General features: G+C 35.0%; 2 protein-coding genes and 1 non-coding gene across 3 annotated transcripts; 1 reads left to right on the forward strand and 2 right to left on the reverse strand.

The window, feature by feature from the left end:
• Positions 1-6405: 6405 nt before the first annotated feature.
• Positions 6406-36435, reverse strand: LOC18435924 (TAF RNA polymerase I subunit A). Its single transcript, XM_011625731.3, has 11 exons — positions 36381-36435; positions 32066-32335; positions 31329-31445; positions 22072-22154; positions 19505-19971; positions 17486-17649; positions 16053-16138; positions 13841-13974; positions 11299-11409; positions 11089-11190; positions 6406-6781 (listed from the first exon to the last, which is right to left on the reverse strand). Exons 2-11 carry the CDS (start codon positions 32312-32314, stop codon positions 6609-6611), a joined length of 1686 nt encoding a protein of 561 aa, XP_011624033.1. The 5' UTR covers positions 32315-32335; positions 36381-36435; the 3' UTR covers positions 6406-6608.
• Positions 36436-41605: 5170 nt separating this feature from the next.
• On the forward strand, positions 41606-54529 carry DRT111 (D111/G-patch domain-containing protein). The gene is made up of 2 exons (XM_006845955.4): positions 41606-42879; positions 53809-54529. Exons 1-2 carry the CDS (start codon positions 41974-41976, stop codon positions 54103-54105), a joined length of 1203 nt encoding a protein of 400 aa, XP_006846018.1. The 5' UTR covers positions 41606-41973; the 3' UTR covers positions 54106-54529.
• Positions 54530-55286: 757 nt separating this feature from the next.
• Positions 55287-59770, reverse strand: LOC18435922 (uncharacterized). Its single transcript, XR_016048850.1, has 2 exons — positions 58978-59770; positions 55287-56312 (listed from the first exon to the last, which is right to left on the reverse strand). It is a non-coding gene; the product is annotated as an uncharacterized LOC18435922 (transcript).
• Between the last annotated feature and the right edge of the window lie 12319 nt (positions 59771-72089).

The following is a 72089-nucleotide window of genomic DNA, read 5'->3' on the forward strand; positions in this document are numbered from 1 at the left end:
ATCCAATAATACTGAAAATTTATACAAGATCGTATAGAAAGAAGGCTACAGTCACATGTAGCCATCATATGTAAAATCGGGTAATAAAAGGCTTATATATTTACCACACAATCTTCACGAAATTCTTTTTCAGACTTGGAACGTGGTCAATGGCACACCCAGGTAACCAATTTCACACCTAAAAACTAACAGTAATTGTGACATTTTTTATATGAGAGGTAAATACTACTTTTCGTTCTCTCACACGAAGGGCTACCGAAGAGAATTGGAGATCATAATTCAAAATAAAGAGGAGAATGGGAAGATAGAACAAAATATCAGCATAGCATGATCATATTTCGATGGGTTCGATGTGCACGTCTAAAAGGGCTTATACAAAGGTTGGGTCATCCTCTATCAGTAATCAACCAAGATGTTGCAGATAAGCCATCATTCTAGTGAGAGAAAATGGGGGATTTCACATGACAATGGCTCATCTCTACCACTCATCTTTGTTTTCAAATGTTTCATCTCATCATCGAGAGCAAACGGTCCGAGGCTCGTTATGTGGTTGAGACTCTATAGGCATATTTGGTACACGTGAAAATATTTTCGTGAAAGTATTTTTACACAAAAGAACTTTCATATATGATTAGGTGTGGAAGTTTTTTTTATACCAATTGACCACATTAGTGTGAAAATATATGTCGGGATTGTGAAAAACATCTCCCATCTAATTACATGGAGGAGTTCTTTCATGTGAAAATACTTTCACAAGAAATATTTCACACGTATCAAATGTGCATGATAAAAGTTTTCCTTAAAAACATATATATATATATATATATATATATATATATATATATATATATATATATATTTCCCCCTCCTATTGAGATCCTTTTTCATTTGAGATTTTGATTAATTTTCCTCAGCCCCCATTGATTTTGACGAAATCATTACAATAAAAAGGCAAAAGCAACAATGCCAGTTGTGTGCAATTAAAGGCCCTTTTGCCTTTCCAAAAGACCTTAGCCATTAAAATCAATCATCTAGAGAGAGAAAGTGAGTACATATGAGAAGAGAGAGTCAGAGAATAGCAATTATAGGATGTTATGTGAATAACAATGAAGTGAGAGAGCGGCAAGTATAGGATATTCTGAGTAAAACCATGAAAACACTTAGATATATAGAAATCCTAGAAGAGCAGTTGTACAATTTTGGGTATTTTATTCTACATAATTTTGGGAAACCCATTTGGCTTTCAATTAAGAGTACTTTGCCTAAAAAAATTTCTTATAGAATTCTAATTGTTTAGATGAAATGTCATACATAAGCAAAGGCAAAAGTGGACCAGTACGCACTTAAAATGCATAGAAATCCTAAAACAACAATCATACGATGTTGGGTATTTTCTTCTATATAATTTTGGGAAGCCAAATGCCTTGCAATTAGAGTAATTTGTCTTTAAATTTTGTTATGCAATTTTAATTATTTAGAGGGGTGTGGTTTTGTATAAGGTTGCAACCCTAAACCATCAAAGATACACCTCCAAATTGTGTCATGAGATGTAATTTTGATGTCGTCTTCGCTTATGTGGACCAGTAGCACTTAAAATATATGGAAATCCTAGAAGAACAATTATAAGTATTTTCTTCATATAATTTTGGGAAGCCAAATGTCATGCAATTATAGCACTTTTTGTAAAATTTTCCATCCAGAAATCTAATTATTTAGAGGGGTGTGGTTTTGCATAAGGGTGCAACCCTAAACAAAAAAAAAGTAAGGTGCACCTCCAAACTGTGTTATAAAATGTAATTTTAGTATAAAAAATTTTTAAGTTGGTGTGAGAATATATTTTAATATCTTATTATAAAATTTTAAACTCCAAAAATGGTTCAAATCAAATGGATCTATAAACACATTAAAATCTTGAAAATAAACAGTCCGACGGATAATATGTTGTAAAATGTGCTATTTTTTTTACTTTATTATTATTATTTTTTGTCCATATCTATACATCTCGAGGTCGAGATGACCAATTAAATATTTTTCCAACATCAAAACAATCTTTTGCAAAGGATTTTAGAGGTGCACCTCAACCTATATAAACTTTTTTTTTATTTAGATGAAATATAATACATGAGAAAAGCCGAAAGTGAATCCAGAGGCCACAGTTTCTGCTGCCAATTTTTTCCTTTTGACAAATCTCTTTATCTCTAAGAATTGTCTACAAATAGACCATTTATCTTTTGTACATAGAAGTCACAATCATTCTTACTCATTAGATGTCAAATTAGATGGCTTAGGGTGGGGTGAGTCAAAAATTCAAGATTTTTTTTTTTAGAATTGTGTATTTAATGATACGATTACAGCCTCCTATTTTAAAAATTAAAGGGCAAGAATGATTATGACCTCCATTACAAAAGATAAATGGTCTCTTTGTAAACGATCATCTCACTTTCTCTCTTTATATATATATATATATATATATATATGAGGAGTGAATTCTGTACGCCCACTAGCTGACCACTACAGCAAACGACAATAGCCCAGATTCAATCTGGGCTGATCTGACGGTCACGATATTTTTTTGTGTTTGAATTTTAATTTTTTTTTCTATAAATCCAAATCATTTGAAATTTTAGGTGTATACTCTTCTCATCAATGTACACCTAATAAAAATATAAAAAAATAATACATAAAATAAATTGACCATAATACCCCCAAAATTTTATAGGGGTATTTTGGTAATTTTTCATGTAAAATATTGTTTTTATATTTTCCAAAGATTAACCTATTTTTTATGTACACACAATCCAAATTTTAGATCAATCTAATTTGTAGAAAAAACATTAAAATTAAAATACTATCGGACATTCGGGATCATCAGATCGGCTCAGATTCAATCTGGGCCGTTGGCGTTGACTGTAGCAGTACGCCCTTGGGCTAACAGGATACTTTCGAATATATATATATATATATATATATGAGCAATGATCTAATGCAATGGTTGCATCATAGATTAATGCAACGACACTTCTAGAAAACAATGTTTGTGGTATTTAAATGACTCCAAAATTTTCACACATACTCTCTTCATATTAATATTCAATCCCAAAAAAGAAAAAGTTCAATTTGAACCCTAGATATGGTTAAAATGAATCCCCTCCAAAAACAAATCTAGACCATTAATTTTGTGAATTTCAAGATCTTAGCCTTTATAAACTCAAAATCATTTTTTTTTTTTTTTAACATTTCTCATCTAATGATAATACAGCCATCCAAAAAAATTGAAAATGAAAAAATCCTTCTAAGGCCTAGATCTAAGTATCTCACCAAAATGAACGGCCTATGTTAATTAGGCTAAAAAAATACTTTATAGCTTGTGGTTTCAAATTTTCCTTTGTTGTGATTGTTCATTAGAATGAAAAGAGTGTATATTTCAAATTTGGATCAAACAAATAGTCATAAGATGGTTTTTAAAATTTTTGTATTATAATACTATACAACCGTTGCATGAAATCATTGTCCCATCTATATATATATATTCTAAACTTCACAACTCTTCAAATTACAAAGGTTCAAGATAGAAAGAGTTGTAAATGGTAGATTTATTAATTTTGCTGTCTAATTTTTTAAAAAAGTTACTCTGGTGGGGTAAATTTGTAAATATTACTACAAAGTAAAGGGTATTTTTGTCATCTCCATAAGGGGTAAAATTGAAATTTTAACTAAAAGAAAAAGGCATTATACAAGTAAAATTTCAAGGCACTAACTTCCAAAATGCCATTATGCCTTTGTAAAAATTTCAAATTTGCCCTTGCTTAATGGTAAAATTACCTATTTAAATAATTTTTTAATAAAAAATAATGATTGTTTTGATAAATACACCCATCACAACCCCTTCTAACTTAAACTTTTGTATTTTCAGGGGTTGTTAACTCTAGACAAACCCATATATATATATATATATATATATATATATATATAGAAGATAATGCCAAACGCCTATACGCGAAAATGAACAGTGATTTTGCTTACCCTCATCACCATCCAAACTTCATCACACAGTCACAGTTGCTTTTTATTATTGTTTCAATTTTCATTTTTGTTTTACTAATCAGAATAATCTGAAATTTGAAGCGTGTGTACATCTTAGTGCGGCGCACCTAACAAAAATATTTTGCGAACTATTTGTTTCACATTTTTATTAGGTGCACCTCACTAAGATATACACACACTCCAAATTTCAGATCATTCCAATTAGTAAAAAAAAATGAAAATTAAAATACTACCAGACAACTGTGACTGTGCCATGAAGTTTGGATGGTGATGAGGATAAACGAAATCACTGTTCATTTTCGCCTATAGGCGTTTTGTAGTATCTTTTATATATATATATATATATATATATATATATATATATATATATATATATATATATATATATATATATATATATATATATATATATATATATATATCAACTAATAGGTGAACTCTAATTTCTCCGAAAGACTTCTACCCATTGAGAAAAGGTGGGAAAAAAAGCCTCCAATGAAGCCTCGAAAAGGGAGGCCAATATTTTCCCAAGTAATATGAGAACTCTAATCTCTTCGGAAGACTTTTACCAATTGAGAAAAGGTGGGAAAAAAAGCCTCCAATGAAGCCTTGAAATGGGAGGCCAATATTTTCCCAAGTAATATGAGCAAAAACAAATCGAATTTCAAACAAATTGTACACTAAACATGGTGTAGCCTAATAATTTATATATATATATATATATATATATGAAAAATATTGAGATTAACCCAATAGCTCATATGAGTCTAACGGCCCAGATCGAATACGAACCAATCTGATGGTCGTGGCCTCATTTTGTGTTTGAATTTTATTTTATTTTGCTACAAATCCAAATAATTTGAAATTTTAGACGTCTATTCTTCTCATCAAGGCCAAAAAAATTAAAAAAAATAATTCGCAAAAAATAACCACAATACCTCCAAAACTTTTCCTAAGTATTTTGGTCATTTTATTTCCTGCAAATAAATTTTTTAATATTTTTATTAGATTATCCTATTTTTTAAGAACACATAAAAAATTTCAAGTTATTTGAATCCTTAAAAAAAAATTAAAATTAAAATACGAAATGAAATAGTGACCATCAGATCGACCCAGATGCAATCTGGACCGTTGGGCTCATATGCATATGAGCTAGTGGGTTATTCTCAACATTTTCACATATATATATATATATATATATATATATGAAGATGCTAGTGGGCTCGAAGATGCTAGGGTGAGCCCACTAGCTCACAGAAAAAAATAAGTCCAATGGCCCAGATTGAATATGTGTCGATCTGACGATCACATATGTCTGGTAGTATTTGATATTTAATTTTTTTTCTACAAATCCAAATCACTTGAAATTTGAAACGTGTATACATTAAAAATAGTTGAATCTTCAAGCAATATCAAAAAAAAAAATTACATAAAATAAATTGACCAAAATACCTCCAAAAAGTTTCGTAGGTATTTTGGTCAATGTTTTTTTGCGAATTATTTTTTTTATATTTTTACTAAAAAAAAATTAAAATTCAAACACTACCAAACATCTATATTCGTCAAATCGGCTCAAATTTGTTGAGCTTATACTATTCCATGAGCTAGTAGGCTCACCCAAGCTTTTTCCATATATATATATATATATTAAAAAGTATACAATGTAATGATTTATCTTTGATACAAGATGGTCACAATTAATCTTGACAATTGGATGTAAATTAGGTTGTTGCATTTATTCTATTGACTGGGCTCAAAATTTCAAAAAAAATTTGTCAAACTATGACACCAAAACAACCAAAATTCACATCATATGGTTATAAATAATTGCGACCTCATTATACCAGAAGTAAATGGTCTCATTATAAACAATCAATCTCTCTATCTCTCTCCCTATATATATATAGTCATTGCTGTACCCCCATACGCGAATGACTCAGATTAAATCTGAGCCATTCTATGGCTGATCTGACACTCATGGATGTTCTATAACGTTTGAATTTTCATTTTATTTCTACAAATCCAAATCACTTGAAATTTTAGACGTGCATTATTCTCATCAAAACGCACCTAATAAAAATATTTAAAAAAACATTTGCAAAAAATAATGATCAAAATACCCCCCAAAATTTTTCAAGGGTATTTTCATCCATTTATTTCATGTAAAATGTTTTTTTTATATTTTTTTAAAATTCACCTATTTTTGAAGAACACACATCTATAATTTCGAGTGATTTAAATTTGTAGAAAAAAAAATTAAAATTCAAACACATCAGACACCCATGATCGTCAGATCGACCCAAATTCAATCTGTATGGAAAGCATTTACTATAGCAGTACGCACCTAAACGCAAAAACAACTTTCCCCAATATATCTATATATACACACACAACGCCACATTCCTTTTAACAAACCTCTCCCGGCCATCTAGTATCCGTCTCTCTCTCCTCTCTCTCTACACACGCACATGAGCACGTATAACACACAAATGCACCAATTCATAAGAAACAACAAAACCACATCTGGCATCAGCCAGAAACGTACTTTCACATTTTCTCAGAACTCAATAGTTAAGTTTCTTTTGCAATTCCATGCAGTTATCAAAATGCTCCTTGAGTAGAGAGATTTTTTCAGTCTCCTCTTCTAGGGCATGCAGCACACTCTTCACATACTCACATTCAACCCCATACAGGTGCAATGCACAAGCGGTCTTAGACACCAAGAGCTCCATGCCATCTGCAAGGCAAAATAAATGAGTTAGCTCCATGTCACCTGCAACCAAGCCGAAGCACTATTTTTTCAGTTTGCTTTCTTCAAGCCATCGATGAATCAGAACTGTTTGAACCGCAAATATACGTATCAAAAACTTCAAGGAAGTTGGTATAGCATGGAGGAAATGAAGGCATTCAACTAAACTTAGATGATGTTTGGGCAGTGGTCCTCCCACTGATACAAGAAGTCAGCAAGGCAAAAAAAATGATAAATGTGGGCACAGCTCATTGTTACTTTACTTGTTAGAAGCCACCTTCAACGCTTAGGTAAAACTGCACTAAGCTCCAGGTCACAAATGCCAACGCTTCCATAAAATTAGTTATTCAATACAACATGGCAATGAGGTACATAACGAGAGAGAGAGAGAGAGATCCACCACCAAAAGCCATGCAACTCTCACCTCAAAGCAGATAGGGGAAAACGATGTATTCAAAATTCATGCATGCAAAAAGCAGATGTAGGTCACACCAATAAGACCCTCCAGTAATATTTGATTACGCATTTTCAGTAGTTCACAAGGGTAGTCTCAGAGATCCACTATCAGAAGGAAAGAAATCCTCTTCAATGTTTTTTTTTTTCTTTTTGAGGGCATCAACTTTGCAACTTGCAAAATGGTTTTCCAAAAATCACTGGCACAACTTGGAACCACCCAATTCAAATTGGGACTGGCAGCCACCCAGTCTGAGTCCAAGTCCAAGTCCATCCCTGAATCGGGACTCAGACCTATGGCTATAGAAACAACATAAAAAGAGTTTCTGATAAAACTAATGTTTTTAGGACAATTTGAAGTTCCTAAACCTTGTTTAAACATTCTAACCTCCTAGAATTTCTTTACATAATCTAACTCTGGTGGATGAGCATTTCAAGCTATGGGCTTGAGTTTTTAAACACTCATTTAAACTGCCTCTAATGTTTCCCATTTTAAAGGTTGCAAAAGGATGTGTCCTGACAAATCTTCCTTACAAACGTACTTCCAACGCAACAGTCGAAAAGGCCTCCTGACACCCTCAAAATCCCTCTGCCTCTAAATGATGTGATTCTACTTTAGTATCTATGTGCACTAAGTCATCCACCTGCTACGGGAAACTATACTATAATGAGAGGCACTATGGAAAAACCACAACCCATTGGGTCATCAGAATCCACAGAAGTAGTCGACAGTTATGGAGGAGAGCAGGATCCACCACAACAAGACATGACCCAAATGAGGAGTCCCACTCTCTCCATCACCGCCCATCACTTCAATGGAATGTGATGACCCACTGAGTAATGGTTTTTTCATAGTCTATGGGATCATCGTACATAGTGGATACTCAAATAATGAATACCCGGACACACTTTCTGTTAAATATTAGACAATATAAAATTTTTGAAACTCTCAAAATTTTTTTAAAGCACAAGAGTTATCTATGTGGAAAGGTTATACAACACTCACTATATGAAATAGCAATTAAGACATTCTCTCCATACACGGGAATATCATAATTACTAAATCTTTATCATCCATTCGAAATTTAAAATTGCTATATTCTATATACGAACATATGGTAAAATATGTAGCTTTTACAAAATTTTGTAGCTGTCTTTTTAAAACAGGAAGCCCAAACCTAAAAAGACATGGAAGTTTTTTCTTTTTTTTATAGTGATAAAGAAGAGATATTTGAGGTTTCAATTTATAGCTTGGATTATCTGATGGATGTGCATATGAAAAAGCAATATATAGCTCTGCTAATGGAGGAATACCTCCTAGGAATAGGAAACATAGGGCTGAAGAGAGAACCAAAAAGATATATTATGGAGGATTATACAAGAAAGATATTTCTTGGCTCTCTCTTCAGCCCTATGTCACCTATCCCTAGGAGGTATTCCTCCATTAGACGGTTTTTTAGGAAAACTCCATCTATTCTAGTGTAACTTGGTAGTAAAATGGTCCACTTCTGGGAGCATACGACACCATCTAAATCTTGATTATTATTTTTATAGACAAGATAGAGCTGAAATTTTGGTCATGTGTACTTCTCACTCTCAACTCCAGATAACAATATCATTATGAAAAGCAAAATGACAGAAATTGAAGGGTATTTGGTTATTTTATTTTTTCAGAATTAACTTTTTTTTAGTTTTTCAGTTACAGCCAAATATGCAGCACACACTCAACATTTCGTCCCAATCTTATTTGCAAACAAAAAGTAAAATTCATTGACTAACACACACTCCCAACCATCAAATGGAGATCAAAAGGTTGGGAGTTACAATGTTTTTACTGTATAAGTTTGATCTAGAGCTATTGGTAAATTTTGTGAGTGTGTACACTGTTTTTACTATACAAGTTCGATCTAGAGCTATTGGTAAGTTTTCTAAGTGTGTGCTCCCAACCATCAAATGGAGATCAAAAGGTTGGGAGTTACAATGTTCTTACTGTATAAGTTTGATCTAGAGCTATTGGTAAATTTTGTGAGTGTGTACGCTGTTTTTACTATACAAGTTCGATCTAGAGCTATTGGTAAGTTTTCTAAGTGTGTGCTTATACCACACTAATTTGAACTTAGATAGTTTGTGTATTTTTGAAAGGGTATTTTTGTCTTTTCAAAATCCCTCCAAAACTCAATTTCAATTTTAAAAGATTCTTTTGACTTTTTCAAGGATGATTGGTCTTTACAGTAATTAAAAATTATAAATATGCCATTCCCAAAATTATCAAACAAGCAACTGTTAATTCAATTTTTATATTTATAAGGGCATTTCTTTTAATGTCAAAAATTTCGGAGTGGGAAGGTCCAAGTTCATCGTTAGTATGGTGTGTTCTAAAATATTCTATTATGTGTGTGTGTGTGTGTGTGTGTGTGTGTGTGTGTGTGTGAACACTTAAGAACACTAATGAGTGAATTTCTAAAATATTTTGCTCATGGCACATCACCATCCAAAGTCCATCAGATGGTCATGATTGTCTGATAGTGTTTAAATTTTAATTTTTTTTTTTACAAATTTGATTAGCTTCAAATTTTGTAAAAGAAATTATTCATATAATAAAATGACCAAATTACCCTTATGAATATTTATGGGGCACTCCAGTTATTTTTGGGTGAGATGGTTAGATCCACACGCCCCAAATTTTAGATAAATTCAATTTGGAGAAAAAATATTACAATTCAAACATTATTGGATAATTATGATTGTTTGATGGATATATATATATATATATATATATATATATATGGGACTGGATTCTGTACGCCCACTCGGTGACCACTACGGTAAACGCTAATAGCACAGATTTTGTACGCCCACTCGTGTTTGAATTTTAATTTTTTTTCTACAAATCCAAATCACTTGAAATTTTAGGCAAGTGCTCTTCTCATCAAGGCGCAAGTAATAAAAATATAAAAAATAATAATTTGGGAAAAATGACCAAAATACCCCTGAAATTTTTCTGGGGTATTTTGGTCAATTTATTTCATGTAAAATACTTTTTTGATATTTTTCGTAGATTTGCCTATTTTTGAAGAACACAGGTTTAAAATTTCAAGTGATTTAGATTTGTAATAAAAAAATTAAAATTAAAATTCAAATACTATCTGACATTTCTGATCGTCAAATCGGCCCAGATTCAATTTGGACCGTGTGCGTTTACTGTAGCAGTACACTCATGGGCATACAGAATCTTTTTCCTATAGATATATATATATATATATATATATATATATATATATATATATATAGAGAGAGAGAGAGAGAGAGAGAGTAGAAACTTTAAAGAATTTTTAAATTCATTGATGTAACTTTCTATGATAGTGACATACATATTCCATAATAGTTCAAGTCTTCTATCCTTGATCTCAAATATATAATTTTCTTCAATATTTCATGCTAAACATTCCAATAAATCATGAGAAATGCACTATTTATGATTTTATACATTTGCAACTATTCCAACTCATTATCATGTGTTATTCTTATGGGTATTTTGAAATTAAATCAACCTATATGAATAAAATGTTAAATAGTTCTCTCATTAGTGTTTTGATAAATTTCCCAATAAATTATAACCTCATTGTACCAACCAGATTTTGTATATATTATATTAAATTATAGATGATAAATTTTCTACTATGAAACTATGGTCAATCTTCTGGTTTTTTTATAAACTATTAGAGATTAGTACTGAGCTAGAAATGGCAACTATGAAAACCGTTACCATTAGAGTTCTTAATGCAGCAAGAAAGCTAGAGATTTATATCATTCATATCAAAAGAGAAGAAAAAATAAAGTACCAGCTTGTTCATCCAAGACATACGCCTTGCTGCTGAAGTGACGGTTAGACCACCATCTACAACGAAGCCTCCAAGCTTTTCTTGATTCATGTCCCGCAAATGCTTGTGGAATTGGATTTGAAGATAAAGAAAGAGATGCATGTTCACAGTATTCACTACCATGTTGAATTATCGATAGTTGATCCACATCAGGTTGAGAGAGAAGTGTACCTTGAAGACTCAGGAAACATGAGGCCAGCTGCCCCCAAATATAGGATGTTCCATATGCAGCATCCAAATGCAACACTATCATCTCCAAGAGCTGTTGTACTTCATACTTCCCTAGGGAAGGGGGGAGAAGGGGCAGAGAGAGAGAGAGAGAGAGATTGATTGATTTATTTAGGAATGGTTGCAAAAAATAAAATATTCAAAATAATTTACGCATGAGTTGCCATGGCATAAGAGTAAGACTGTCCCAAGAGGTAGACTAGTTAAAGATATTTTGAGAGTATAAAAAGCATATCTGCCAAGTTCCAGATAAGATAAGAAAAGATAACCAAAACAGATGTTGTGCACGACATAAGACCATGATAAATAAACATATCAAAGGCCCAAGAGCTAAAGGAAAGCTCTAGCATCTGCCATGGTCGAGTTGCTGATCCCTATAGGAACCCCAGAAGACCATAAAAATCTGCATTGAGAAGAATGCCAAATCATACACACATGTACCCACTGGTCATGGGAGAGGGCTTGGTGAGAGGCTGAGAGCAACGCCATCTGTTTGCTGAGCCCGTTGGTTACAATGATTAGTCCTTGAACCCTTAAAATGTCATATCCCTTTGAAGCTCTATTTCCCAACCGATTAGCTTCATAAAACACTTAATAATTCATGTTTGACCCCCACTATATTTGAATAAATAAAGAATTGCCCCGCTAGTACTTTGTAGACAGAAGAAAGTTAAATGACTTTGTCTTTTTGTACAAACTTCTGCCTTCTGAATAAGATATCCAGTTGCATCAAACACATCTAATCAGAGATTGTGAATTTTAGATGTATAAGCAGAGTATCTTGCATTAAGGACACCTGAAGCAATAACTACGAAAACATACTACAGCAATGATCGGTACTAAGTGCCCTCATAAACACTTGGCTGTTTTTGGTATTCCGCTAACAAAAAGAACTGCTAATCATGCTGACCGCATTCCGGAAGTATAGCTTTTCACTTGGATGTCCTTTGGGGATGATCCAAAGCTCAAATTAAAAATCTCTTCTAAATATACGCCTTTACCCCATGTTTTTCCTAATTTGGGCATCTCAGACTCCAAATCATGGTAAAAAAACTGTTAAGATAGTTACTGACAAACTTTAAGATTAATTAGGTTTAGGTTTATTTAAATAGGAAGTTTAGAGTTCTTTTTTATTTTTAACAATGATGTTTGGACCGGACCGGACTGGCTGGTTTGAACAGGGAAACCGGTGGGCATCCCGGTCGATTCAATCCCCTGAACCAGAATGTTCATTGAACTAGCGCTGCACGGGTGGATGCATTTTCGCTTTTTCTAAGTTTGTGCATTTTTTGTTCTCTTATTTTTATATGAAAAAATTGATTTCTCATCTATTTTATATGTTGTTTAATTACTAAATTCCTCTAAGGGAAGTAGTGAACCATGGAATTTGTTCCCTAGTTTAGAGTTTGTGTTTTTTTGTATTTTCAGCTTTGTTTACCATGTCTACTGATATTTATAAGACTAATGAAAGAAGGAATCAATTTTCTGGGTTTTTCTATATATTTTTCTATTTTTCAGGTTCTTCCTATTTTTTATTTTATTTTATTTTATGGCCAGACTAACAAGTGAACTGGTCCTGTTCAACCAGTCTGACTGAGCCGGTGCCCTCACGGGTTTGACCTCTCTAGTCTTAATGACAGTGACTTTTAGTAACATGTTCTTTCCAAAAAGTACAAGATAGTTTTCCATTTTATTAGAAGAGTCTAGAGGATAGTCGTAAAGGTCTAGTTTCCTAAACTAGAGCAGACTTAAAATTGCCAAATTTTAAAGAAGTTGGAGTTTATAGAATTTAGAAAAGTTATGACGAATAACTTGAGTCCCAAGCTAAGACAAACAAGGGAGTCTAAATACCTATGTAAGACTGTGGTCAACACATGTTTGAGTACAAATTTGGATTTTCAATTGATGTGAGTGATCACCTTTAGAGGAGAGATTAGTTAACTCTTTTTGTAAAGAGATTCTACAATCCTAGCCTAGGATCAGGAGTCTCCCCCAAGGTTAGAGCCTTTAAACTTCTTTATTCCTTTCCAACCCATTACTTACCCTTGCTGGACTTGCAATTTTCCAGAAACTTCAACCCATTAACACCTTCTAAACCTAACCCTACTTGTTTTCCAAATCATATCTAACCCTTCATTCACCTTACATTCGATCATACCTAAGTAAGATCTTAATTTCCCTAATCCTATTCAAACTAGGAGACCTTGATACCCCCATAACTTTGCTGTGCCCCATTTTCAAGTCCACCTCACGTATCACACTCCTATAGGCGCCAAGCCCCCTTAGTCCCACCAAACTATCATTAAGGGTGAATGCTAAAGCTATTAAGTATATATATCCACCTAGAAGGTGGTCAGACAAGCGCAATTAGAATTAAGAACACAAAAAGGCAATCATATAGAGAACTGGGATAAAAATGTTCCCTAATAGATGTGAAGCATTTAAATTTAACATCCCAAACTCAGTTCCCAGATAGCAGCCAAACCTTCAGTATACATATCAATAAGGTATAGTACTGATTCTTCTGATGTCGGATCCCTTTGTAATACATCCTCATGGCATCTACGTATTAAAGCTGAATTTTCTCTGCAGAAGCACTCCAGAAGACGTACCCTTAATCTGCAAATGACATGCATATAAATACATCCATCAGCAAGGTAAAGCAATTTTTCATTCATTTCCAGTGACTTCAGTCCATACCCTTAGTGTGCGTGGCAGCACAGAAAACTACCAAACTAAAACAGAAAATTGTTCTCTTAAAAACAGAGGGCATACACAAAATAATTTGCCAGAAAAGAGAAATGAAAGGATCAAAGTTCCCTCTTAAAAACAGAGGGCATACACAAAATAATTTGCCAGAAAAGAAAATTAAGGCTCAAAGTTCCCTTCCAGTAACAACCACGAGCAGACATCTGAGGTTCCTTCCACATGAATAAAAAAATTGCTGGTGCACAACTAGGCAGTTTATAATTGCACAAGGCACGATGTAGAAATGCATGAAAGTCATAAAAGGCAACAGACAGGGTAGTTCATTAACATCAAAAATAGAATTGAGACCCAGCGCTACTGCTAGAGTGCAAGAGCCATAGAATTCACTAATCACTTTCAGTCAGATCCTAACCAACATAAATCATAAAGTTGTCACTGCATCAATATGACAAATAAAAATGTTTCACGTCCCACTATAAACAACAAACTACTAGCAGGACTATAATTTTAGCCCAAGGTTTTCACTAGACGTTCTAAAATAATTAATTAAAAATAATGTTAGCCCGGCATTTTCTTGGGTCAATATCTATCCACACAAGGTTTGAACAAGTAAACCTGCAATAAGTTTTAATACAACTGCACCAATTTAGGAAGTAATCTTATAAAACTGCACGTTGTAAACCCATCAAATCAAGGAGATGCTGCAACCAAGACAACTCCAAAGAGGGAGAAACGACCATGCACAAGCAAACAGGAACCCTTTCGGGAACAATACTGATTGTTAAGGAAAGAATCATCAATGTCTTGTGAGGCAGAGCATTGTGTATGGCAAGACGCTAAGAGCCCAGTAAATTAGTGAGAAATGGTTTAGCTATTCAGGGATTAACAAGAAGGTTACAGCTTGGCATCTCTTAATACCAATGTTCCTCTTTGCAGTTGCGAAGTTGTATCTAAACTTTAAATAAAAAGTGAAATATTTTATCTGAGTTCCAAATATTAAAAAATAATGATTACTATGTAAGAGTGAAGTTCTGACATTCAAAATAATCTAAATGACTGAAATTGCATAAATTTGTGTTCCAAATTTCAATAGTGAAAATGATATGGGGAAGTTCATGTATATACAACACATGTGGTGTAGTTCCCTGTTTGTTCTTATGCAACTAGAAAAATACCAATGATAGGCTTTCAAGACAAGAACATATTCTTGGGAACATAAATGGATTTAACAATTTTACAAGCCCCAAAATAGTTTTGTCTATTTAACTCTTTTGAATACTAGTTTATTTGTAATTGAGGATCAGAAGAGTCCTTAAATTTCCTCAAAAAGATTGAATGCAAAAAAATTAAGAAAAACCCCTGCATGATTTCATATCAATAAAATAAGTAGGTATCCCAATTCCAAAATCATCTAAATCAACATATTCACCTGCAAAGCTTGGCTAAGAAAGGCTATTCTATAGTGAATCACCATATTCTAGCAAATTGGCCATAGAGGACCTAACTCAAGAAAGTGATGATTTGAAAGATACATTTTGCATGGGTCCTAATTGAATAGAACAGTTTAGGCAATAACTCACAAATTTTAAGTCATTGATTTGAATTTATTAAAAAAACCATTGATTATAATTTAGATTGTTAAATCCAGATTATCTTGTCAAACCAAATATGGCATTCTTCTTTTGATTCTAAAATTTTTGTAATGCATCTCATTGTACAAGTAATAATAAGAAAAGATTCCAATTTAGATTGTTATATCCAGATTATCTTGTCAAACAAATATGGCATTCTTCTTTTGATTCTAAAATTTTGTAATGCATCTCATTGTACAAGCTATAATAAGAAAAGATTACCATAGAGCAGATGGTAGGATCTCAACCTGCTAAAGCTTATGATACTTAGAAGTAACACTAATGAAAACATAGAAATATTTTTCTGTATAATGAAAACAGAAATTATGTCACCGGTACAAAGTTAGCTCCAAAGACCTATTTGGTAATATGAAATCTGAATTATGACAAAACTCCTTCAGCACCATTAAGGCCTCCTGCGCTTGATTCCCGAGCAGCAATAGCTGAATATAAAACAGCAGCAATGAACAGTCAACAATTAGTATTGATATACACCCAATCATTGTTCGAAAAATTGGCCAGTCCAACTAGGAACCAGCTGATAAAACCGAAACCGGCCACTAGCTGAGCCGATTTTGGCCAGTTAAGGTAGTCCGGCCGGTTATTTTAAAAAACAAATCAACAAAAATACATATAAAATCCCAAAAATAAGGGATTTGTTTGTAATGTGTTTTTTAATGTTTTTCTATCATTTTGGAAAAGATTGGAATGTTTTTGGTGCATAAATACTTATTTTTACATTTTTCCTTCTTTTTAGATTATTTCTAAAATACTCCTGGGCAAAAATTGATTTTTAAAATCCATTTTTTTCACTACTTTTCAACTTCATTTGGATGTGTTTTATTTAATTATGCATTAAATATATTTTTCACATTTTCTGGCTCATTTTGTATGTTTTTATTTTTTTAACACTTTTTGGCCTGCCCGAGACCTGCCAGGTTAGGCCGAGTGAACCGGCCAGTTTCCGGGTCCGGTTCAATTTGTCGAACACTGATCCCAATAAATAATCCTGTGAGGAGAGCAGGAACATTCATCAATAATTAATCAAATGGAAGATACATAAAGCCCTCAAACAAATATGTATGATTTTATTAGTTTCCACCAAAGAGAAATTATGAGAAGGCACTCATTTCAAATAATAGTTCTTATTATGAAATGTTAAAACAGTCATCCCTGAGATGTGATTTGGCCTTCCAAAACTAAGCTAGCTTGTTTTAAACTTTTCTTTTAATTAATTTAGCATCTTACCAAAAAAAAAAATTTTTGAGGAAAGAACGGATGTTTTATAAGCATAGAGAAAAATAATAAAGCCATCACGACACCCATAAAGAGTCCAATCCAGGAGCTACTTTACCATAGCAAAACCAACGGTTTCAATAAATCCTCTGTAACAATAGACCCCCTAGTATAACTCTCAGACCAGATCTGGACATATTGGGTAACCACAAATGCTAGTTCATAGGTTGAGATTTGTTGACTTTGTATATTATTTAACTGTAAAGAAACTATCTCACCTTGTCTTGGCAAAAACTCGAGTTTTTGACATTCTGAGTAGTAGCCAAGAAAAGCTTGTGAATATCCCCTCAATAGTTCACTTGAGTACAAAATGGAAACACAGAGACAGAGAATCTTTGCAAAGACACTCAAAATAACTAGTACTAATACGCACCCAAAGTATACCACTAATGGAAGCATCTGATTTAACTGAAAATTACAACGATACACTTACAACAATACACTGATAAAACCAATATTCTATAGGTTGTAGAGCAAAAGGACATAAAGTATACCTGTATCAAAGGAAGTAAGGCAGCCAATACCGGGGGCTTTGAGTATAGAGCGATTCGTAAGTGTTTCACAGCTTCATTATGATCATCATTTGTCAACACAATGGGATACTCTCCACTTTCCAATGATGTTTGAAACTGTAAAGGCAACAAACTTGGTCCCAAACCTGACCAAAAAACAAAATTTGATGTTAATAGTCCTAATGTCTAAGTTCAAGACTATATACCAAGGTTAAATAGAATAGTCTACTAGATCACAGCTCATCACAAAGGTCCCCAACTCAAATATCCTCCATAGCAGAAAGAGAAATAGGGGAAAAAAGGATAAGTGAACAGATCTACTCAAATCAAGCTACGATGGCAAGATTTTTTTCTTCTGGTGTGGTGAGACTGAAAGAAGAAATTGAACCTGATTTTTCATGCTCGAGTCAAAATGCTCCAATACGACAGGACTATGGCACTTTAACCCACTATGGCAAGCATGTCCACAACTCATATTACAGATTATATACATTGATTTCGCAAGACTAACCACAAAATGCTCACTAGAGGAGACTAGGACACAAGTAAGAATAGTCAGGTCCCCTGACCATACAACCTAAAGATTACATATAAATATATATACAACACAATCCAAAATATTAGACATGGGGGACAAGAGACTACAGCCAACTAAAGTAGCCTGGTACACATTGTTGGCACCACGTCAGTGACAGAAATATATGCATATTTAGAGGTTTTGAATATAGAAAAGCAAAATAAGTGCAGTACAGCTTGGCCAAGAACATGAGCTAGAAAAAGGCCAGCATTTAGTTACAGCTGCAAGTGAGGTGGCAATCTACAAAAAATCAGTAAAGAGAATACCTAAAATAACAAATGCCACGAGAGAACAACAGAGAGAGAGATAGAGAGAGAGAGAAACACACATACACGCACACGTGCACACACAAACAGAGAGACAGAATGTCAGCTTTAAAAGTACAGTTATTACAAGTCTTGTGCAGAAGTGATCTCTGCAGTTCCTGGAATGAATCTTGTAATGAAGTGGCCAAACTAGTACAAAGTGAATCCTTTGCTTAAATAGTCATGTATTGCAAAAGAACTTCAAAGTTGTCGAGTAAATACAGTCGTTTGATCATCTAATTGCATATAGCTAGATAGCATTCATTTTTTAATTTTTCTTCAGTAAATCTAGATGAATGCATGTCATGGCCCTTAATTTCTTGTATTTATGCCTGCATTTTATAAATTGGTTCATACACTGACGGTTAAACCACAGCATAAACAGCCAGGGGTCCACATTATTATCATCCTATGTAGAATGCACTGTAAAAATCAGTTTCTAGGATGGGCAATAGTCAGTAGCAGGGCAGCGAGATACTTTTCAAGCTTTGAAATCTCTAAGGTTCATAATTTTATTCTTATAGTTATATAATAGAAATCGAGTCCTATTTGAATATACAATAGAAGTTAATCTCATACAAGCAAAATCCATAAATTATACCCTTAACTGCAGCATGTAAAAAGAAATTTGTTTCCAAAAATGCCTCATGTGTTTGTATGGATTGGAGAAATTGTAAGCATATTCCCAGCATCCTCACAAAAGCATGTGCCAATAAAAGCAGAAGTTGAAATACATATATCAGATGAAGATTGACAAACTAGTTCGAGTCCACAGAATAACATAAAAAAAATCTACAAGCTAGTAACAGTTATAAATTCAAGCAATCAACTACATTTTCAAGGTACTAAAAGTGATTGTTTTTCACATCTAGAAAGTAATAGGAACTGCATAATAAGCAACTATTCACAATCATTTAACATAGGATACAGTGCACTACCACATTGTACATGAGTTGAAACATTTTACTCTTCTAGTAGGAAACAGATCCAGAGTACGTGGAAGGAAAACTCACGAAACAATCATTTTACATATGATACAGTGCACTACGACATTGTACATGAGTTGAAACATTTTACTCTTCTAGTAAAAAACAGATCCAAAGCACAAGGAAAACTCACGAAACAAGTCGTAAATAGAAATTCCTTCCGAAATTTCATCCTCAGCAGTGGAATAAACCTCTGTAACACCAATTTCCTCTTGCCCCGCAGAGTCATAATTTTGTAACATAAGAATCGGAGCAATTTCTAGTTTGGGAAATTCACCACCAGAGGAGTCATGTGGTACTTTGTCCATACAAATAGAGCTATCAGAATCAAACACACAATCAACTCCCCCTCCTGAAATATTCGCCAAAGCATGATGATTTGAAGTGTTGACTGTTGGAGAATTCCGAGAGTTGACTGTTGCAGACTGTTCATTAGAGGCACTGCTGAGGTCAGGCTCTAAACAAAGTAATGGCATGTCAGCATCAGAAGCCCTAAAGTGCAACTCTTCCGGAATACCAGAATACCAACGGTGATATAAAATCAACCCATGGATCATGTTTACGAGAGGATCGCGTCTAGATTCAGATTTCAGTACAAGTCTGAGAGAAAAAAAAAGTCTTAATGAACAGTAATCACAAATGAAATTTTCTTAAATATCTCCCTTAAGGAAATGAAACTTAGAAACAAAATAATCAAATTCCTATATATAGAATATATGAGACTGCATATACATTACAAAAAGGTAATAATTCTTTTTCATTATAAATATCATTTAGCATTAAGACATACAAGTAGGTACCCAGAATAGCTGGGTCAAATTGTTCATGCCATTCCAACCAGATCTCCACAAAGAACAAGAAAGGATAGTCTTAGCCTAATCAAGCCAAATAACATGATGAACAACCTCTTATGCGAGTCTGCACACACACACACACACAGAGAGGAAGGGAGAGGTAGAGAGAGAGACGCAGAGAGGGGAGGTCTGGAATAAGGGAGGCAGCCACTTTTCTTTTCTTTTCCTTTTTTTTTTTTGGTGAGGGGGAAGGGGGGGGGAGAAGAGTGGGAAGCCACTTGATGTATTGGAGGGAGGGAGGAGCCACATAATGTATTTGGTTAGAACCTCCACCAGAAAATCAAAGCAACTATTTATATTGGCGAGAATAATGGAATATTAAACTGAAATCACATAACTGGGATCCAAATTTGCCATCAATTCAAAGTCTTATATTCATCTCTATCTAAACTAATAATCCCCACAACTGCTTATGACATAAAGCATATTGTCCCAATGAAAGAAATCTATCATATTCGCTACAGTAAAGTGATAAAGGCAAGAATATCCATCTCTATCCTACATATGACTATTGTTTCACTACAAACGGTACAGAAAATAAAAAATCATTGATTTCAAAAGGTAACCATCAAACAGATATAAAATCCACAGGGTGCACATTCTTCCTTGCAATTTACATGTCAAAATCACCAGTACAATATATTGCAGTTTCTTAGAAACATAAGAAAATACCAAGCCTAATTTTAAATCCTTCATTATAATTCAGACTGAGATTTGTAGATTTCTCAAGCGTCAAAATCCAAAAGGCGAGCACAATATTGGTTGGAGAAGGCGAAGTACAATAGGCATAGGCAAATGAATTGGAGTATCAATGAATGCAAAGGTAGCAACGCTCCTAGGAGCCTTAGGACATTTACAGTGTCATTCTCTGGCCACTGACAATAGCACAGATATTGTGAATGTGATAAGGGCATCCCCTGGTCTGTAGACATATATATCTATACGAATGATTTAGAGGAATTCTGGAGAATACGTGCTTTCTGGATAGCTTATTCCAACAAATACGGAGGCCACAATGAGCATGTTGGATGTGGTTGACGGAGAAGGATACAGTCCCCCAATTTGAACTTCACACTGAATCTCTACTACTAAATCTTTCATAAACCAGCAACTGAAGTTAACTGTCCAAATAATGTATGTTCAGCCCATTTTCAGAGAGACTCGAGCAATAAAATAGGCCAATCAGGAACAATCCATTATTTATTCATACTAAGGAACCTATGTGAGGACAATCAACAAAAACCCAATCACACATGTTGCTTTTAATAAACTACAGAACTTTAAATTAATGGCACGATTTGTATAGAGCCAAGGCCATAAACAATCAAATTTTAGCCCATCTTCAAATAGTGTCGAGAAATGTGGTTTCAATACCGGATATCTTTGACTAGCCTTAAAATATATTTTCATCTTTAATTATAAAATTTAAAGCTTCAAAAATAGTGTAGATCGAGCAAATCTATGAAAACTTGAATAACTTAAAAATTGACAGTCCAAAAATTCGCTACTAGATGCACTATTTCCAAAACTTGAAATCCATTTTTTTCTCAAGTCCATGCATCGTGATGTCAAGATGATCAATTTGAGGATATTTGGGTATCAAAACAACCTCTTCTAGTGAAATTTTTTAGGTAGGCTCTAATTTGATTGTTTAGAGCCTAGGCTCTATATAATGGTACTAATATAGAAAAAATATGAGAAAAGAAGAAGTTTCTACAAAGCGTCCCAAGATCATGAAAGCTCTGTGCAGCAGAAAACAAAGTAGTAAAGAATCAACCAATTTTCAGTAACCTGATTTAAAAAGAGTGCAAAATGATATGTTGATAAATAAGAGCAAGATACGTACATGTTTGAAATATTGTATGCCTCCTGGATGTTCCCTTGAGCGAAGAAGTGTAAGGCATACTCCAAACGAATCAGATAAGAATTCTGCCCACATATTGATATCCATTGGAGTAATATACAAGATAACAAAATTAAAATAGAACTCTATACCTTGTATCCAGTGTGATTTGCATAATGAACTAAGTGATGTGTACAATATTTAGTTCAAATTGGCTTGATTGCATGAGCACAGGGCCCTTGCCTGCAACTATTACAGTCTAAAATACAAATGGGTATTTGATTCACATAAAATCAAAGCCAACCCCAAGTAGTTGGGACTCGGATGATGATGATAAAATCATTGTTGAACATGTGATCTTTAGAGCAGAAAAACTTAAAAAAGCATATGTGATGTCCCATGGCAGGAGAAGAAACCCCTGAATTTTTAGAAGTACAAGAAAAAGTCATGTGTTGCTCCATAACATGCCAAATTGGTAATTGCTGCATCAATTTGTTGGTAAAAACAATAATATGAAATAAACACAGGGTGGAAAGCAGGTCCCAATCCATCCACCACATAATATTCCTGTTGTATCAAAAGAATCATGATCACATGTAGCAGGGTGGTCTTTCCTTAAATAAAGGCCTGAAATGGCTATTGCTTCGCTATAAAAAATACGCTACATTTTTTCCCTGGCTAAACAGACTGTTTTTCCTAATTCCAAATAACTATGTAGATCGATAATGGTCCAAATATAAATAATAAAGCCAATGAATCAAATGGAAATGAAGGCGGCATCATAAATGAGCAGCCTATGAACTCTTTTCATAGGTAAATTGAAAAGTAGATAAACTTTTGCTTCTGACAAGAAAAATGCATTAAAGATGGATTACTTAAGTTAAATCAAGAAAAATGAATGAAAGCTCAGCTGAGAACTACCAGAAGCCAGCTGAAAAACAATGGCGAGTAAAAAACACAGATCCAATAACTACAAGCGGGTGAAAGAGATTGCAGAGGGCACATGAACAATATAATAGGGGGAAGGACAGAGAAAATTTTCTTGCATGTGAGGGGAGAAAAAAGATTGTGATAGGAAGGTTAACATGCTTGAAGGACAAAGAGTAACCACCAAGACTGCCACACAAGTCAGAATTAATAGAAGACTCGACTTATGCGCCTTGAACAATATATCTTATCAAGTTTATACCACCTTTATATGAATGTTTTAATATAATTTCCTCATAAACTATCATCCAATTAAGTACCACTTTAACTACCAAGAGGAGCTGATTACAATGCCCATAAGGTAAAGACAGAAAAAATATTTTCAGAAAAACATAATCCATAAAATTTGAGGATTAGGGATTAGGTTTCCAATGAAGTTAAGTTTCAGTGAAGATAAAGTTTTCATAAAAGAAAGAGCTTCCCTACCCAATAAAACTTCATATTGTACATTTCCATTAACTTAACATCTAAGAAATATTTACTCCAGTGTGTATAAAAATAAAAATATTATTAAAGGGAAAGTTTTCTTCTCCAACATGATATCCTAATAAATATTTCCACTTAAGTTGCCAATGAAAGCATTCATTGTAAGAAGAGATAGAGATATTACAGAAAGAGATAGAGATTCAATTGGATTAGGAAGTGGGTTACCCTAAACCAATGTTCACATAAGTCAGATGCAGCAGCCTAGGCAGCTGGGTGGCTGCCTAGAAACATAAGTGGCCCTATAGTTGGAAAAAAAAGGGGGGCGGGGGCTACTATTAGAATAGTGTGAATAGATGATGGAGAAGTGCTATTAAAATTTTCACGGACAAAAATTCAAAAAATTGGGTAATTTTTTGAATATTTTATAGTGAGTCGTATATTATATCTTCCTTCTCAAGGTGCAAAGCTAGGGAGAAAAAAAAAAAAGGAGATAGAGGAAAGGGTTTCTATGATGTTAATGGCAGTTATGCTAGACCATACTGTTTCTCTCTCTTAATCCTTTTTTTTTGCAACACCATGCTGTTGTTTGTAGGAATTGGGCTTGGGCTTAGGCTTGGGCTTGGGCTTGGGCTTGGGCTTGGGCTTGAGTGGTTAGCAGTTGACGTTAAGCAATGCTACATCTCAAGTTCAATTCCTACCACTGAACTACCCACAGAAAACCCTACTCTTGTTTGAGGAAGGGAGAACAAAAGAGGGGAGAGGCAGGAAGGAGAGGAAAGGGTTTCTTCACCGTTAATGACAGTTTGGGTTTTTATTCTTGAGATTTTTCCCTCTGCCTTCTACTTTTTTATCTTCTTCTTTTTCTTACATTTTCTTTTACTTTCTTTTAAGTTGGTAACATACTTTTTTAAGGACTTTAACATTTTTTTTAAGGGGACTTATGTCTTTATTTTTACCCAAGCTATCGCCTAGGCACATGGCTGCCTAGGGCACCTGTCTAGGCCCCTTCAATTCGGTGGCCTGCCTAAGATTGCTTAGGCGGCTTGAGTGGTCATCGTTTTGAACACTGCCCAAAACTCCCACTTTGTAGGGTCCCTCATAGTAAGTGTTAAGATTTTGTAGCCTTTAAAGGCCATGAGAGCATGTAAATATAAATTCTAGTGGATTATACACTTCAAAGGGAGTGTGTGCGTTAGCTGACTAACCTAGGGTTGAGTGGTCTATGGCACTGGTCTCTTACTCATGGGCATATGGCACTACCAAAAAGGGTTTTCAGATGGTCATTCCTTTTGGAGCGAAGAGATATCTAGGGATGGTTTGTAGGCTAGGAATGCTTTGCGGTCTCATGTGTGTAGATTTAGGCATGTGAGAGCGAGGGAAAAATTGATGCAAACGGAATCAGGGAAATTAAATCCGGTCTTCTTTTGATCTTAAAAAGTAAAAATTTCAACAATAATGGAGGAATAATGTGGCTAACATTGGAAGAAGAAACTCTATTTCTTCATTCATAAAAAAAATCTCTACAAGATATCCAAGTTCCTCTCTAAGGGGAAAGTTCCACCTTAAATACAAGCCAAAAAGAAATAATAAGAAAACCAAAATTTAGACTCTCTCTCTCTCCCCCACATTAATCTCTCTCTATCTTTGACCACATCTTCCCCTCAAATCTTAATTCCCATAAAAATAGGAACCTTTTTTTACCTTATCAACTCCTCCACATCTCACCCATAACTTCACGTACAAACCGAATAAAATAACAACTAATTAAATCCTAAGTAAATACCCCTTTCCAAACTTTCCTATTCTCTCACATAGATCCTCTTTTATACAAAATTTCTATACCCCTTACGTGATCAACCCTCTCCCATCATTCTCTTTCTATTTATCTAACAATCCTACCTAGAATAGGATCATGGAATCATACAAACTAGGAAATCTATCAAGCCCATCCTAAATAAAATGAAAAACCATTTTTAACCCCTCTATGAATATCTCTAAAATTCAGTCCCAACAATAAATAAAAATAAGAAAAGAAAAAAATAAATATCTTAGATGCGATTTGCATCATACTCCCGGTGGTTGGAAAAAAACTCGTTTCGAGTTTTTGTTGTGGCATCATCGACTTCACTTAGCCGATGGTGAAGTCCAACATCCCCACGCAAATGTTCTTTGTAAGGCATGAGATTGAACACTCTAAATAATAAATAAATTATCCATCTAAATAAATTATCCATCCACCCAGCCAATTCCAGGACAAGCATCCAAACACATTCAAATATGGGTGCACGGAATATGCTCTTCGACTAATTGTATCCTCCAATTGATTAAAGAAACATCTTTTTTCCAACCGGCTTTCTTCTTTTTAGGTTTCTTCTTTATCTTGAACTCTTGCGATAACAATGCCTTGAGTTGTATGTTATCAATTTGCTACGAAGGTTGCAACTCTTGTTGTAGATCTGGCATGACCCTTGTTATTTCATTGTATCTCATTCTTAGGATCTACATGAGCTTTGTTATTTCATTGTATCTCATTCCCACAAGGCAAACATTACAATCAAGACATGCAGCTTTCAAGGTAGTCAACATGGTTTTGCTAAAAGCCTATGTAGCCAACTATCACATAAATCGTCTCAGAAAGCTTGTTAAAAGGTAAGTTCCCTTGTGTAATTTCTAGAGGAGATTTCCCTGCAATTATAGCATAAAATCACATGACCATCTTTTGTTTTAGCAATTATTAAGCCATTGTGGAGAATAATAACAAAGAAAAACTGTGTGAGTTTCTGTACTCCCCCCTTGAAAGTTATCACCAACATCCTCCTTGCATTCTACAACAATACAACTGGCATGTGTACAAATACTTTGTTGATCAACATCAAGGGCTTCAAGCACACATCCAATAAACCCTACCCATTCACATCGCAAACCAAAAAGTAGATGCTTAAAACTCATACGATTGTGCCTACGCTGACAAGCTTCCCCAAGGAAAAAATTTAACACGTCAAGATAAATTTTCAAAACATGCGTGGCACATGGAAATGTTATCTCTACAGTAGAAAGATCATTGTCTCTTGCAATAATTTCCTCAATCTCTACATAAGCACCTTTCATGTTATTTCTCATGGACATCAAGACTTTGATTGCAAAACCAGTCCCTTCACTTGTAGGGCCATATAAGATTTGTTCAGTTCCAACAAAGCTGACAAAGAGATGACTCATATCTTCTTGTGCATGCATAATAACTTCTTTCATGAATGCCATCAGATGGACTTCGTACTTGACTAGGAGGCTTTTCGTGGTAATTAACATCAAATCTAATTCTAGTGCATTGACCAAACATCCACATACTCCCAGCACAAACTATCATCCCTACATCTCTTGAACATGCCAAATCAGCAACATTAATAAGTGAATGCCACACAAAATGATATTGTTGAAACCATACTTCAAAGATTTCACACCAATTATGAAATGGTTCCAATAAACGACTAAACCATCCAAATTTATCATAACCATTCCACACATCATGGTTAGGCTTTTTCAGAACAAACAATCAATCACAACTCACCATGTTGGTACCAACACTCTCATCACCTCTACTAGACAACTCTAATGCGCACACATAATATTTACCACCGGCACCAACATTAACCACATCATCAACTACAATCTAGATATCATCAACCTTTTCCTTAATAAGTTGCCGAATAGAGAATCCAGCCACACCCTCCTCTTTAAAAGATTCAGGTGGAGTCTCATCACTTAATGGCAACAAAGATAATTCATGTCTGACCATTGACAATTTGCTTTGATCCAAAACTATTATCTTTGTTTTCTCATCTAATCCCAAATCTCATTTCATTGTAGTCAAGGGTTGCTCTTCCATGTTCACTGGGAGGGAATCATTTGAAAATCCAACATTGCCTTCAACAGAAACAATGTTAAAGTCAACATTTCCTTATGATCAATACAATGCTGAATTTTTTCACTATCAGATTTATAATCCTCCATACTTTTATCCATAAAAGTACTAGGCATATCCCTAACTATCTCTTCTTTTTCAGCAGATTGATCTACAATTACATCTACTCATTTCTCATTAGATTGAAGACCCTTTGTGCCTTTCAAAGCATCAACCTCTCTAGTGGAAAACTTAGGATTTTTATTTACCAAGAAATCGCATATCTTTTGGTGTTTACTTGTGTGATGCTCAGGTCATAGATTTGTTGTAGGCATAACAACTCCCCGAATTGGATGCGTTAGTCTCCTAGCTTGGGATGATCCAACTCTAGGGGTCGATCTGGATGTAACAAAATCCTTTATTTGCTCACTTCTAAACTGATTTCGGTCTACTCCCTTATACCAATCATATCGGCTTTGGGGTAGTCGATTACCCAACTTTTCTCTGCATTCATGCCCCCGTCGATGTCGTCATGCATCGAACCCATAAGTGCGATCAAGCATAATACCAAGCCGTTCCCACTCAAACTCGTGCTCTGATTTACGCCGATTTCCACTAGAACTCGCACAATATGGATCTGACACCGTAGATCTCATCATGTTTGATGTGTGATATTGCAATCTCTCTTTTTGCAACAACTTTTCAACCATCTCCGTCAAGTTGTCGATTTTCTTGTATATTTGGTCATGCTTGGCATTTCTACGGTTGCGACCTCCGCGACCATCCATTGTAGATCTTTTCGAACCATGCTCTAATACCAAATGATGCAAAAGGAATCCAATAAATAAATCCGGTCTTCTTTTGATCTTAATAGGCAAAAAATTCAACAATAATGGAGGAATAATGTGGCTGCCATGGGAAGAAGAAACTCTATTTCTTCATTCATAAAAAAAAAATCTATACAAAATATCCAAGTTCCACTCTAAGGGAAAAGCTCCACCTTAAATACAAGCCAAAAAGAATTAATAAGAAAACCCAAAAATTAGAATCTCTCTCTCCCTTTCCCCCATGTCAATCTCTCTCTCTCCCCCACGTTAATTTCTCTCTATCTTTGACCACATCTTCCCCTCAAATCTTAATTCCCATAAAAATAGGAATCTTTCTTTTTACCTTATCAACTCATCCACATCTCACCCATAACCTCACATACAAACCCAATAAAATAGCAACTAATTAAATCCTAACTAAATACCTCTTTCCAAACTTTCCTATCATCTTTTATACGAAATTTCTCTACCCCTTACGTGATCAACCCTCTCCCATCATTCTCTTTCTATTTATCATACAAACTAGGAAATCTATCAAGACCATCCTAAATAAAATAAAAATCCATGTTTAACCCCTATATAAATATCCCTAAAATTCAGTCCCAACAATAAATAAAAATAAAAAATAAAAAATATCTTGGATGCAATTTGCATCATAAATTCTCAACAAACTTCCGCACGACATATATACATGACAGCCGTATTCCCGAGAAGCAACCTTGAAAATGGAAATGGGTATATGCTCTCACTATAGTGATATGTGTGTAATACTTGATCTTAAGAGGGGATTCGAGGTTCCACTATTTATTGGTCAACTTTGATGAGACAATTATGAGCCCCTGCATGATAGCGCAAGTCATGGGTCTCGTTGGATCAGTTTGAGAAAATAGTCAACGATCATGGCTACTAGATTGAGTGGAGTGCTTAACAGTCACTTAGCCTAACCCATTGGCACCAGTCCACTTCTAGATATTTAGTTTTTCTCTGTACAAAACATTTTTGTGAATTTAAAAAAAAAATCAGAATTTTAAAAATTAGTTTTAGCAATAAAAACCCTCAAAAGGGCATTGTAAAATTCTGGAATTATGGAGGGGTGGAGTGGTACACGTGGGGGGGCCATGGATCCAGGCCACGTGTGGCAACACCCACATGAGCAGGGCGCGGAGCCCTTGGGGCCAACATTGCACACACGGGAGGCGGCATGCCCCCTCCTCTCTCTACAATACTTTGGTTTCTTATTTTTCTTTTAAAGGTCTTTGGTTAGTTAGAAAATCTTTTGAAAGGATAATATGTCCTTATTTTGTGGGAGTTAGTTGTTTGAAAATATTGTTTGTATCTTAGACCAAATCTTTTATTTTTCAAAATATTGTTTCTATCTTTGACCAAATCTTTATTTTGACTTCTTACAATTTTGTTAGAGATAAAGGAAGTTCTTGAAGATTATTTTAAGATTGGTCTGATCTTAGTTTGATTAGAAGTGGACATGGGTCAAAGATTTAGGAGATAAGGTTCCTAGATTCTTCCCTAAATCATGATGCTTATGGGATGGATGGCTCACATACTTCCCAAAAATGCTATTGATCATGATGAGTCATAATTTGGATAGGCACACCACTTGAGACCTATATAAGGAGGGGACCCCCCTCATTCTCCATACATTATTTCTAGCCTCTCTCTCTCTACTTTCTCCTCCACCCCCACTCTCTCTCTTCTCGCTCTTGTTCTCCCTTTTTCTCTCTAAGTGGACGCACCCCCTATAAGGTTGTAGGGGTGGCATGCACCACCCATTTAAGATAAAGAGGTAAGGGGCAGGCCCAGCCCTTGATTTGAGGGGAGATGCCAAATAGTGGCATGCCCTAAAGGTTCATAAAGGGATCCAGGAAACCCTAATTGTGGTACAATCTCATAAAACCTTAATTTGTGAGGTATTACCTAAGGAAGCTTCCTGGCTCCAAAAATCCACCAAGGCCAATAGAATCAGAGTACCATAGGTTAGAAAATCGAGTATGGGGTATACAAAGTCCTATGGGGGTGACCCTAGGGAATTTCAAGTAAGTCTTCCCTGTTGTTTTCTTTTATTTTTCATTTTCAGTCATCTTTGCTTGTTTAGTTGAATTTCTAGGAAAATTAACTGTACTAAAATTGTTAGTGGAAGTTTGTTTTTTATTCCTAGATTGTGTCTACCCCTTTTGGCAGTAAAGGTAGATCCCAATTGTAGTTAGGATTTTATTTCTTGTTTACAACAGTGTATTTTGGCAATTGTAAGTAGCTTTCAAATACATTAATAAACGAAGAAAATAAATTATTTTTTATTTTACTCCCTTGAATTCCACATAACCACTCCTTTCAATAAGCGCCTAAAGTCCCTACTCCTTCACTCCATAGGGTCATACTCTAGTTGAGTGCCACATCTCCCTACCCTTAATTGTGGCTTCATATATTTAGAATAGACATAAGGCTGTACTTATGTGCCCTGAATAATGTATTTCATCAAGCTTATTGACTCTTTATACAAATGTTTTGATACAATTTCCCCATATACTATCATCAAATGAAGTACCACATCAATTAATAGAGCCATTAACTTTATTTGACAGTTAACAACCCATTTATAATGGAAATATTTGCATCTGGTTTCACTTACTGGTGCAGAAAATGCTAACATACACATCAATTTTGAGAAAAGAAAAAAAAATACAAAGGGGGGGAAAGCAAAAAACAAACAGTGAACATAGAGGACACACTAGGAGAGTTTAAGAGGGAAGGATGAGTCGCCCAAAGAAACACTAATAGCTCCTAATTCCCTTCCTTAGCAAGGCAATCAGAGTCTCCATTAAATTCTGTCCAGGTATCATGGAAAGAGATATCCACTAATCCACAAAGTCAGATAACTTCCTCCATAAAATACATTAACAACCACAGAAAACCATATTCCATGCTCAAATACATTAAAACTAGCGAAAAAACTGACAAATGGGCCAAGGAATTTCTTATTAAAACTACTTGAGTAAAATTCATTAGTAATCTAAATATACTCTCATGTCCATTAAAGTTTACCACAACTAAAAATAAAATCCTGAACTTTAAAACAATTACAAAAACCAAATGAGGTTAATGGATACCTTATACAGAGAGTATTTATATAATCTTTGCTTGTGTGACCATAAGTCATATATACGCTGAAGCCTGTGAAGATCATGCTTGGGGCCTTTGATTTGCCTAATAAGCTCCAATGCGGCCTATTGTACAATGGGAACAACATTAAATCAACCCAAGTCCTCTGACAAGTTAAATTTGAAAATAAATAAATAAAGAGTAATAAGCACATAAAAATCATGAAAGCACCCCTTCTTAAAACAAATTATTTTTTTTGCATTATTAGGATCACCAGAATCGAAAACATATTGAATTAAAACTACAATCATAAGACGCGTCACTGCAATAACATGAACCACAAATGACATGCATTCTTTTTAAAGCAACAGTTTCTACCAATTTCAAATGATCCAACAAAATTAAGATGATGATTTATTAATATAACAATGAAGAAAAAGGACCATACAATTAACAAAAGAAGCCGAAAAGTAGATGTGGTATTATAAAATTCCAAACAATCATGAAGAATGCACTGCACCATAGAGAAAATCCCCAATAGCACGGACGCTCTAAAAAGTCAAGACTACTAATCCTTACAGTACATTTTATCAAGTTCTTAAGAACAATTAAAATGAAGAAAGGAAAGGAAATTATAGTTACCATGGAGAAAAGAAAGAAGAAACTCCAATTATAGAAATATATTCAACCAAAAAAAAAGGAATAAATAAAACACAATCAATAAGGATTCAAATGGTAAAATTACCGAATACTTCCTTCGATTCTGGAAAGGAGCCTTATGATTATGCGTCCCTTGCATGTACAAACTAAGCACACCTGCTGCTTCCTTCCATTTGTGCTTTCTCATCAATTTGTTCAAAAGATGCCTTAGCGCAACTTTATGCTCAAAAGTTATTACCCTATTATAGTGGAATGCACGGTGCTTCTTATTATTGCGAGAAGTAATTTCCGCTCTCCTATAACGACAATGTTCATTTGCAGCACGCAAACCCATGTCTTCAACAAGTTCAACAAGCTGAAAGTACAAATGATCAAATGATTTATTAGGATCAAGGTTCAATAATTAGGGGGGAGGGGGAGACACGATGGCTATAATGGATGACTTGAGAGAAGTGAATTTCAAAGAATATTTGGCAAGATGGTAAATTTTACCTTTAAAAGTTTTTGAAATGATCTACATAATGGATAACAGGTTATATAACTATGAAACTGCAGCAGAAGTCCTGTAGTAGTAGTGCTGGTGGCATTAGTGGTGATGATGGTGAATATATGGTTAATAATATGTAAATAAACGGTGCAATTGTATGCCTTTACAGAGCATGAATTTCAGAAAATGAAATGAAATACAAGAAACAAAGTTGTAGGAATAGGTATACTTTAATTTTTTGAGACTGAAAAGATTGGAGAAAATGGCTTAAAAAATCCTCTGCTTAAAAAAAAAAAAAAAAAATGGTAACATGTCTTCAAATCTGAAGAAGAAAAATTTCATTCTCAAAAAAAAAAAAAAAAAAAAACCTTGAAGGGGGGGGGGAAATTGGAACATTCAAAGTTTCCAACGTAAGAATGGCTGACCATCAAGTAAGTTAAACAAAAGTATAAAATTAATCATCTTGAACAGCCTGAAATTTAGAAAAAGTATCAAAAAAATTGCAAAATTGAAAAAAAGTACCATGCGATCATGAAAACTGAGTACTCAGCACATGCTACAAGCAGACGAAATATCACAGCTTATAAACAACCAAATCAGCAATTGCCAATAAAGTTATAGGACAAAGATGCATTGTGCTTAAAAGCATGAAGATTAGTATGAGAACATAATAAATTTCAAGCGAAAATCAAGCACAATCCGCTGTCCACAAAATTCAACCGATGAAGAGCATGACCAGGATTTGGACTTTAGATTTTTCATATTTCCGTATTGGGTGTCTGATTAGAAATAGAAGCATGGAATCTTTAGGGTTTGGTTTTGGAAGTTAGGGTCTAGAATTTAGAAGAAACAGGGATTTCGGTTGTGGAATTTATAGGGTTTTAGTTTGTTTGACAGAACAGAATTTTGAATATTTGGTATTCCGAAAATTTGAATGCCATTAATCACACTTCTTATTTTTGGATTATAATTATCTTAATATATGTTTTCTTGAACATGGTTGACTGTCCACCTGTACTTCAAAATTTTCACATATTTAAAATATTTTACTCTTTGGCTAAATAAATTACAATTTATTGATCGTTCCTTATTGGGCACATATTTGATTTTAATCTAGCTTGTGCTCTCTCGTCATTAAAAATGGACGCTAAACATTTAAAGTAGACATAAATGCTAAAAAACACAAAATCAAATGATTTTGAGAGCGAGGATTCTATTTAAGTAAAAAAGATAAGTCAATCAAATGACTATTATATCATTTGATTGCCCAAAACTACGAAGTCCCATGTACTTCCACATTCTTTTTATTCAATAGCACACTATGCCTTATAGTGATATTCAGTTTTCATGCTCAAGATCTTAGGAGTATAAGAGAGAGAGGGAGAGAGAGAGTTTGTTGGAGCTGAAAGCTTATTGGCATTCTATATGAAAAAATAAAATTCAATTTGAACTCTTCACTCTAACTGTATGGGACCGAAACAAAAAACAAAAACATGACAAATTAATTCAAAGGATCACATAAAATATATATGGCTGCTTTACTTGGATCTTCCAAGCTGATTAGCTGTGTGATGTCAAATTGCAACAACAAAACACATTGTGCAACACAATGTGCAAAGTCCAAATACGTAACCATCCATGCTTCACAATCTAGAGGTAGGGTTCTCTAATGGAGCCTAAGATTGTGTTTTTGCGCAGAGAGGTAAGGTGGGGTTTGTGGAAAAAGAGGAAGGGTGCCTGTAAATAGGCTTTGGTTTATGGGATTGGTGTAAAAGATGTGACACGTTTGGTAGAGAGAGGAAGAGGAGAGAGACAAAGGAACAATGCAAACAGATTGAATAGTGGAGGAGTAAGAAAATGAAGCAAAAAAGACCACAGACAAATATATTTTAAGGCTCATTACACAAGAGAAAAGGTAGAATTACAAACTTCAGCATGAGATTATCTCACTTGTCTGTTGGTGCCAAAACACTCATCCAAGCAATTACAAATTTAAAATAGTTGCAATACTCATTATGCTCCCATCCATTCTCTCAAATGTGTGAAGGCCCAAAAATCACCACCAAAGTTTACATTAAGAAAGCCATAGAAAAATGTGTTTAGGCAGGGAAAAGATTACTCAAAACCCCAACAAATCAAAAAACTATTATAAACACGAAAGCAATAAATTTTTTTGGAGAAGATCAATTGCTGAGAAATTTCCTAAAAAATAACTACCAAAAATTACAGTTTGAAAATCAGAATAAAACATATTATTTTGCATATGATCTCAATGAGGGTGAATGGTAAGTTCTATAGGGAAGTGGTGAGACCAGCTTTGCTCTATGGGGCGGAATGTTGGGCGGACAAAAACAATATACCCATAGAATGCGTATAGCAGAAATGATGATGTTGAGATGGATGAAATGGCAAGACAAGAAATGATAGAATTCGCAATGAATCTATTCAAGATAATTTAGACGTGAAACCAATAGGCGATAAAATGAGAGCGAGTAGATTTAGGTTTGGTTGGCCATGTGTGGCGCTGACTAAGTACAACATCTGTTAAGAGGTGTGAATTAGTTCAAATGGAAAAGCTGAAAAGGGTAAGGGATATGCCCAAAAAGACGTCGTTGGAAGTAGTCTGAAAAGATATGCAGACTTATGGCCTCACTGATAATATGGCCTTTAATAGAGTTGAATGGTGAACCACGATTCATGTACCCGACCCCAATTAATTGGGAAAGGGCTAAAATGATGATGATGATGATAAAGCATCTTAAAAAACCCAATGAGCCAAATATTCTGAAAACAACAAAAAGAACAATGGTTTGGCATCAATCAGCTGTTGATAAACTAAACACCACCGAATGAATTTGTAAGAGTACCAACCAAGTTTTGCAACATAGTTATCAAGACCGGACCCAAGTAGTGGTTCGAGTGGTCGAACCACCTACTGGTGCTTTATCTAGTATAATTCAAGGTAAAATCTGGTTTGGTTAAAAAATGGACAAAACCAATGTTTGCCAGCTTGTGGTTGGACCAGCCTATTTTAACAGCTTTGACCAACTAAATGAAATTGGGTAAATTTTGTAATATATTTTATGATTTATCATTTATATCATTTTTTCTTTTCTTTTTTTTAAATCTAGTCCAACATATCCGACCAATGGTTAGACTGATTTGCTTTTGGACCAAACCCCTAATCAGTTCGATAGGGGTCCAATCCTAGTAACACTCGTTTGCAGTCTAAAAATCAAAACAACTACTATTAAATTATTTTCAGGAGTTCACCAAGTATTTATACCCAAAATAAATAAATACTAAAAGACCACAAAATCTAACTCCAAGGAAACCAGATTATTTTTTGATTCGAATGTTTATCGACTACTAATAAAAATACCAATAAAGCACGACGAATCCAGCATAAGGAGAAAGAGAAAATTAATGCACGGCTCTTGATGTTTCATGTTTGGGTCGTAAAAGACTGAAACCACTTGAGAGCTGGGGATGTTCCTCACATTCTCTCTCTAAACTACAATCGAAACTTTGAATGGTTTATTTTTCATCCACTCTCTCTCTAAAACCAGAAAGAACACAAAAAATGAGAAGGATGAGGGTTTAGAGAGGGAGAGGATGATTTGAGAGGAATGGGGTTTTGGACACAAAAATCGCGGGGAAATAGAATAAAAGCAAACTACAATCGACACTTTGTGTGGTTGATTTTCCAACCACTCTCTCTTCTAAAACCAGAAAGAACAATGAAAATTGAGAAGGATGGGGGTTTAAAGAGAGAGGATGATTTAAGAGGAATGGGGTTTTGGACACAAAAAAAGCGGGGAAATAGAATAAAAGCAAAAAGTCTCAGAGAAGACAAAGTCTAGAGAGAGAAGATTCTTGAGAGAGGGAAAAAAGGGTATGAGAAAGAAAGTACCTTAGAGAGAGAGAGAGAGCAAGGTTTGCGCAGAAGACCCTTTGGTGCGAGCGATGAGAGAGGGAATCCGCTGATATGGAAGTTTGAAAAATGAGAAAATGTTACTTGACTGACCAGTGTCGTTCAAAATCATGCTAAGATGATCCATTCTCCCTAGGGAGTATATACTGTCCATTTACTCCCCGGGTAAAGCCCTGTCTAGGAGTACTTAGTCTTCCATAATTTGGGGATGAAACTTCTCTCCCTATAAAATCCTAAGGAAACTTGTATCGTGCGGCCTGGATTGCATTTCTACACGTGCAATCCTCAATCCATAAAACATACATCTTAAAGATAGATACAAGTAAGCGGTCCATCTCAAAACAATAGAAACTATCGGTCTAAATGTTTTATTATTAAAATTATTATTTCTAGTTTTTTAAATTTATTTATTTTTTATATTCATGATCTCCATGTTAGATATTACATGTAATTAAAAATTAAGTCTTAAAACCTATCTCAAAAATAAATTTATTAAAAAGCCCGTATTTCTACATATGCGGGCTTGGACAAATAGAAACCAGATCCAAAACCAAATTGTATTATTTTTGGGCTTTAATAAAATAATAACTTGAAATTGAATAGAAATATTCTAATATCGAAACAAGAGATTGGGTCATAAAAAAACTCAAAATTCAAAATTTTTTCTTTTTAACATAATCATATAATGATTTTTAGGTAGTTGAAAAAAAAATTGTATATAAAATTTCTTCTTGAGTGGATCTTGTACCCTAAGGAGTAAATGTACAGCATACTCCCATGGGAACATAGTATACACACAGGGCATGGTAAGCCTTTCTCTTTTTTTTGCGATTTTTTTTTGTTCTTTTCTTGGTGATTTTCGTTACATCCAACTTCCTCCATTGGAAGCCTAAAGGATTAGAGGCATTTCCGTCATTTTAATACATCAGAGTAAAATAGAGGTATTTATGCATTAATTCCTCGTAATTATGCTGTCTTAATAAATGAGTTTTCCTAATTTATACTCCTTTTTTAATTTGTTTATTTTATTCTAAGTGGTTATTGCTTTTGATCTTCAAAAAATGAGAGATTAAGTCATATGACTTTGGATTTTGAAAATTCCAACCTATCCCCTTGTATACCCCTTTTCACCTTAATCTTTTTATTTTTTCTAGTTTGCAACCACCTCACCACCTCCAAATGTACCGGATGTTAAGCTATGTGATTTCATATCAAATCATAGGGATGATCTAGTGTGAAATGCTAGCAATTTGGGGAAAAAATAAAGAGAATAAATGGTACGCACAAAAATTAGAAAAATTGGGGGAAATTTTTTAAAGAACGATAGTTGTGGAGGACAAATCGATATATCTATCATGATAATACCCATACTGTTAAAGTTTAGTACCACTTGATGTTATTTTTTTCGTTTAGTACTTCCATTCAATGATGGATGAGTGGCCATGCAATAATAGATGAAATTCGAAATAAATATATTAAGGATAACTTAGATATGGCTCCAGTAAACAATAAGATGAGATAAAATAGACTGGGTGGGCTGGTCATGTGCAGTACAAACCCAATACAACACTTACTACGAGATGTAAGTTAGTTCAAGTGGATGACTCAAAAAGAGCAACGGTAGCCTAAAAAATATATGGTTTGAAGTATTGATAAAATATATCGAGACTTATGACGTCACTGAGGATAGGGCATTTGATAAAACATAACAACATACCAGGATTCATGTAGGAAACCCAAACAGTTGGAAAAAAACTCTGATAATGACGGTATGTAGCCCCATGCTATTTTCATACAACAACCATGAGTATTTTTGTTAGGGCCCTCACAAGTAAATATGCCCTCATGGTTCAAGCTTGAAACATTGAATGGGGTAATTTGAGATTTAAAAAAAAAAAAAACTATGAGAGGTACTTGAATATAAAGAAACTTGAAAACATATATTGAAGTGGTAAATGAGATGTTTTGATTTTGTAAAGCGACATGTTAAACTTAAAGTGATGTTTCATTTTAAAAATAAAAAGGAAATTTTGCAATAATTTTTTATCATAGAAGTAAATAATAGTCTCTTATATTTTATAGGAAACTGGACGTTGGAAGCCTTTATAACCATCCGTATTTTAAAATAACATGCATTTTATGCTGATGTCCTATATTTTCAAATTTTTTATTTATTTTGAAATGCTTGTTCCAAACCTCCTACTCGAATTCTATCAAATTTAACATATATTACAGGAAAATTTATCAAGCTACCCATGAGAGATACACATTTGCAACTATATGGGCATTTTAAAACTAAATTAAGCTATACATGTAAAATGTTAAATAGTTAATCTGTTACAGGCATTTTGATAAATTTTCTTAAATTATAAAATACTTAGAATTATAGTAAAGATATAAATGCTATCGGGTACTAATCAATGTTCTTGCAATGGAAAGGTCAAACAAACCTAAGAAAAGAAGCACATACCAATTACAATGCTATGGAAGAAGCACCGATGTACTATATAAGGAATATGTACCTTCAATATCCAACACAAACGAGCATTTTGAAGTTGGAAAACCTTCGAATTAATCATCTCAACTTCAAAGTTTATGAATAGTAAAAAATATATCAATTTTTTAAAATAATGCTTATTGTAACAAGTTATACATTTTCAAAATTTTATTTGTTTGTATATTTGCTAAATCTGCACTATTTTTTAAACGATGGAGTTTATCAAGCTACCCATGAGAGATACACATTTGCACTATATGGGCATTTTAAAACTAAATTAAGCTATACATGTAAAATGTTAAATAGTTAATCTGTTACAGGCATTTTGATAAATTTTCTTAAATTATAAAATACTTGGAATTATAGTAAAGATATAAATGCTATCGGGTACTAATCAATGTTCTTGCAATGGAAAGGTCAAACAAACCTAAGAAAAGAAGCACATACCAAATACAATGTTATGGAAGAAGCACCGATGTACTATATAAGGAATATGTACCTTCAATATCCAACACAAACGAGCATTTTGAAGTTGGAAAACCTTCAAATTAATCATCTCAACTTCAAAGTTTATGAATAGTAAAAAATATATCAAGTTTTTAAAATAATGCTTATTGTAACAAGTTATCTGCACAGTACATTTTCAAAATTTTATTTGTTTGTATATTTGCTAAATCTGCACTATTTTTTAAACGATGGAGTTTATCAAGCTACCCATGAGAGATACACATTTGCACTATATGGGCATTTTAAAACTAAATTAAGCTATACATGTAAAATGTTAAATAGTTAATCACAGGCATTTTGATAAATTTTCTTAAATTATAAAATACTTAGAATTATAGTAAGGATATAAATACTATCGGGTACTAATCAATGTTCTTGCAATGGAAAGGTCAAACAAACCTAAGAAAAGAAGCACATACCAAATACAATGTTATGGAAGAAGCACCGATGTACTATATAAGGAATATGTACCTTCAATATCCAACACAAACGAGCATTTTGAAGTTGGAAAACCTTCAAATTAATCATCTCAACTTCAAAGTTTATGAATAGTAAAAAATATATCAAGTTTTTAAAATAATGCTTATTGTAACAAGTTATCTGCACGGTACATTTTCAAAATTATATTTGTTTGTATATTTGCTAAATCTGTACTATTTTTTAAACGATGGAGTTTCTACCGGGCAGCAGGACGGTGTAGATTTTACACATTTGCCAATAAGGGATCTGTTTTTCTCGTTTCGTTTTGCTTTCTGTGCTCTATATTACTTCAGGGTGTTTTTTCTTACTAGGAAGAAAACATGTCATGAAGTGGATAAAAGGGGGCTGCTTGTATATTTGCAGAGCGAGAGAGAACCCGGGAGGGGTCTTAATTTTTGCGTTAAAACAAGGTGCGGGTTTGAAAAAATTAGGACCAAAATCAGGGTTGGCTCTAGGTGCCCTAGCTTCCGATTGACTTATCTCAACAATTCCACACCGTCCAAAAAATTGGACAATGAGAAGGGTTGTAACTTTAGTTATTTTCATTGGGCTGCAACCCTATCAAATAGTTTTCCTTTTTAAATGTTGAACTCCACAATAGAATTGAACATGAATTTTCAAGTTATAGTTAAGGGTTGCAAAAAAATGATATGGAATTGGACACAGACGGATCTGAATTCACCAGACCTAGACTTGGACAAAAAAATATAGTGTGGGACCTGGATCCAAAAATATAGTGCGGGACCGGGACCCAACCCAAAATTAAAAAATATATGTATTTAATTATATTTAAATGTATTTTATATTTGATAAAATTACATACATATCCATTATACTTTACAATATTAGTGATGTACCAAATTGTTTATGCTATCACATGTATGTATGTTTTTTATTTTTTATAATACATTTTTTTTTAAAAGATGAGTTTACCCTTTTTCGGATGTTAAATAACCGAATTGGAGGGTTATTCGGATGTTCAACATCCGAAAATAAACCGAAAGTTTACATATTCACATTTCTATTTTTGGTGTTGAACATCCGAATTGAAGGGTTTTTCAGATGTTTAACATTTGAAAGTGGTTTCGGATGTTGGACATCTAAAAATATGACTTTGAATTTCCAGAAAGTGTTTGGAATTTCGTAGTCATTTTCGGATGATGAACATTCGAAAATATGACATTTTTGGATGTCCAACATTTGAAGCCATTTTCATATATTCAACATTCGAAAATGTCATATTTTCGGATGTCCAATATCCGAAATCATTTTCACAAAGAGTACGATGTATCGACATAACCTTTTAATTCGGATGTTCAATATCCAAAAATAGAAATATAAACGTTAAAGCTTATTTTTGGATGTTGAACATCTGAAAAATCCTCTAACTCGGTTGTTGAACATCCAAAAAAAAATATTTTTATTTTTTAAAAATTATGTTATAAAAAGTAAAAAGCAAATATATATATATATATAATAACAAAAACTATTCGATAAGGTTATAATAACGTAAAGTATAACGGATAATAACGTAAAATATAACGGATATTTATTTAATTTTTTCTTGATATTTTAAAAAATATTCGGACCCGTCGGCTGTAATTTTTGGTCTCACGTGAGCGTAGCCCTCGGGTCCCGTGCCGAGTATTGGGTCATTGCCACCGTACTTCTTTCTACTGGCAACTTAGAGCACGGTTAATACCGCAAATTTTAGAGGTCCACCTTTGACATTTTGATCCTCACGCAAATCACGCTGCTTTCAACGAAATGTTTTCAGTCGAACCACCAATTGCAATATCAATGGCGGGTTCCCATAAACCCCGCAAATTCTGTAAACTTATTCGTCAGAAACCCTAGAAATCGTACTCAAAACCTCTTAGTCGTGAAATTTCTTCATCCGAAACCCTAGAAATCATATTCAAAACCCCTCATTTGTGAAATTATCCGAAACCCTAGAAATCATTTTAAAAAACTCTCGTCAGAACAAATCAATCTCATCCATGCCGGACTGATGCAAAACCCCAGATTCATCTCTGTAAAAATAATCGACTAAAGGGTGTAAGACCTCAGAAAAAGAGGCTAGGCGAAATGCTTGGTGGTTTATATGGCGACCTACCCCCTCCTTCTTCAATCCCTCCTTCTTCCGCAACAGACGACGAGCGAGGCCATAGCACCTCCTCTAATGGCGCCGGAGGTTCCTCTGCAGCCTGGTCAAGCAGTGCAAAAATGGCTCCTCCAGCTCTTCGAAAGCCCTCTACCCTCTTTGCCCCACCTCAATCCATTATGAGAAACCAAAACCCTAACCCTAAGCCCAAGCCTCAAGTTCAACCGAAAATCCTATTTCCCTCTGGCGAAGAAAGCCCTAACCCCAACTCTAGTTCCTCGTTCCAGCCTGCGCTTGTCGGAGTAACCTCGAATGTGATTGAGGAATATGATCCTGCACGTCCTAACGATTACGAGGAGTATCGCAGAGAGAGAAAGCGGAAGCAGGTGGAGGCTGACATGAAGAGAGAGATGGAAAGGCGAAGGCTCGAGGAAGAAGAGAGAGAAAGGGAGAGGGAGAGAGAAAGAGAGAGGGATAGAGAGAAAGACCTTTCAGGGCTCAATCTGACTGGTGAAGAGGCATGGAGAAGGAGAGCGGCCATGGGAGGAGATGGAGATAGAGAAAGAGATAGAGACAGAGATAGAGAGAGGGAGAGGGATGAAGAGAGAGAAGGAGATGGCTTTACCATTGCAAAGGGGGGATTGGGTGGCCTTGGAGTTGGGGCTGGAGGCCAAATGACAGCTGCTCAGAGAATGATGGCAAAGATGGGTTGGAAAGAGGGGCAAGGGTTGGGTAAGCAAGAGCAAGGTATCACCACACCATTAATGGCAAAAAAGACAGATAGGAGAGCAGGGGTAATTGTCAATGCAAGTGAGTCTAAACCAGAGAAGAAGGCAAAGAGTGTGAACCTCAGGGGACTACCAACTCGTGTTCTTCTCCTTAGGAACATGGTATTACTCAATTAATTGCCATTTTCATGCAAACACAGTCACATATATTCTCTCTCTCCAATTCTGTTCTCTTTTTATCTTATAAAATCTCTGCATTTTGCTACTCTCGCTCTCTCTAACTATATTTCTATGGAATTATTGTCTTTCCTTTTTCTGGATTTTTTATTTGTCGGATATATACATATTCAAGGGGATTTGTTTGTAGGTCCGTGTTACTCATGTTACTGTTTGGAGAATAAGATTTAGGTTTCTGGTCTTCCTCTTTTTGAATCTTTCTCAAAATTTTAAGACAATTGCATGTTTATTTGGCAAAGATATCTCTGTTTTGAAATATTTCCTTTCAAACATTTCGATGTGAAAATCAATTTTGCTACTGATATGGAAAGTGTAGTCCACGTCCTTGTGATTGTACGCATGATGAGTCATGATAATTGACTACTTGTGCAAAGTGAAAACCGTTGTTTATAGTTCTTACATTGCATTTATTGCCAGGTAGTTAGCTTGGTAGGTCATATTTTCTCCGGAGACCAATTGATAGCTAGCTTGGGAAAAGATCAGTTATTAGGGATTTAGTTATCTATTTTAGCAAGGATTGATTATGTTTATGATGGCGTCCTTCCGTACGCATTAATTCCTCTGTAATCACCGTTAATACAGCTAGATATTGTTGGACTCATTGATTGAAATAGTGTTAGCCTGGTTACAGGTTTGCAAATCACTGCCCACTCATCTCTCACTTTGTTTCTGGCACCTCTCTTATTTGTTTATGTCCCTTATGTAGTTTTTTTTGTTTTTGGGTATTTGGTTTAAATATGAAATTGCCTGTATTATATGTAAATTTCTGCTTACAATAATGGTACTTTTTTTTTGAGTGAAACAATAATGGTACTTGTTTTGACTATACAAAAGTGCTCCACTAGGTTTCGGTGTTCTCTATAGGTTGTACATCAAGTCGTAACGGGGAAACGGCTGTGAATAATGAGAGATAAGGGGACAAAAGGGATGTGGGAAGATAGAGGTGACAAAAGGGAAAAATACATCCCACGGCAAAGATATTCTTAGTTTTGACCCTCCATGTTTAGTGTCTGAACCATGAGCTGGGTGGATACGGTACCCTGTTTTGCCAATTCATCTGCTTTCCTGTTTGGCTCCCTCCGTATGTTCTTGAAAGTTATCTGCAATCTACTCTTGATTTCCTTAATTCGTTCAAAGATTGGAAGCAGTCGCCATGGTACTGAATCCAGATCTGATGCCCATGTAGAAACGTTTTTGGCAATCCCCTTCCACTAGAAGGGTGGAACCCCATCTGTTGTCAAACTATTTGAGGCCCTCTAGCAGGGCATTCACTTTTGTAGTGGCTGAATTTACCTCTCTGATAGGACCGGAACAAGAAAGCAATGTCCTGGATTGATAATCACTATCCTAGTCCTGTCTTGCCCAGGGTTGCCAATGGAGCATCTGTTGAAATTTTGCTTGATAACTCCTTGCTCTGGAGGTAACCAATGGCCTGCCTAACGCTTGTTCTTGAGCCTGAGATATTGGATTTGTTTCCAGTATGTCCCTTATGTAGTTGATTGGATGCATTGTGCATATGACATGTTAGATTGATTTTCTGGGCTTTCCATGCAGCTTGGCGCATTGTTCATATCATTATATGGTTGTAAGCCAAAATCTTTGGGTCTTTTGGCTTATGAAGTAGTCCTCTTATGTTAAAGCGCTAAAATGTGAGTGATGGCCTCTTTTAAAGGGCATATAAGGTCGAGGGAACTATTTTTCGCTATTGTGGTGGAGACATTATACTCTTAGTACCTAGCATGTGAATGTGGCGCAGGCATTGATATCGAGATTTGCTTGATGTGGGCAGCGGCCTGTGTTATTTGGTGAACTGAATGTATTAGTGGAGTGACCAAAAGAAATCTTAGAGGAGCACGAATTTATGCCCTTTGAGGAAAAATAAATAAATTCACATGCACCTATATTTTTCTACTAAATTATACTTTCCAAAGTTTTATTGGGGATTGTTCACATTTTGAACAACCTGATCTAAATGTTTAGAAACTCAAGATCCATTATGTTTTATGGAGAAATATCATACCATGACTATGGTTTGGATTCCAAAAATTCACATAGAGAAATTCCTCTTATGTCATTTGTTTGCCCAAGGGAATAATTTGTACAACGTATCTCTTTATAAAGTACAAGAGTATTAGACCCACAGTTGTGGGAGCCTTGGGGGTAAGGCCATGGTCCCAACTTTGGAACTCGATCCCACGGTTCCTCTAAGCGATCTTAGAGGGAGCAGGGTTTAGAAATATAGGGATCTCTCTCCCTATAAAATGGGATATCAATTGACATGCTTGTAGGATCCCTCAAAGGAGAGGAGCTATACCATTAATTCATATATTGCTCATGTCATTGGTATTGTGGATTTATTTCTTTAGCTTATGTTAAACTATGGTGCATAGCACTTCACGATAATGGTATTAAAAAACTATAGTTTAATATCATAATCAGCCAATTTATGATATGATTAAAGTGTAGTATTCTAGTAAATTGGAGTACTGTACTGATGGCATTGGTAATAAGCTAAGGTGTATGACAATGGATTGAGCAAGCATTGGCTTGATCCTAATTTTATCGTATACCATGAATTGATCTTATTTTATGTATAGTGGAGCTTAGATTTCTCCAAGTCAAAACCTCGATCTCAGAGACATGGGATCTCGCTCCCAGGTATCCTAGGATCTAGCTTCTTAACTTGTTGAATGTACAAACATCGATCCTAACCCCAGGACGCTTCCACCCTCTAGTGGTTTGGCTTTCCTTGAACCAATCCTGCTCCACCTCCAACTATGCTTGGGTTTCAAATTTTGCACATATATACAACAGATCTTGATGATCAAAATAATAATAATAATGAAATTCAATCCACATGAAGAAAGAGGATATAATGGGTACCATTTTCGGTGAATGCAGGTTGTAGATTTGGTGGATGGTGGATCTAGGCCTTTGGGGTTTGACTTGTAATTATACCTATAAGCTCGTTAGCTTATAGAGCGCTCTCTCTCTCTCTACGCGTATATATATATATATGTGTGCGAACACATACACATATAAGAGAGAGGGAGAGATGGAAAAGTGGATTTGGTCTGAAAATGCAGTCAATACAGGCCATTTATTTCAGATGTTCTAAAATGGTGTTAGATCAAGGTCTTAAGGGGTTTTTCTGACCACAGATTGTGGATTGCTCATCATCATTAGATAATTTTTGTTTTTTTATCAATTTAAAAAATTGAATTGCACTATTGGATTCTCTAAGATCTAGACCATCTAAAAAATGTACCATCTGTGTTCACTGTTGGGGTTTGTTTGTCTAGGATATATTATTACAATTTTTGGGCCTGTGGCTAGGATGAGTAGAGCTTGTCCTCAAAATTTGAGGGCTTATACTTTTAGGCTTGATCGTAATTTTATTATATACCATGAATTGATCTCATTTTATGTAAAGTGGAGCTTAGATATCTTCAAGTCGAAACCTCGATCCCAGTGACATGGGATCTCGCTCCAAAGTATCCTAGGATCTAGCTTCTTAACTTTTTGAATGTACAAACATCGATCCTAACCCCATGAAGCTTCCACCCTCAAGTGTTTTGGCTTCCCTGAACCAATCCTGCTCCACCTCCAACAACTATGCTTGGATTTCAAATTTTGCACATATATACATCAGATCTTGATGATCAAAATAATAATAATAATGAAATTCAATCCACATGAAGAAAGAGGATAAAATGAGTACCATTTTCGGTGAATGCAGGTTGTAGATTTGGTGGATGGTGGATCTAGACCTTTGGGGTTTGACTTGTAATTATACCTATAAGCTCGTTAGCTTATAGAGCACTCTCTCTCTCTACGCATATATATATGTGTGTGTTTTTGTGTACACACATAGAAAGGAGAGGGAGCGATGGAAAAGTGGATTTGGTCTGAAAATGCAGTCAATACAGGCCATTTATTTCAGATGTTCTAAAATGGTGTTAGATCGAGGCCTTAAGGGGTTTTTTTGACCACAGACTGTGGATTGCTTATCATCATTGGATATTTTTTGTTTTTTTATCAATTTAAAAAATTGAATTGCACTATTGGAGTTTTTTAAGATCTAAACCATCTAAAAAATGGACTGTCTGTGTTCACTGTCGGGGTTTGTTTGTCTAGGATATATTATTATAGTTTTTGGGTCTGTGGCCAGGATGAGTAGAGCTCATCCTCAAAATGGGCTTATACTTTTAGGGTTTATTTCTGCCTTGTAGAGGATCAAATAAAATAACAGCAATCCCCCCGCCCAAAAGCACAAAAAAAAAAGGAAAAAAAAGAAGACAAACACCAAAAGGAAAAAACGCACTCACACACTCTTACACAAACTTTTAGCGGTCCTTTTGGTTCATCTTTGATGGAGGGCAAAATTATACTTATTTTTAATTTCTTTTTAGTTGTAAAGGATGTATATTTTGATTTTAGTTTTAGGATTGATTTTGAGGATTTTTAGTTTTGTAAGAATTCTAGGGTTTTAAAGTTTTTTTATTTTATTTTGAGTACTATTCTCGGGAACTGTTCACAGAGGTAAAACTGTCATTATGAATTTTAAGTTAAATTAGGATATATATGTCATTTTAATCATTGTATGGACGTGTGATGTCTTTGAACATTGAATTATAATATATAAGAGGTGTGTGGGGCCCTTGAGAGGGTCAATTCCACATGATATTTAGAAATTGAAAGAGAAAAGCTTAGGCTTTTGGAACCCTAGGTTGGGGTATGGAGAAGAAACCCTAGGTTTCTTCGAACTGTGCTTGTGTTTGGCTGCTCCTTGATGTTTTCATTGTTTCCTCAAATTTCCCTGCATCAAATTAGTATCAGAGCTCGCGATCTACACGAAAAGTACTGTACGTAGTGTACAGAGTTGCTGTAGAATGATATTGTAGCATGGTACTGTTGCATCATTTTTTGTGTCCTAGGTTAACAACAAAGCCTAGATCTTTGCCGATTTTAGCTTTTTTTTTTTATCATCTGCCTAGTGTTTGTGATTTTGGCAATCCCATTGCAGCAACAAGGGGTCGTAGAAGCGGGATTTATGTAGATCCGCTTTGCTGTCCCATAGATGACATAATTGAGGAACTTGAAAGGCAAGTTCAGCAGTTGACACAGCAACTTACGTGCCTCAATAATGGGCAAGACGGTGATCTTTTAGCCCAAGAGGTTATCGAGTACAAGCCTTTTCACTTTTGCGTTCCGCGTGGGGAATTGAGTGTTGAGGATAACGATAGAAGACCTAGATGTGGGGAACATCACTCTAGGGCTTTTGATTTGAAGGATGAGATTTTTTATTTTAACTCAAATTGCATGGAAAGTCAGCAAATTGTAGATTGGGATTCACCACCAATCTTTGATATATACTCGGATGAACAACAAGTTTCTTAGGAGATCTGGTCTATGATAAGGATTAAGATGATGATGAAGAGATTTTGGAAGAGGGTGAAGAACATGGAGAGAAGGCAGCAGGAGAATTGATCAAAATCGTGGCCTATGAAGGTTTCATTAATATCGAAGAGGTAGTGCATTCAAGAAAGTCAGAGTAGTGCAGTGGAAGCATGGTCAATTCGGAATATGCAAATTGTAGCCCTGATTCCTCAATATACATATCATGATCTGTTTCTTGAGGAATTATTTTTACCACGAATAATCTTTGAGCCAACATAGAAGAAGGTTGAAGAAGGTGGTTTAAACGTTCAATTCATATTAGTGCACTTCAAAGCTCGAGGACGAGTTTTTTCCAACCAGGGGAGAATGATGGGGGGTAAAATTATACTATTTTTATTTTCTTTTCAATTTTAAATGACATATTTTGATTTTAGTTGAGGATTGATTTTTAGGTTTTTTAGTTTTGTAGGAATTCTTGGGTTTTTATATATATTTTTTTTATTTCATGAGTACTATTCACAAGTACTATTCATAAATACTATTTACAGGTACTGCTTACAGGGGTGAAATTGTCATTACAAATTTTAAGTAAAGTTATGATATATAGGTCATTTTAATCATTGTATAGACATATGATGCCTTGGAACATTGAATTATCATATATAAGAGGTGTGTGGGGTCTTGAGAGGATCAATTCGAAATGATATTTAGAAATTGAAAGAGAAAAAAACTTAGGTTTTTGGAACCCTAGGTTGGGGTATGGAGAAGAAACCCCAGGTTTCTTCGAATTTTGCTTGTGTTTGGCTTTGCTCCTTGCTGTTTTCATAATTCTCTCAAATTTCCTTGCATCAATCTTACTTCCTGCAGGAAACTTCTAAATGTAAGAAATGCTCATACTTCTATCGTATATCCTTATGTTAACGTTATGCATTTACTTGTGGTGGGACATTCATTTTGTTTCTGTAGGTGAAGACTCGTGTGTTTCTCATTTACTACAATGAGTGACCAGATTTCCTACACTCACTTTGGGATGCTTTAATCTCATAGGACTTTCTATCCGTGTCAGTAAAAATTGTTACAACACCAAACGAAACTGTAACTCACGATTTCTTTGGTGTGATGAAGCATTTTAGCAGGGAAACTGAGTATTAGGAAGGATTTCTAGTCAGTTGGCTTGGTTTAAGGCTTGAATATTAACTCAACCATCCCAGTTCTTTGGGATTTAGCCTTGATCTAAGGTTTGAATACCTAGAAACACATGCCCCAATAGAAACCCATGTCTGAGGTACAACGATAATTTGTTTGATTCTCACCTATTATACATGTTATAATGTTCCATGGGCATATTAATCTCTTTTATCGTTCTTTAGTGGAATATTCTATATGAGTACTTGGTTACCCACTTGTTGTTTGTATGTATGGGATTTCATTACTCATTCTTGAACCTGTCATGGTAATTAGACCAATGAAAACCTAGGTATTGCCATATTTTCTCTAGTTCCCCCTATTTGTGTTCTAGTCAGACACCCATGGCATCTACTTGGAGCTTCAAATCATAACTGCAACATTAGGCCCTCAGACTTTGCACTTTTTGCCAATTTTTTCTAGATGAATATTTTCTTTTGTGGTCATGTTTTTCAGCAGTATTTGTAGTTTTTGTAATATTCACTGCTGTATGATTCTTGATTGTTGATCTTTCGGTCCTTGAAACTCAAACTAGGATGAGCACATGTTTGTATGTCTCATTCATGCATGAGGTGAAGTTTTCTATTAATAATTGGCTGCCTATCATAAATATTTGATTTTTTTCTTAGTTTTTTTTGAAGTTTTGGATTAGAGATATAATTAATTCTAAAAATCTCCATTATAGGCCCTAATATTTTGACATTCCAAATGTCTCATAGTCTGCATGCTAATGCTCCTTGCCCTTGGTTCAAATTTGATGATCTCTTGCTTCAATTGTTCGGAGAATGCATGGCATTATGTGGGTCGTGCTGACGTGCGTGGTATTGGCTCATTTGATTTGTGCAGAAACTGTTCTCCAAAATTTCCTATTGTTGAATATTAGGAAACATCTAGTTTTCCCTAAATTTTGGTTATAAGCATATATAGACACAAACATACATGATCTGCTTATGCTATGGTAATATTCTTACCATAGTTAAGGGAACCTTGTGGGTAGGGTGACGATCCCGCTTTGGAACCTCGATCCCCCGGTTCCTGCAAGGGATCTTGTAGGGACCTCGGTTTCTTGATTTTGGGATCTCCCTCCCAAAAAAAGGGCGACCACGTTCCATTCATCAGTGGAATCCAGTTCCATAGTCCAAGGTTTTGGTACATTAAAATCTTGGGTTCTATGTTTGTGGGATCTACTTTCATTAACGGATGATACCAGGTTAGAGATTGCCATTGGCCTAAGTTTCCATTATTTAATAATCATAAGCTCCATGATGGTAAAATCCATTCCTTTTTTCGCATAGCACGAAGTTATATTATTTTAGATTCTTAATTTGATCTAGCCATAGTCTAGAGTGACCAATTGTTTTATTAAGTCCTATTGTGTAACCCGTCCCTCTTAGTTGTGAGAATATAAATCTTATTTAAAATCTTATATTATGATATCCTATTGTTTTAGATTCTTAAATCACAATGATGAATCCTCTTAGTTGTGAGATGAAAATATATGCTTTCGTTTCAAGCTTTAAAAAACTTCTTTTACATATGAGAGAGAGTGAGAGAGAGGGACTAGTTCATATTATCCTCTTGCCCCTTCGGAGAGCCAGCTTTTGAGAAACAATGGAAGTATAGGAGACTACATTCGAAGAAAATGACCCTTGAGTGGTAGGATTATCGGTTGCTGGGGACTCCGAGGCAATGGTGCTTACCAACTTGTGTCATGGCCTGAAAATGTAATGGGAGGGAAAGACCTTGGTAATGGAGCATTCTGATGAGCCTCATCATTAGCATCAAGGCGGTCGCCTAATGCTTCTAATGCCTCAACATCATCCTCGAGGTGGTCATCATTAGGATGAAAATCCAATCTTTTGTACATTTATGCGTAGTCTACTTAACAACCTGTCATTGTAGTGAACATAAACCAATAACTCGGAGTGTTGAGCATTTAACATGTCCGCTAAACACTGTAAACATAACTATACGTACTCCAGCACCTCAGCACATGACGAGTGGACACTCTGAGACATCACCTTAATAGCTAGTGAATATAATTCAGGACCCCCTACCAGTATATAGATCCCACCACCAAACAACTGACATTGTTCTTTTGTCGGAAATGGATGCCGGGAGTAAGGAGACTCTTTTATTATTTACAAAATCATTGATGTCTTGTCGTATCCTGCCCCATTCATTCTCATCTGGGTACAACCTCTCAAGCTCAGCAAGATAAGACTTTGATACTTCTTTATCATGGTGCGGCTTTAGCCTCTTCTCCTTGCCAAGAGTTGGCATAGTTAAACCATTCATGAGAGTGATACTTAGAACTTAAAACATGTGCCAAACATAGTTAAGAATCTTGATATTAGAACAAGAGGATCCCCGTTATATGACATAGTTAAACCTCGATTCCTTAACCAAGGGAACTCATACTAGCTTTACTTGACAACCTCATTTTTTATGTATAGTGGAGCTTAGATTCCTGTCAAAACATCTAACCCATTGACATGGGATGTCGCTCCCATAAACCTACGGATCTCGTTCCTTGTCATGTTCATTGTACGGACGCCAATCCTAACCCCAGGGAGCTTCCACTATAGGGCGGTTCAACGAATCCCAAACCCATCCCGCTCCCGTCTCCAACAACTATAATTTTTAGTATTTAATTGGATATGCGTTAACTATAACATATACTTCAAAAATAACTGCATCAGAAAATGTACAACAGATTCAACCTAGTATTCGACGACTGGGGCGAGCCGACTTGGGCTGGCCAGAGTAACTTGGACTTGCCACCGAGTATCCCCGAGTTGGGTGGTTCCACTTGGAGATCTTAAAAAGAAATTCAAAAACAATATAAAAAATCCCAAAAAATAAGGAATTTATTTGTAATATATTTTTTATGCTTCTATCATTTTGGCAATTATTGGAAAGTGTTTTGGCCATGAATACTTATTTTTAAATTTTGCCTTCCTTTTGGATTATTTCTAAAATACCCCCATCACAAATTTATTTTTTCAAAATCCTTATTTTTTCACTACTTTTTAACCTCATTTCGATGTGTTTTGTTTAATTTTACTTTAAACGTATTTTTGCTTCTTTTTTTTTGGTTTTTTTGTATATTATTTTAACACTTTTTGGCTCGGCTTGAGCTTGGCCCAATTTGGGCTGGCTTACTCAGACTCGGACCGAGTCGGTCTTCTAACACTGATTCAACCTTCAGTATGTCATTTTCAGTTATCATCTAGTCTTCAAATATAGTTCTTGGGCATATGCTAGTCAAAATTTTCATTAAGAATATATCTATGATGGTTTATGTGTGGTGCACAATTTAATCTAGAGATGGATGAGTTCTTGACATCTAGTGTGATACTGCCTTGTTACCGTTTGACATAAGTAATTGCCATGTACAATTATTGACATCATTCTTGGCATAGTAGAGATGGTCATCTACATGTTAATTTCTTGTTTCTTAATATAAAACTTCAAAATAGTACTCAATAAATTATAAAACAATTTTTAACTTATAAGGTGTACAACTGAAGGATATAGCTAAGTTGCTTAGTTTGGTGTACAACTGAAGGATATAGCAAAGTAGACTGACAAAAGCTACACACACTTTCTTTGAAGTTGTTTGGTTTGGCATCCTGTCTCATGCTGCTTTCAAATATTTAGTTGTCTCAATGAGTTTTCATGATGCACATGAATCCTTTTGAGTCTTTGACTCATTTTAAGAATACGAGTATCATTTCAGCTGATTGTTAATATTGTACTCTGATTCAGGGGTGATATCATTTCCATGATTCCATACTGGTATTTTTGTACTAGAGCTCCTCTGCATTATATTTCAAATTTGTTTGTCCCATTAATTGATGTCCATCATTCTCCAATGGAATTTCTTTCTTTGAAATTCCCCAACTATAGTTGACCCACTTTTCTGATTATTAACTTCCTACGAAGGAAATGAGGATGTCCAAACAATAATATCACCGCCTGCACACTATCAACAGTTAGACTGTGTTAGCTGGTCTGTCTTCCACCATATGAGGCTCTCAGGTCATGGATTGCACCAAATATACACAAAACTTAGCTGCTTTGTTGTATTTAGTGAAGATCCCTAGATGACTGTTGGGCCCTCAAACTCTTCACAACCCTTCTACAGCTGTCAATTGCAATACATCCATAGTTGATTTCTTCTAAAATTTAGAAACTAACGAGACTACTGATGCTGGTTTTATTTGTTCATCTGTTCTGTAATGATAACACTTTTTTGTTGTGAAGGTTGGTTCTGGGGAGGTCGACGACGAGCTAGAGGATGAGGTGGCGTCGGAGTGCGCAAAATACGGGACCGTAACACGCGTTCTCATTTTTGAAATAACTGAGGTCAATTTCCCTGCAGAAGAGGCAGTTAGGATCTTTGTGCAGTTTGAGAGGTCAGAGGAGACTACAAAAGCTCTCATTGATCTTGATGGTCGGTTTTTTGGAGGGAGAGTGGTGCATGCTGGGTTCTACGATGAGGAGAGGTTTAATAAGAATGAATTGGCTCCCATCCCAGGTGAGATACCTGGGTACCCTTGAGGTATCTATGTATCTATGGATGATTAAGACTTGTATGGGGGTGGGTTCCTTTTTGTTGTTGTGAAGCATTGGAATTTGATTTTAGGGAAGTTTCCAGCTCAAATGGTCAAGGGTGGCAACATCCGTACTATAAAGTATATCCTTATAAACCATGTGAGTGAGAATCGGTTATCGAATTGATGAATTGATGAGGTTTGGGTGGAATGTACCTATTGTTGTAAGTCCACCCTTTCAAAATCCATATGGAGATGGAATGAGGATCCTAACGCTTACAAGTCCATTATCTTTATTATCACAACCATGAATCTAGGATAAAAACACAACAATTTCGAGCCTTAAGAATGGTCAGTCTTGTACCTATTTCTTGGATTGTTCATTTTTTTCTTTCAATGATCATCAGATGTGCTTCATTTTGGGCTTCAAATTCATAGATTTGAGATGGAAATGGATTTGAGATATTTTAGTTGTCTTGAGTCCGGAATCTAGCAACCCCATTATTATAAAAAATGATAGGCTGTGCAAGGACTTTTTTTTTTCTTCTGATTATCATCCTTCTGAATAATCCGTGGTGTCCTCAACAAACTTGAGGGGGCTTAAGTATGAACCATGTGAAATTTGTGGGCTTCTACTATTGTTGTGGTCCTTATAGCTCTCTCGAGCTCAGGTAAAGCCACTGGTTATTATCTTTGAGCTAGGGTTTTTTGTGACTTCAAGATTGTCCCTCTCCTTTTTCTCTTTATTCAACCTTTTGTGGGCCTTTATGCACAATGCACTCGAATTTCAGATGGCCCTTTGGGAAGACACCAAAATTAAGTCATCTGCCAAGGTTGTTTTAGACTGACTCTTAATAGGCTTAAGATCACGATATTGCAATGAATGCTTTAGAACCCAGATTTGGGATTTGTATTGCCCACCCACCATATTGATTTGGATGGGCTAGATCCATGATCTCGATTGGCTGAATTGTAGGAATCGGTAAAAAGATAATTAACATATCAGATGTTTCTAGGGTTGTTTTGGGGTGAAGAGGGGAGACCAAAATCGCTTCCCCTACTAACCCCCACCAAATCCGATTTTGGATCGTGTGATTCCATATTTGAATAGTGATACGATATTTTCTTTTTCTCTTTGGGGAGAGAGGCATAATTAACATAAAAGAGAGGAGAGGAAGAGGAAGAGGGGATCATAAATCTGTGCCAATTTGTATAAGTTGTGTGTAAAGCTATACATAACTACAAAAACATGCAAACACGTGCACTTAAAACCATCAAGCACCCTTTCAAAAGATAAAAACTGGGGTCTCCCAAAACTTTCATCCAACAAGGGTGATTGACAGAGAAGTAAGGAAGGAGAAAGAGAAACCAAGAAGCTGTGACAAAAAATTGGAAATCAAAGACGCTGCTGGATATGGAAAGAGAATCAAGAGAAGCAAGGAAGGGGAGAGAGAAAGCAATAAGCTGTGACAAAAAAGTGGAAATCAAAGAAGCTGCTGGATATGGAGAGAGAATCAAGAAGTTAAGAGAGAGACATAAGAGGAAAGAGAGGGAGGGAGAGACAAAGCATTGGTGGACAGAGAGCAAACCATGCAGGCACATAAAAGAGAAAAGAAGAGGATTCATGGGAGAAAAGAGGAGGATTTATGGGTGGCGCTGGGGCGACCCAATCGGAGTGTTATGATTGGACGCCCTCGCCTCCTGAAAGAGGAACGGGTGGTGAGGGTGCGGATGTAGTGGATGGTGCGCATGAGGGAGCACAACATACGGTGCAGGTTGGTGACCACCATAAAATGCAGCTGCACCTGTTGGCGATCCCATCAAGAAGGCTGCCACATCGTCCATCACATTCCTCCCTGAAAGCACTGAACTTCTTGGTGAAATACCGGCACTGAGAACATGGCCGGACACCTCGCTGGAGGCAGCAGGAGAGCCAAAAGGCGATGAGAGGGAGGACACAGCGGCCACCACTTGCTGATGTGGCGACAGGGTGGGGCAGGATGAGCGGTGATGTGTGGGGCCCGAAGAAGGGTGGCGTGGAGAGGTGGTGGTGGAGCAGTCTCCGGGCTCAATAGGGTCCAACAGGGCGAGTCCAGTTAGCGTGCATGTGCCAAACCCATGACTCAATGGGGCTGAGACTGTGTTTGGATGCATCGTGATGGGCTCGATTGTGAGTGGCTGAGTTGTGGGGATCGTCCTTGATACTCCTAATCCCTGCATAAGGAGAAACTTCATAGTAAATATCAATGAAAAACTATACAATGAGACTATTTATCTTTGGTACAAAGTGGTCATAATTAATTTTAACCATTGGATGTGAAATTAGATGGATATATTTATTCTATTGACCAAGCTCAAACTTCAAAAAAAAAAAATCTCGAACTTTGTAATATGCCCAAACTAGAAGACTTTACATCAGATAATTATAAATAATTATGACCTTGCATCAAAAGTCAATAGTCTTATTATATACAATACCAATATCTATCGTTATAAAAACTAAATAGTTGAGATAAAGCTCGATTATAATCTAAGTACCCGGTTTCTACGCGGCCAAGCCCGCATATGAAGAAATGCGGGCCTCTTAATAAATCTATTTTTGAGATGGATTTTAAGACTTAATTTTTAAGGACATTGAAATCTCTAATATGGAATATGAAAAAATAAATAAATTTTAAAAATTAGAAATAACAATTCTCATAAGAAAACATTTGGATCGTTAGTTTCCATTATTTTTAGATGGAACACCTATTTGCATCCATCTTTAAGATATATGCTTTACTCTTTTTGGACCGCACATGTAGAAATGCAGTCTAGCTTGCACAAAACAAATTTTCTAATCTAAATTATAAAAAGATTGCTACATATGTGAAATTGAAAAATATGTGTGGGGGTAGGTAGGAAGAGTTTTATTGTCTAAAAAGACAGACATTGTCAAATCAAATCTACAAATAAAGTAACAATTTTCTACAAATAAGGTTCCCGCCATGTATAAACCGTACCCTAATGTTAAATAGAATGATTTGACGACCTCAATGATTTTATAAGATGATTTGGCCATTTTCATTATAATTAGACCTTTGTACCAAATTGGATAGAAGAACTAGTTATTGAAGTAGCACTCCACAAATAGGCAATCATACCAAGATAAATCCATCAATTTTTATATAAAAAATACTTTCAATCTTGTTTGTGATGGTTCATTCTGTGCCATTCGCTAGTATGTGAAAGGAAAAAATTTAAAGGCAGGTGACAATGATCCCAACCCTTCATTTTAGTTGAACTATATAGATTTGTCTTTGTACTAGAAAAGGTGTCAAAATTTTGAAGGATGAAGTTTCTAAAGGCCAATGCTTTATGAAAACAAAATAAAGCCTCACCGTAATCTTTGTCTGGGAAGCACTTTCGGTAACATAAATCTCCAAGATGGCTCTAAAATCAATTTTCAATATCGATAATAAAATTTGAAACACAAAAATGTACATATCTTGCGGATCTTTGAACACATGTTTTTAAGGCGAAATATATTGTCTAGGTAATTTGTTATAATATACACTATTTTTAGAGTTTGAAATCCTATTTTTTTTCACAACCATAATGTTCAAGCCGAGACGATCGATGTAAAAGTTTTCCAATGCTTGGATAGCAATTTTCGATGAGTTATGAGGTGAGGCTTTAATTATTTTGATAAGGCTGAAGTTTTGTCAAACTATTTTCCAAATTTGAATATATTTTAAAGAAATTGTAGTATTATACATTATGGGATCATTTACCATTGTTACAAGGAGGTCCAACCATTTCTAACCATTAGACTTCAAATTGGATGGCTTAGATGTGGTACAAAGTTCGAGATATTTTTCGAAAACTTTAGGCAAATGACATATTTATAACCACCCAAATTGAAATCTATACCAGAGTTTTATGGACCCCTTGCACTTTTTGTATACTTTTTCTATTTTAAAAGATGTTTTATGGACCCCTTGCACTTTTTGTATACTCTTGTACTTTTTGTATACTTTTCCTATTTTAAAAGATGTGTTAAATATACTCTCTCCAGCTAAAACTAAGCGGTGGAAAACATTTCGATCATACTTCGTACAAGGTTGCATACACGGTAAACAGAGATTATTGACTTATCTCTCAAACCCAAATTTTTTTAACACTCTTAAAACCCAAAAAAAAAAAGAAAAATCTAGGATGGACTCTCAAGCAAAAAATTTAAAATTACTAGATTAGATATTAAAAAATCAGTAAAAAAATAATTTTCAACAAAAAAGAAACTGAAAAGATAAAAAAAAAACATAATATCAACTAATAAAGAAAAAAAAGGTTAGAAAAAAAGCCTAACAATCAAAATTCAAACCATCAGTAAGATAATGTGTCTCTTTATACTGTTGAAGTAAGGTACGCCTAAAAAATACTCCAGAAAAGTCTTCAGATATAGGATCATGAAACATAGAAAATGGCAATTCATACTTTTAGAGAGAGATAGGAATCACTAGCATTAGGGAACAGAGAGAGAGTAGACATTCAGAGAAAAAGAGAGCAGGGTATTGATAGCATTACACACCGAAAGCAATCTCACATAGCTACGGAAACAAAAGACATAGATATAGATACAGAGGATAATATGCATTTGACATAGATGAGAGAGAGATACAGAGGAGATTATGCATTCGACAAGGAGAGAGAGAAGAAGAAGAAGACAGAAATAGATACACAGGAAATCATTCGTTTGACATTGGGGAAGAGAGGGATCATAGCATTTAATAACAGAATCCTACTGCACCAAAAAACACATTCAAAGGGATTACAGTCTATACAATAATTCAAAAGTAGCAAGGATTGTAGTAGCAGCAGTAGAGAGAAGAGGGGTTACCGGAGTACGATAAGTAGTGCCATCTGGTTCGACAACCCATCCAGCCTCGGCAGCCAGAGCTCGGAGAACATCGTTGATATCAGCCCTCGGCGGCAGGTTGTAACCCCCAAACTTCCTGAGCCCATTGAATATCTTCGTGGTTATGGACCTCCTGTTTCTCTCTCTAAGCTTCGTCTTCTCTTTCTCCTTCTCACTAGACCTCTTCCCCTTCCCTTGCCCTTGCCCTTGCCCTTCCTCTGAACTACACTCCTTCATTCTCTCTCTCCTCTGATAAGTATTCTCTACCCCTCTCGCTCTAAGGACTTCACTGTTAGGTATTATTCACCTGAGTTTTATGGGTTTTCTCAGAATAGGAAGAAGGAGATGCAATGATAGGGAACCCGTCTTCTCTCTCAAGAAAAAACAGGTGTGCCCCGCTTTCTCTCTCTAGGTTTCGCCTCCCACAATACAAACCAAACATTAACCCCTCTCTCTCTCTCTAAACTCTCAACTTATTCTCTCTCTCTCTACTGCCTGCAGCTCGCACTGGCGCCACTCAGACAGGTTATGCATGCCGCAGGAGTGAACATTTGTGCGGGTTTTTAGCAACGAATACAATATGCCCTGGGGACTTCTAGAGAGAGAAAGAGACCGGTGCGATGTTTTCCGTTGTCCGGTCTCGTTTGGACGTGGCACGAAGCTATTGCGCTTCGTTATTATTTGCAGGCCATGAGAGAGAGAGAGCACAGCGATGAGAGAGAAAGTGGAGAGAGGGAATCTGGTTTCGAGGGCGACTTAGTTCGGTTAAGAGAGAGAAAGATGATACGTTAGAGACTTAGTTTTAGAGAGAGAGAGAGAGAGAGAGGCGTTTGGGTTTCAAATTTGTAAATACGAAGTTGAAGCGCGAAGAGAGGGAAACAAACGGAGGGTTTTACATAAATTCGTTCGTAAACCGTCGCTTTTTAGAAGATTTTAAAGAGAGATGTTAGAGAACTTTAACATATAGCTTTTTATTTGTTTTTTTTCCGATTGGTGAGAAAAATAAAATAATTTGATAATTTAATCGATAGATTTTTTGAATTTAATAAAAATAAATTAAATATTTATATATAAAAATAAAAAGATAAAAAAATAAAAAAAATATTTTTATGCATCTTTTTGAAAAAAAAAATTAATAAGGGAGTGAATGGTTTTAGAGAGAGAAAGAGAGGTGATGGTGAGAGAGTCAGCGGAGACTGACAAAAAAGAAGGGATCAGCGTTAGGTGGAGCTACAGAGAGTGATGGGAGAATAGGAGAGAGAGTAGGAAGAGAGAGAAAGAGTTGCCACTTGGTAGAAGAAGATAGAGAAAATAAAACGTTAAATAAAAGAAGAGAGAGATAGGAAAATAAAACGTTAAATAAAAGAAGAGAGAGAGAAAGGAAGGCTGATGATTGAGAGAGACTTGGAAACGACACTGGGAAGGAGAGAGAGAAAGGAGGCTGATGATTGAGATAGGGCGTCGAAGAGAGAGAAAGTATTGTAGTAGGAAGAGAGAGAAAGTATTGTAGCAGGAAGAGAGAGAAAGTATTGTTGTAGGAAGAGAGAGAAAGTATTGCATTAGGCAGGAGAGAGATGAAGTGGATGATTAAGGCAGGGATTGCACGAATCTTGAGGGAAGAGAGAGAAAGAGTGGGTTAGAGAGAGAGAGAGAGAGTTGTGAGGTGGCGAGTGAGAAAAGGACAGGAGGTAGAGAGGGGAAGCGCTTTCTGTTAGCGTGGCGGCGCAATGGAGATTACATGATACGAAATAAAAAATATCTTGTTTTTCCCTAACGTACATTTGGTCCGCCTCAAGGCAGAGATCTCTACAGTATGCACCCCCACTATTTATGGGAGAGAATCCCAAATAATATATTTATCGAGGAGGGAGCATTTGTTTTGGAAAAGGAGAGCATTTGTTTTGGAAAAGGAGTCTGTCCACTCAACTATTCATGTGAGTCCTCCTATAATACACATGAAAGATGAATTTTGCATCCAATTTTTTAAGGGTTACAATGGGGATTATTCAATTTTTAAAACAAAAAATTTAAATTTGAAAATTTCTGAGATTATTGTTGGTTTTAAGTTTTCGGTGGACCCGCGTCTTTGTTGTCCATCCAATGATGGACGTTTGATGCGTGAGGGGAATCCAGTTTTCCAATCAATCAACAAGCATTCATTAACAGGTAAAGGAGGGAAAATTTTGCAAATATTCCTTATATTTTGCCAATAAAAAAATAGGCCTCACTACATAACTCACGGAATATTACAATTTAAGCATCGGAAAACCTCTACATCGATCGTCCCGGTTTGAACATTATGGTTGTGAAAAAATTATCATTTTAAACTCCAAAAATAGTGATATTATAATATCTATCTACATTGTCTATTTCACTCTAAAAATAGGTATTTTTAGATCCATAAAATATGTATTATTTTTTGAGTTTTAAATTTTATTGTCAGTATTAGAAATTGATTTCGGATCATCCTATAGATTTTTGTTGTCAAAAGTACTTTCTGGACACAGATTTGCATGGATGTTTTATTTTGTTTTCATAAAACCTAGGCCTTATAAAAACTTCATTCAAAAGATTATCCCATAAAAAATTTGCAAACATTTCCACCAATTTACAAATAAAAAAAAAAGGGTGTTGTTTGTATAAGGCCGAGCCTCTAAACACTTTTTGAAAAAAGCGGTGTCAATATTTCATATCTTATGACCACTTTGTATTTTATATTTTATGTTATTTTTACGAAAAAACATACAATGGGATCATTCAAAAAGAATTTTCTCGAACCTTGTGACACATCTAAGCTATTAGATTTTAGATCTAATGGTTAGAAATAATCATAGCCTCCTTGAATTGAAGGTAAATGGTCTCAGTATACACAATCCCTATTTTTATTAAAAGGACATAAAGAACGCCGAACCAGACATAGATGAAAGTAGTGATAAAAGATACGAAGACTTATGGTATTATTGAGCATATAGGCCTTATTAAAGCAAAATAGTATAACAAAATTTGTGTACCCTACCCCAAATAGTAGGAATAACGCTCGGACGGTGAATGATAATTTTAATTTATTTTTAGTATAAATTTAGTTTGAGTTTCAGGTGTTTATACTTATCAACACCACGCACTAGAAATAAATTATTTTAAATAACTAAAATACACCTAAATCTTATAAGGATATTTTGGTTATTTTGTTTTATTAAAGGGTGTGGTTTGTATAAGGTTGCAACCTTACACAATCAAATTAAGGTGCACCTCCAAATTTATCATAAGATGTAATTATGTTGTCAAATATTCTTAGGAAGCATGAAAACATATTTTCATCGCTAACTATAAATTTTTAAATTTTAATAATGATTCAAATCAAGTAGATCTATGAACACATGAAAATCTTGAAAATGGATGGTCCAAATTATATGTTGCAAGATGTCCTATTGTTGGGACTTGATATCTTATATATAAACGCACACTTATATATCCATAAATCTGGATATCTAAATGATAAATTAGAGGGTTTACCAACATCAAAACAACATTTTTCAATGGATGATGCGCCTTAATTCTATAGTTTAAGGTTGCAACCTTGAAATTTTTTGTTATTCAATTATTTTCTATATTTATGCGACAAATGTGACGGCAAAATTTTAGGGGCACCCAAAAATTAAACTTAATCTACTATATAGAACAAACGGAAATTAAAATACAAAACAAGCTCTCAAAAAGTATGACATGATTATAAAGTATAAATAATTAGGCACATATTCTATTAACAAAATTTGCAATATATTTACCTAAATTTCCCAAAAAGAAAACCAGCCCTACCTTTCTATCCTTATCCATATTTCATGGGATTGGAAACATGGTGACGTTTTTTCTCTTGGGACTCATGACAGGAAAAGTATGCAAATAAATTGTTTGTTTTTACTACAAATATATCAAAATTATTTTTGTCCGTTAGATTTTAAATTGGGTGATTATGAGTGTGTCGTTGACAAGGATCCAATTCTTACATCTCCAACAATCGGTGGAGTAACTGCGAGTTTCAGTATATTTGGAGATATCATTATTGCCAAACTCAGTGCCTATGTAATATTTGTAGGCAAACGAATAATAAAATAAACTTTAAATAAGAAAATATCTGATGATTTGCAAGTAGCTTAGTATTCATTCCATAAGAGTTTATTGAATTTAATTGTTCTACGCAATCCTTTCCTTTAAAAGGTGTTTCAAGTCAGTTATTTCAACTCCACATGTAAAAGGTGTTTCAAGTCAGTTATTTCAACTCCACATGGAAAAGAAAATTTCTAAACAAAAATAGATTACACTTTTTGCCTCTTCTCCAATGGAAATAAGAGAAAAGGGAATCGTAAAACAATCTATATTATATTGAGATTGTATACAATGAAACTATTTACCTTTAGTACAATGAGGTCACAAACTCACAAGTACTTACAACCATCCGATCTAAAATCTGATTGTTTGGGTGTGTCATAAAGTTCAAGAAATTTCTTTTGAACTTTGGGTTTGGTCAATGAAATAAATGCAGCCACCTAACTTCACATCCAATGGTCAAAATTAATTGTGACCCCATGTATCAAAGGTAAAGGGTTTCATTATATACTTTCCCTAATATATTTGGGAATACAATATGAAAAGTATACCATAAGATCATTTATCTTTAGTACATGGTAGTCACAATTAATCTTGACCATTGGATGTGAAATTAGATGGCTACATTTATTTTATTGACCTAGCTCAAACTTTAAAAAAAAAATTATGAACTTTATGACATACCCAAGCTATCAGATTTCACATCAAATGGTTGTAAATAATTGTGATATCCTTGTATAAAAAGTAAATGGTCTCATTGTGTACAATCCAAAAACAATTTTACTTGAATTAAGAAGAGGAATTTGCCCTTCTCATTGTCTGCATAGTAAATTACAAAGTATAATATTTTAAAAAAAGAGGTGTGGTTTCAATAAGGTTGCAACTTTAAATAATCCAATTAAGGCGCACCTCCAGATTTTATCATAACAAGTAATTTTGGTGTATAAAATTCATAAGATTGTTTGAAAATATATTTTTATATCTAATTATAAAATTTTGAACTAAAAAAATGGTTAAAATCAAGTAGATCTATAAATATATGAAAATCTTTAGATAATGTGTTTTGCAAGATGCACTATTTATGCGACTCAAAACCTTTTTTATTTATATCCATATATCTCGATGTCGAGATGATCAATTAGAGCGTTTTTTAACATTAAAACAATAATTTCCTATGGATTTTTGAGACTTATATGCAATTCTACATTTTAAGGTTGCAAACTTATATAAACTTCTTCCTTTAAAAAAAAAAAAGGTCAATTATTAAACATATCTTCTATTATTTTTCTTTGGTGGAAGTTGTTTTTTATTTTGTCAGAGATTTTGTGCTCCTGCGAGATGAAATCGTACATTGCTAAGACTAAACCCAATTTTGGAGTGCTTTCACACCTGTTCAGTACCATATTAATGCTGATATAGACAGAGAGAGATTGTTTTGTAGTTAGAGAGAGAGAGAGAGAGAGATTGTTTTGTAGTTTGTGCTTTGCACATTGAATAACAGTCTATTAGTAGGCAAAAGTAAAACATTAATGAACACAAGCACAGAGATATTGCCATTTTCATTTCAATATTTCATTGGGACCGAGAAAAAGTAAGACAGAGAAATCCAAGAATTGAAAAGCAAGATGGAGATGGTAAATGGAGATGAGAAAGAGATTACTAAAACCGGATTAATTTGGTGGTGCAGTGCTTAGGAATTGAAATCTTAAAAAGAAGTGCATGAATCACTAATTTGTGATGGACAGTTTGGCAAACCTAGATCGATGTGTAGAAATCACCATCGTTTTTCGTGCTCTTATTGCCACCAACTCACCCTCATATTTGGTCATGCTCTGTGTGAACTACCTGGATTATAGAGAGAGGGGGGATGAGAGAGAAAGTGAAGTATCTCACACCTCTTTTTTTTTTTTTTTAATTTTTTTTTAATTTTTATTTTTAAGTAGTTCAATGGGGATAGGGGTGGCCATGGATCTGGACCCGACATCCGGATCGAACATGGGCACTCGAATATTATTCGGGTACAAATCCCTGTGGGCTCGACCCAAATAGGCTACTATATGAATAATATTTAGTATATATTATTTTAATAATATTTAATTAAATATAACTCTATATTTTTAGCAATAATATTTAAATAATACACATATATTTAATATAACATTTAAATATTTTTTGTAGTTTATTTTTGAGTCGGGTCCAATTGAATCTAAGTTCGGATCCAGATCAGCTGAATTTGACCTGTACCCAATTCATTACCACCCCTAAGTAAGGAGGTTCTTTGTATGTAATTGCAATGGAACTTAAGATATCATATTAAAAAGATCCTACCACCCCAACCACTTAACTTTGAACCTATTCATCAGCCTTCACATACTTCTTATTTAGGAAACGATCTAGAGCGTGAACCACAATGTGGTCCTCTAAAAGTATGGACTATATGGTGTTATATCAACTTTTGGTCAGATAATGTCGGAGAGTCAATTGGTTCGGGTCGCCCATGGGCCCTGACTTGGGTCTAGTTTGGGTCTAGTGGACCCTTTGAGTCTGATTTCCATAAGTGTGGATCCAAGAGTTGAGTCGGGTCTGTGTTAACCTGGACTTGATCAAGTTAGGTCCGGTTTACGGTCAGGGTTAGGTCCGACCGACCCGGACCCAACCCTTTTTTCACTATATATGATATACATTATATATTATAAAATTACATTATATTATTTAAAAGTATGTTTAAACAATTATATTTCGATGTTGACATGAATCCATGCAAAGGGTCAAGTTTGATTGACATAGACACCACAGGATTCAGGTCTGACCATGAGTAATTGGGCCGGGACGAACCCCACAAGCCCAAGATAACCCATCTAGATAAAACGGTTTGACATTTTTTAGGAAAAAAAAATAAACGATTGGCATTTTTGTCGAGCTCATAATCAAAATTTAAATATTGAGATTAACTCCTTTTGCCTCAAGGATGCCACAATTAAATTTTGTTGTTAAACATAAAATTGGTAATTGGGAGTATGTCATCGACCGTGCTCAAAGTCAATATATATATATATATATATATATATATATATATATATATATATATATATATATATATATATATATATATATATATATATATATATATATATATATATATATTGAGCTTTTTAACGTATCCAAAATTCCAGATTTCACAGCGTTTAGGATGATTTTGAATTCTTATTTTACATTAAGAAAAAGTTTATGAGTTTTTATTTTATAGGTAAATAGTCTTACTCGTATACAAACTAGTTTTAAGGGATTGTATACAATGGTACGATTATATGTTGTGGATAAAGATCACAAGGCACTTCCAATCGTCCGATTTAAAATCTGATGGTTGTGGAGTGATTCATTTCACATATTTTTTCCGTATTTTCTGCATGTAATAAGCCACCACTAAAAGATTCGACACCTTCTCATGGTCAGTGTCTTTTATTTTGTGCAGAGTTTTAAAAAGGGTGCAGTTGGCATGCGGATGCATTCGTAGGTGTAGAGGTAAGGTGCACTTTCAAATTTTATCATGGTATATAATTTTGATGTAAAATGTTCTTAGGATTATCTCAAAATCTATTTGTATATCTAATTATAAAATTTTAAATTTAAAAAATGGTTAAAATCAAGTAGATCTATAAACATATGAAAATCTTGAAAATTGACGGTGTAGATAATATGTTGTAAAATGCACTATTTCTAAGACTTAAAATCTTTTTATTTTTCATGGTCATACATCTTGATGTCGAGATGATCAATCAAAAGGTTTTTCAACATTAAAACTACCTTTTGCGATAGATTTTTGAGGTGCATCTATAGTTCTACATTATACGGTTGCATCCTTATATAAACTTTTTACTTTTAAAAAACACATTGGTGACCTGAATCATTCATCTGAAAAATTGGGTACCATAAGCAATTTGGCTGTCTAGATCCTCCATTAAAAATTTTCAAAAAAATACTAAAATCCTTAAAAATATTAAATGGGGGTAGTGCCTCATGTATTTTCTGTATGTGTAAAAAAATACATGAAAATCAAGACGTCGGCTCTTGTCAGAGTGTTTGTTGATGTTAATTTTGATATATTTTTTATAATAATTTTGATACTGTATTTTACAAAAAAATATATGCTTATTTTGTGACTTTTAGTAAAGAAACAAGCAAGAAAATTATTATTATTTATTTTTTACACTAATTTCATGATACCAATTGTCATTTTTGTGTATAATTTTTCTCTCATACATACATTGGACCTCTCTTTCTCACATACATACACAAAAAGCACATTGGACATTGAAATAAATAAAGACTAATAATGCGATCTTGACAGGGGGGGGGGGGGTACATTTTTTTATTTTTCTTCTTTTCACTTTTTTTTTTTTTTTTGGGAAATATCACTTACAATAGTCTTATTATAATAACTCTTGCGTCAAATAAGATATAATTAACAAATCCAATATATTAAAAACTTTAATGTCATTAAACAAATTTTATTTAAACAAATAAAATATCCACAATTCTTATGCTTAGGAATATAAATAATATATAATTAAATATGGTAAGAAACAAAAAGAGAGTGCCAGATATTATCTCGACCGAGCTTATTACACGTCACACCGAGTTACCATCATCCGATGGCGTGGGATCAATAATCAACCTTCAACCTCAACCGGAAAGACAAGTTTAGGCGAAACCCTCTAATGAAACTATAAACTCTTTTATCACAAATCTCAAACCCTTAGGTAAATCCCCTTAACAACTTAGTTTGAAAGAAATACACCTTTTTTTTACCACAACCCTATAGTCTAAAACCCCAATAAGAGATGAGATATCATGAGAGGGTTGAGAGAAACACCATGAAAGAGATATCAAAGATGAGAGAGGAGAGTGTGCCCCTTTGGGTCTCTTGAGGGAGAGAGAGAAAATGAGAATTAAGTGTAAGAGATAAGGTGTAGAGATTTGGGTAGCCATCAATTCCCTTTTTACAGTGATTGAACAAGATTACTGTTTTTTAGGCTTTTCCTTGGCTTACCTTGAGATTGAATAAAAACTATTGATCTTTGGTGACTTGTGAGGTGAGAGATTTGAGCTATTAATTCTATAAATGGGCCATTAACATTATGAAAGGTGCTAGAATTTTTATTCCTCATTCTTAAACCATTTTTCCATCAATAAAAATTAAATAAATTAATTTCATTCATAATATAGTGCTTACCAAAATTATGCATAAGGCTTATTATGCTTTCCAAAAATACTTAGAAAGCTTCTTTAAAGCAAAATCTTTCCAAAACACTTCAAAACTTTCTCTTCAAACCAAAGCTTAAACTAACACAAGAAAAGTTTCATTAGGGTGGGGTGTGGCACCCTTGGTGGTACTTCATGAGCCCCACCCACATGCAATAGTGAGTCCATTAACATATTGGGCATCCCATGTAATATTAAAATTATTAAAATTAAATATATGATTTTTAAAAATCCATAAAATCAATTTTAAATATTTAAATCAATATAAAATAAATATTTTATGTTTTTATAAATTCAAAATTGATAAATAAAATATCCAGAGATCTATAAAAATTCAAATAATAATTCTAAATATCATATATCATCAAAAAACAAAAATAATTAAATTCATTAGATGGGAAAAATATCTATATGGTATAGGAATTAAATAAATAAACGCTTGAGCACCCCACCTTCAACTGTGGACTATGGTCCACACTTGCTTTATCAAACCGACCCAATATTTCTCTTGACCCACAGTACATGCAGGCGCTCATTAGTGGGTTACCAAAGTCAGGTGAATGAGCCAAGAGGTCGTAATATCAGTTTGTGGATTTAAGGTTCTCCCTTATAGATGTACCAAAGTCGTTTAGACTTGATGCGACCACAGCTTTTATGGCGCATAAGGGTATATCTCGCACGTACATAAGCTTCACCCTAAAAAATGATTCACTTCTTGGCTTGCGGACGAGGCTTTGGTCCGTTTCTGAAGGCCTACATCACACCAAATGGTCACACAATCCCTCGACTCTCTCATCCAGGCATACTCCGACCTCATCAAGGGATGACCTATTAGAATCATTTTCAGATAATTTTCTATCCCTAGGTAACATATGTTTTTTCCAACCAGATTGATTTAGCACGTAAAGCGTAGTTTACTATCAACAAACATCGTTTGCTTAGTATGGCCTACAAGGGACTATATTCTCATTAAATATATATTCCACTATATCATTTTATTTTACAAATACTCATAAGGCATTTAATAGCTACACTCACCCAACAAACATTATCTCTCACTCATATAAAATTAACAGATATATCGGACACACAAACAAGGCGTCATGATTTTGAAAATGAAAACGGTGAGGCACCTCAAAGCCTCCCGTGCACGCGTGGCAGGGCAACACCATCGATAAATCAAGATTAAAAAAAATGAAAAATAAAAAAATAAGTAAACAATAAATAACAAATTTATTTGATGAACCAGGTGAGATGGCCCGGTTATGGAGGGGAATCGGGGAGCCGATTCATGGGGGAACTATGCGGTTCCTCATATTTTACAGAATTTGACCTGCTCGGGAGTTTGTATCTGGCCCACCTATAAAATTGGTCAAATTTACGGAAACGTATGTATTTTGCTTTTCAACCATGGGGACTGAGCTTGAGATGTTTCATTGCTAACACTATTTGGGCTTGTAGTGGGCCTTGGCTTTCCATGGCGTGGTCTAGCCCGCCATGCCTTGACCTTGCCTAACCCACTCCTAGGTCACTAGAGGGTCGGCCCTGAACCAACATGCTAGGCAACAGGGGCCCTACTCTAAGCTCGGCCTGGGGCCTTGACTAGGTGGACTTGCCCTAGGCCAGGTGTGGGCTGTAGGGAGATAGAAAAGCACGTCAGTAATCCTTTGTTTAGCCATTATTACTAAAATACTAAAACCCCTATAAATTATAAATACTATCCTCGTAATCCCTTATAAGTTAGAAATGTTACTCTCACCCATTTGAAAATATTCATTTATTTTTTTCAAATTGCCTCGACTTTGGATTTTTCAAAAGGACCTTTAAGGACATGTAATCTCTATGATCATGAATATGAATAAATACATAAATTTTTAAAACTAAAAATAATAATTCTAATAAGAAAACATTTGGACCGTTAGTTTTCATTATTTTTAGATTGGAGCTCCTACTTGCATCCATCTTTAAGATGGATGCTTTACACTTTTTAGACAGCATATGTAGAAATGCGGTTCAGCCTCCAATCCTTTTCAAATTCTCAAGTTGTCGAGTATTTCAAATCGCCCCATATATCCCTAAAGCTGTTATTGAGTTTTGCACCAACCAAGTTCGAGGTTACAAACCCCAAATTTTTTACAGAAACCCAATTGACATCAGTGATCAAAATTAGGGGCTTGAAATCCTCAAGTTACGATAACATTATGAATGATTACGATAACATTAAAAAGGCGAATTTAGTAATTAAAGGGGTATGGACATAATCTTTCAAAAAACATGCAAGTTAAAAGTTGGATCCCACTAAAATCGTCTACTTCAACAGCTAGAAATAAATTATGTGAGAATATATACCACAATACTAGACATAAAGCATGAAAAACACACGCCACAAGAACATAAAACGAGAGTTATATCCCAGATTTTGGGAGGTAGGTTGATAACACTCGAAAACCCAGTCGAGCAATCCTGTAGACCTGCTCTTCTTACCAATATGATCTGCTGATATCCTATCTTTGTTCCACAACTAAACCATTGTTGTGTTTGTTTCCATTGAAAGCTCACTTCTCTCGAAAAGGAAGCCTTGTATCTCATGCACATAAGGCTCCTGCCTCGCTCTCTAGAGGAAATCATTTCTATATGGACCCCTAAGTAGGGCACACAAATTATTTATTCTTATATAATATTATGAATCTCATACCATATAGAAATATCATAATGTCATATATATCTCAAAATTAAGGAGGGGGCAACGGGGTGGGCCCAGCTAGACTTGGAACTAGACCCAAATGTATTTGGGTCCCGGACTCGACCCATCGGCTCCAAAAGTTGGACCCATACCCATCGGGTCTAGTCGGATCCATTGCCACCCTCACTATGACATTTTTTTTTTTGCTCTTTCTTTACCATCATATACCCAAATTATTGGCAACAAGGTCACAACCTGCTACTAGATTTGAAACCTTCTTATTTATTGTTTAATAGCTAAAGAGTATTACCTATTCTTATTGTATACGATCATTAATACACCTAAATGAATAGGGCTTGAAGTACTTTACTTCCAACAGTTTAAGGGTATGGGTCGGGTCCAACTGGACCAGGACCCGAATAGTGTTTGGGTCCAAATTTTAGACTCGGACCCGACCCGCCGGGTCTAAATGTTGGACCCATACCTGGACTTATTCAGGTATACTCGACGGGTCCGGGGCCGGGTTCGGGTCCATGGCTACCCCTAGAATTAAGATATAAATAAGAGTCGTAATCTAATTGGACTTCAATGGATATCCCAATTAACTTCTAAAATTTGCTAATATCAATATCAACATCATATAATACAAAATTTCCTCATATAGGGGTGACATCAAATATCAGTATATCTGAGGGCACATGCTTTTCAAATCTAAGCAAGGCCACCTGGCCATTGCTGAGATGGTGACCCTTGCTGAGCCCACTGCTAACCACCCTCGCTTAAGCTTCCACCAATTATATCGATGCACCGAGCACATAAGCCACCTGTGCCTCTCTATGCAATTACTTAACGGAAGCCTCGTGTGGATGTAACACGTGTGCATTAACAAGATGATGCGTCTTTATTGTCCCATTAACACTAATGGCACGTGCAATGTTCCTTCAGGAAGTTTCCTTGCTTCTTAAGCTTTGTGACATTTTATTTTTCATGTTTTCTTGAGCTTGGTTATATTAACACATGTGGACTTATGCTGCGTTTTAAAGCT

This window comes from Amborella trichopoda, chromosome 2 (genome assembly GCF_054954075.1).
Source record: "Amborella trichopoda isolate Santa Cruz 75 chromosome 2, AtrichopodaSantaCruz75HAP2 v2.0, whole genome shotgun sequence".
NCBI lineage: Eukaryota > Viridiplantae > Streptophyta > Magnoliopsida > Amborellales > Amborellaceae > Amborella > Amborella trichopoda.

What these genes read in the sequence shown, in the direction of transcription:
- LOC18435924 (XM_011625731.3), bottom strand. Translation starts at nt 32,314, where the DNA reads ATGGGTTTGCGTGCTGCAAATGAACATTGTCGTTATAGGAGAGCGGAA. An exon ending in GCATACAATATTTCAAACAT is followed by an intron (nt 19,972 to 22,071) that starts GTACGTATCTTG and finishes TTTTTCTCTCAG; the next exon opens with ACTTGTACTGAAATCTGAAT. An exon ending in ATGTTTCCTGAGTCTTCAAG is followed by an intron (nt 11,191 to 11,298) that starts GTACACTTCTCT and finishes CAATTCCACAAG; the next exon opens with CATTTGCGGGACATGAATCA.
- DRT111 (XM_006845955.4), top strand. Translation starts at nt 41,974, where the DNA reads ATGCTTGGTGGTTTATATGGCGACCTACCCCCTCCTTCTTCAATCCCT. An exon ending in TTCTTCTCCTTAGGAACATG is followed by an intron (nt 42,880 to 53,808) that starts GTATTACTCAAT and finishes TTTGTTGTGAAG; the next exon opens with GTTGGTTCTGGGGAGGTCGA.